The sequence below is a fragment of the Gorilla gorilla genome, chromosome 18 (genome assembly GCF_029281585.2).
Source record: "Gorilla gorilla gorilla isolate KB3781 chromosome 18, NHGRI_mGorGor1-v2.1_pri, whole genome shotgun sequence".
NCBI classification, from domain to species: Eukaryota; Metazoa; Chordata; class Mammalia; order Primates; family Hominidae; genus Gorilla; species Gorilla gorilla.
This window is the reverse complement of record NC_073242.2, coordinates 96,098,213-96,159,160: the sequence shown is the minus strand read 5'-3', so window position 1 is coordinate 96,159,160 and position 60,948 is coordinate 96,098,213. Positions and strand designations below refer to the sequence as shown.

The 60,948-nt window shown below is 52.2% G+C and overlaps 2 protein-coding genes and 1 pseudogene across 4 annotated transcripts; all 3 read right to left on the bottom strand.

Moving 5' to 3' along the window:
* Nucleotides 1–563: 563 nt before the first annotated feature.
* Nucleotides 564–12,358, bottom strand: LOC109023585 (cocaine esterase-like; annotated as a pseudogene).
* A 2,974-nt stretch (nucleotides 12,359–15,332) lies between these two features.
* On the bottom strand, nucleotides 15,333–27,391 carry LOC109023694 (cocaine esterase). The gene is made up of 12 exons (XM_019012324.4): nucleotides 27,049–27,391; nucleotides 21,935–22,139; nucleotides 20,827–20,968; nucleotides 19,827–19,960; nucleotides 19,487–19,745; nucleotides 18,960–19,058; nucleotides 18,537–18,677; nucleotides 18,335–18,415; nucleotides 17,934–18,078; nucleotides 17,399–17,536; nucleotides 17,058–17,130; nucleotides 15,333–16,598 (listed from the first exon to the last, which is right to left on the bottom strand). The coding sequence occupies exons 1-12, from the start codon at nucleotides 27,386–27,388 to the stop codon at nucleotides 16,412–16,414; spliced, it is 1,944 nt and encodes a 647-aa protein (XP_018867869.3). The 5' UTR covers nucleotides 27,389–27,391; the 3' UTR covers nucleotides 15,333–16,411.
* Nucleotides 27,392–44,672: 17,281 nt separating this feature from the next.
* LOC115931021 (carboxylesterase 3) lies at nucleotides 44,673–58,752 on the bottom strand. Of its 3 annotated transcripts, none has more exons than XM_031002593.3 (13): nucleotides 58,371–58,752; nucleotides 56,374–56,578; nucleotides 56,128–56,266; nucleotides 55,821–55,954; nucleotides 55,246–55,399; nucleotides 55,029–55,133; nucleotides 53,383–53,484; nucleotides 52,863–53,003; nucleotides 49,963–50,043; nucleotides 48,413–48,560; nucleotides 47,220–47,369; nucleotides 46,979–47,057; nucleotides 44,673–46,867 (listed from the first exon to the last, which is right to left on the bottom strand). In XM_031002593.3, exons 1-13 carry the CDS (start codon nucleotides 58,450–58,452, stop codon nucleotides 46,672–46,674), a joined length of 1,716 nt encoding a protein of 571 aa, XP_030858453.1. In that variant the 5' UTR covers nucleotides 58,453–58,752; the 3' UTR covers nucleotides 44,673–46,671. The 3 variants fall into 3 exon arrangements, with proteins under 3 accessions (XP_030858453.1, XP_030858452.1, XP_030858454.1); XM_031002592.3 differs by having other exon boundaries at nucleotides 44,673–46,821; XM_031002594.3 differs by lacking the exon at nucleotides 58,371–58,752 and adding an exon at nucleotides 56,673–57,508 and having other exon boundaries at nucleotides 44,673–46,821.
* Between the last annotated feature and the right edge of the window lie 2,196 nt (nucleotides 58,753–60,948).

Here is a 60,948-nt window from a genome sequence, read left to right as displayed (position 1 = left end):
GCTCAAGCTCAGGAGGCCCACCTCGGCCTCTGATAGTGCTGGGATTACAGCCATGAGCCACTGCACCCGGCCTAACTGGTAATATTTATTTATTTGTTATTCGTTTATTTATTTATTTACTTATTTTTGAGGCACGGTCTTTCTCTGTCTCCCAGACTGGAGTACAATGGCACAATCTCAGCTCACTGCAACCTCTGCCTCCCAGGTTCAAGTGATTCTCCTGCCTCAGCCTCCTGATTAGCTGGGATCACAGGTGGGCACCACCACTGTGCCCATCTGATTTTTGTATTTTTCATAGAGATGGGGTTTCACCATGTTCGGCAGACTGGTCTCAAACTCCTGTCCTCAGGTGTTCTGCTCACCTTGACCTCCCAAAAGTGCTAGGATTATGGGCATGAGCCACAGTGCCTCCACAGTGCCTGGCCTATTATTCTCTTTTTATTTTCATTTTTCTCGTTTTTTTTCCCCTTATATTTTGCTTTGTTTGCTTTTTAAAAATCTTTTTTACTCCTCACTGACTTGAAGCTCAAAACTTTCCTATGTAGCTTCTAATCACAATCACACACTCTCTTTCTCTCTCTCTCTTTTTTTTTTTTTTTTTGAGAAGGGGTCTCACTGTGTTGCCCTGGCTGGTCGGTCTCAAACCTCTGGCCTCAAGCCATCCTCCCATCTTGGCCTTCCCAATAGCTGGGATTACAGGTATGAGCCATCATGCCTGAGTAAGTTCTTAATAAATGCTTTCTGAATGGATGGACGGAAGTATGAATGAATGGCTAAGTGAATGAAGGACTCAACTTCTTTCTCCTCAGTGGGTGTGTGTGGGCACAGCAGGCTGACCCTCGCCTGTCAGCGAGCCCACCCCCTCCTCCCTGGCACAGGGAGCTACAGCTCTGTGTGTCTCTCTTCAGGCTCCTCGAGCTCCTGGATCTTCTAGGGCAGCGTCTTCTTCCAGAACTGGAGCCTGTGGGCCTTCAGAGCCCGGCCCACCGCAGGCTGTAGGTTCAGCTGCAGGTATTGCTCCTCCTGGTCGAACAGCGGCCAGTGTGGCAGACCCTCGCCATTGGGGTTCCTGTAGACATGCCGTCCCGCAGGGCGGTATGAGGGTCACTCTGAGCCCCCGAAGCCCAGACCTGAGCACCCTGAATCTGGTCAGGCAAGGCAGCCATGCAGGTCAGGTGGGCTTGGGGAATGAGTGGGGAGGCTTCCAAAAACAGGAAATAAGCTCCCTCTGGCTAGTGTCATCACCAGTGGGGTCCGGGCGGCCAGCTCTGATGTGTCCCTCTCTCTGAGAGGGAGGCCCTGACGGTGGCACAGCACTGGCGCCCACCCTCCAGATAGACTGGAGAGATGGAGCGTGTCCACTGCCCCACGCACCCCCACCCTGTCCAAGTGGGTCCCGGAGCTGGGGAAGGAGCTATATCATGTGATGAAGGATGCGGGTGTGCTCATGAGGTCACCCCAGACTAGGAGAGCACTGGATGGGCACAAGTCCCCCATTCGGGGAGGTTGAGGCAGGGGTGTGCTGTCTCACCCATTTCGCGAAAAGTTGGCCCAGTACTTCATCATCTTCCTGCTTAGCTGCTCCTCTTCCTCAGTGAATTTAACTGCCGAGAGGAAGAGGACATGTGTCTTCATCAGGATGTCCCACCTCAGCATCCCAGGTGGAGCTTGTCCTTGGCCCCCGAGACCTCGGTCCCCAGTCCTGCTTCTCTGCTTTTTCTTCCACTGCCCTCAGAAGCCAGCCCTCCCCTTTTCCAAACTTTCCCCTCAGCTCAGGATCTGGCTGACTCCATCCTGGGCTCCTTCATGGCCCCAAAGGCCCCTTCTTCTTTCTGTCTCTGGGAGTCATTGAAGAAATAAACATGTCCCTGAAACACCTGTTCTGCACCAGGCGAGACACCCATAGGTGGGGAGAGGCAGAGGGAGCACAGTTCACAGTCTTAAGAGTCGTGAATTCTAATCCTGGCACAGCTTTTGGAGCTATAAAACCTTCGACACCTGATCTCATCCTCTCGCTGAGCCTCAGTTTCCTTATCTGGGCAGTGAGGACAATCAATCATCCCTCAGAGACCCAGCCAGGATCCCAGCACACCTCCCGGGAAAGGAGGAAGACTCACCGTAGTTGCCCCCGAAGAAACTTGTGAAAACAAAGGGAATCTCATCACCATGGTCTGCCTTCACGTGCGACGGCCTGATGTTCTTGAGCCACCTGGGCTGATGCTGGAACTCGTAGAAGTACACAGGGGCCCGGGAACCTGTGGGGTGGACAGCCCATGACACGATGGCCCCTCCCCTGAAGACTTCTTGCCTCACCCATGGTGATAAGATACCTAGGTCCAAAGCTGGTTGGAATCTGGACAATGGGGTGTGGAGCCCCAGGCTGGGGCAGGAACAGAGGAAGGGACTTGCGATTCTTTGCTGTGTCATCGTGGGCAAGTGACTGAAGGTCCCTAACTTCAATTTGCTCGTCTGTGAGATGGGGGAAATGTCGGAATCTTGGGCTAGCCATGAGGATTTACTGCAATGATGGACGTCAAGTGTCCCTGGAGCCCAATAAACATGAGTGTGGACCCGGACAGCAGCAGGTCTCACCTGGGACCCATAGCCCTGAGCTGTACACTGCCAGCCAGGCTTTGGTCCAAATATACTCACGCTGAAAATGTGCTACTTGGAGGGCAGGGATCACGAACATGGAGTCCGCCATCATCTCCTGGAACTGGGCTTGGAGGGTCTGGGGATCCCCATTGTCCTCAATGTACTCCTCCATCAGCAGGTCACCAAATGTAGGAGGCAACATCTACCCCAGGTGGGTCAGGAAGAGGCAGGTTAGACTGGATGCCAGGGGCAGGGAGGAGGTGGTCTCGGGCTTGGGGATGGCACAGGAAGAGGGAGCAAAGGCGAGGCTCTGAGGTGACCCCACCCCTAAACACACACACACCCAGGCCTTTGCTCATGGGGGTCACTACATAGGAAGGGTATCTGGGGTTTGGATTTCCTCTGCCTCAGGACAGGAGAGGAGCCCTTCTCCATTGGCGAGGGACCCCAGGAGCCTTACCAGCAGCGTTAACATTTTCTGCAGAGCAGCCTGGGATGCCTCTCTGTCCATTTCCTTCTGGGTATCATAGATCCTCGTGACCTGGGTGGCCAGGAGAGAGTCTGTAGCTGGGGATGGGATGAGCCTGGAGCTATGAAGCCCTGAACACCCCCCACTACCAGATGGGCTCCCCAGGCACTTGTGGGATTAGGTTGGGCTTCACCTTGGGGATGACCCAGCCGAATTCATCGTTGTTGACACCAACGATGCTGGGGACAGGTTGAAAGTCGGCAGAGGCCAGCAGCTCCTGGGGGTGCCTGGGCAGGAAGACCCCATCCACCACTCCGGGGATCATCTTGAAAGGCTGAGGGGAAATGTAAGGTCAGGGAACAAGATCAGGTCCCAGACATCTTCTGATGCCCTCTGAGTACGTTCCACTCCTTCCCGGTTTATCCCCGGATGCTCATGCTCACCCCAGAAGATCAATGTTTGGCTCAGCATGCACCGACTTTCAGTCCCCACCCAGAGCTATGACACCCAGGCATGCAGATGAGGTAATGTGCCCAGGGAATATGACGGCCCTGCAGGCCTGCCAGCCCCATGCCTATTGCACCCCTTCCTCTACACCCACATCCGTTTAGACCGACCTTGTTTTGCAAGAATCTCCTCTTTACTCTTGCCCCGCAGGCAGCCCACCAGGGCCTCAGAGTCAACGTGGTCACAGGCAGACAGGTTGGCCACCACCTGTAAAGGGACCAGGCAGGGGCTGGCTCATCCTTCCAGGTAGAGGAGAGGAGTTTGCCCAAGGCCCTGGCCAAGAACAGGGGCACCCCAAATCTTAGAGGGTACTGCGTATGAGTTCCTGCAGTTCTGACACTATTACAACTCAGAAGTCCCAGACAGAGGGGCCATCCCATCCGCCTAGATTATTCTCCTCATGGCGGGAATCCCTAGGGTGACAACTTTGCACAGAGGCCACAGAACAAGCTTGGCCTCTGCAATGGCAGAAGGATGGGTATTCTGATCCTGGAGCAATTCCCAGGTATTCCTGGAGCAATTCCCAGCAATTCCACGGTAGGCAGCAGCTCCTGGAGCATGCTTCCGATGGCCCTTGTCATCCCCGTTTAACACACAGAGGCTCTGAGGGGTATGAGGGGAGGGAGCAGGCCTCGGCCTCTGCAGCTGAGGGCACTCACCGTGGAGATGACATCAGCTGAGCTGGCAATGAGGCCGGGCAGGAGGGCCACGCCACTCTCCATGATGGCTCCGTGGAAGAGTCCTTGGGATATGGGGGACACAACAAGTGAAGACACACTCGTGCCACCCGCAGACGCGCCAAAAATGGTGACACGGTCAGGGTTGCCTCCAAAGTGGGCGATATTCTGCTGGACCCAGCGTAGTGCGGCCACTTGGTCCAGGTAGCCCCAGTTGCCGGTTGCGTGCTTGTCTCCAGTGCTGAGAAATAGCAGGGACAGGGATCACATGGCTGTCCTGGCACCGCTTAGCCCCCATTGCCCAGCCCAGCCCTAGTCTCACCTGAAGAAGCCCAGGACACCCAGGCGGTACTGGATGATGACCACCACCATGTCCTCCAAGGCAGCCAGCATGAAACCATCATACATGGAAGCCATGCCAAAAACAAGCCCACCACCGTGGATCCACACCATCACCTGGGGAAACAAGGCAGCTACCACCATGCTCCCACCCAGCCCAAACCCCACCAGGGCCACTACCTAGACCAACCAGTGCTTTGCCTCTGTCTACCTCCCCATTAGATCTCGAGCACAAATTCATTACATGGGCCACAGACTAGGCACCCAAGATCTATCAGGAAGACCAGGCCTCCCGATCTTTGCAATCGAACCCCCCTGTATCAAAGCCTGGGTTCATTAACCCCAGAAAATTCACCAAAGTGGAAAGAAAAGGGGTGTCTCCCTGATGGCTCCACATGAACATTAACCAAAAATGTCCTTAGCCTGAACCACATAGTGAGACCCCGTTTCAACAGAAAATTTTTTAAAAATGAGCCAGGCATGGTGGAATAGGCCAGTAGTCCCAGCTACTCTGGAGGCTAACCTGGGAGGATCACCCTGGATTTCGAGGTTACAGAGAGGTATGTTCCTGCCACTGCATTCTAGCCTGGGCAACAGAGCATGATGCCATCTCTAACAAAAAAAGTTTGTGTGTGCCCATTCTCACAAGCCCAACAGATTATCCATGGCTGGGGTTCTTGGTCACCTCAAGGTGCAGCCCTTGGGCACTTGAGTGGATCTCCTGGGCATGAGTTGGCTGGGTGAGTCCTGGGTCCAGATCAGAGCCATAGCCTTTGACCTCTGGGAGCAGCCAGAACTCTGTGACCCCATGTCCAGGGGCCAGTTGCCCAGTCTGGGTAAGGAGCATTTCTTGGACCTGATAGTGAGAAGCTTCTCAGCATGGTCCACTCTGCAGCAGGGCCTGAGCTAATATTGTCCTTTTCAGCTTCTTGCAGAAGAACTGTCCTCCAACCCCCAGTGAACTGTGGCCTGACACCCACCGGCAGGTTAGAGCCTTCATGGCTATGGGCCGGCGTGTAGATGCTGAGGTACAGGCAGTCCTCGGACATGGAGACGGAAGGGAAGGTCATGTTGAACTGGCTAAGAAACCCTGACTCCACTGCGGTGAGGTCCTGTAGACACCTGGTAACCAGGGCAAATAATCAGTCCAGGGGCCGGGCTGTGGCCAAAAACATCTGACCCTGGGTTCAGATGTGCTCCCAGCCACCCTCAGCCCCTTCCCACAAGACCCTGCTCACATGTGATCCCTCTCAAAAATCCCTTCCCACCAAGTTACAGGCCACAGGCTCTGGGGAAGCTGGGATGGAGCATGGACTTCCAGGGAGGCCTCGAGGTTATTGAGGACCTTGGGTATCATTCCTCCCGACTCCAGAAACCTTGACTGTTAGGGGTTTCTATGAGAACCATTGGCTGCATGTGTTGACATTCACCACTATATGGTTGTATCCCCTCAGGCCTGGGACAGGGGAGTAGCCCACATATGTGTGCTACATGAGTGAATGGATGTTAATTTCTCATGAGAAGGGCAGTGGGATGTCTCTCATCCCAAGTCTAAACTCTCAAAAACTCATCATTCCCACATGGCCTCCAGTTGGAAACATATACATATGCATATACATGTCTCTAGGCCAATGACTCCTGGTCCTGTCTGTGGACACAGTGCCTGTGGAGAGTGCAGGTCCCCAGAAAGCTACCACTACTGTTCTCTTCAGCTATTTGCAACATCTGCCACTAGAGTTAGGGGCTCCTACAAGGTTCATAGAGCCAACCCAAACCTTTCCCAGAGACACCTGCCACTGGCGGCAGAGAAAGCTCGGCATAACCAGAATCTGGGGAGATATGTGTGTCTGCCCCTCCCTTCAGCACCTGGAGCCAATGTCTTCTGAATGCCAAGCCCTCAGCCAGGAGTCTCAGAAGTTATTCTGCCCTCCCGAGCCTCAGCATGCTCATTGGAAAAATGCACGTGGGAATCCACGAAACTCAGAAGGAATACTGGCTGTGTGGGGTTAGATGAAATGATAACTGCAGCCTAGCTGAACTCAGAGCACCCCCACCCCTGCCCCAGAGTCTGGAGTTCCCTGGACCCCTGGGAGAGCTTACATGGCCGGATGGGTGGTTCCATCCCTCACACCACTCCAAGATTCAGGGGGCTCAGGGGGTGCAAATCGCAGCGGACCTAGAGGTGGCTTGGCAAAGGGAATTCCCAGGAAGGTTTGGACCCCGGCATCGGTGCCCTTCACGTGGACAAGACTCCCCAGCACCTGCCCCGTGTGTGTGGTCCGGATGGGACTGGCAGAGTCTTGGCCTGTGGGCAGAGAGACAGACATGACAGTTGGGTTTGACCAATTGACTGCCCTCCCAGAATGTTGGTATTGCTGCTTCCTTGCCATCCTCATCTTAGTTCAAGGGACCCTGATCTATAAACATGGGCTTTACAAACTTCCTGCCTGTAACACTCCTTTCCCGCTCTGCCTTCATGGGCCTGTCTCCATCCCACCAGGCTGAGGCTCCTTGGGCCCGGCATCATCATTCAGCCCTAGGACCTTCAAACAAAGGGTCACATGCCCTTGATGGGACTAGAGTGTCCTTTCAACTGTGTGCCAGGTCATGTGACAGTAGGATGATGGTGGGAATTGGGCAGGCAAGTTTCCTGTCTTCAGGGATGTCATGCCCAAGGTGGCAAGAAATGACATAAAGAAAGCATCATCCAAACCATGAGTGATGTTGGTGAAAAGAGGTGCAAGAGAAAAGTATGGCTGTGGCTGGGATATAAAAAGCACAGTGGCTGGCCTGGGGACCATAGTGGGACTCTGTCTCTGCAAAAAAATCAGGAAATAAATTGGTGGGGTGTGGTGGTGCATGCCTGTAATCCCAGCTATTTGGCAAGCTGAGGTAGGATTGCTTGAGCCTGGGAGGTTGAGGCTACATTGATCCGTGATCGCGTCACTGCACTCCAGCATCAGTGACACACTGAGAACCGGTCTCAAAAAAAGAGGAAGAAGAAAAAAAGCACAGCCTATCTTCTGTGAGGATGAGGGAGGGAGGGAGAGATTGAAAATCACCTAACAGAGAAAGTCAGTCCTCTTAATAGATAAAGAATTTCTACAAAGAATATACCAGCGACACAAAAGGAAAAGCACCATAGGAATATGTTAAGAATAAGCAATACAAATTAGCGTCTTTCAAATAAACAAAGACATCTTTACCTCATTCATAGTAAAAGAAATGCACATAGAATTCTCACTGTGATGTCAACCACTCTTTTTGTGGTATCACAAAAAGCAGGACAATCAGACATTACATGTTTCCTATCAGAAGTACACAGCACCACAGGTGAAGTAGTCCTCCAAAAAACAAAACAAAGCAATACCATACCTAAAACCCAAATCTGATTATGCTTCTAGAATATAAATACAAGTTTACATGGTAGACAGAGGACAGAAGAACAGTTAAAAGACACCACTGGAATGCAATCAGCAAAACCTGAATGGTGGGATCCTCTCCAGAACAAATAAACTGATTTCTTCCACATGCAACAAAATTGAGAAAGAAAATAAAAGGGAAGCAGAGGGAATATCTGAAGATTGAAAGAGATTCAAGAAACACATAAAAATGACAGATAATAATAAATGTTGGTAAGGAAGTGGAAAACTTGCAACTTTCATACATTGCCAGTGGGAAGGTAAAATGGGGCAGCTGTTTGGAAAACAGACTGGCAGTTTTTCAGGGAATTAAACACAGAGCTGCCATATGACTCAGCAATTCCACTCCTAAGTATAAAGCCAAGAGAATTGGCAGGGCATGGAGGCTCATGCCTGTAATCCCAGCACTTTGGGAGGTCGAGGTGGGTGGATCACCTGAGGCCAGGAGTTTGAAACCAGCCTGGTCAACATGGAGAAACCCTGTCTCTACTAAAAATACAAAAATTAGCCATTCATGGTGGCATGTGCCTGTAATTCTAGCTACTTGGGAGGCTGAGGCATGAGGATCCCTTGAACCCAGGAGGTGGAGGTTGCAGAGAGCGTGGGCGACAGAGTGAGGCTCCGTCTCAAAAAAAAAAAAAAAAAATCTACCAATTTGCAAAGTGTGAATCTTATTTAAATCCCGATTTTTTTTTTTAAACACTTGGCAGGTGCGGTGGCTCATGCCTTTAACCCCAGCACTTTGAGAGGTCGAGGTGGGCAGATCACGAGGTCAGGAGATCAAGACCATCCTGGCTAACACAGTGAAACCCCGTCTCTACTAAAAATACAAAAAAAAAAAAAAAATAGCCAGGCATGGTGGCGGGCACCTGTAGTCCCAGCTACTTGAGAGGCTGAGGCAGGAGAATGGCATGAACCCAGGAGGCGGAGCTTGCAGTGAGCCGAGATCATGCCAGTGCACTCCAGCCTGGGTGACAGAGTGAGACTCTGTCTCAAAAAACAAAACAAAACAAAACAAACAAAACAAAAAAATACACTTGCATTAATACAAGTATCATTTATAAATATTAAAGAACATTTGACTATATATTTGATTAAATTGAGAACATATTATGTTGTGGAAATACACACATACATATATATGTTCCTTTTCTTTAGTAGGACATGATGAAAATTTACAGATGATATGATGTCTGGGATTTGTTTCAAATAATGGTGCAAGAGAGAGGTGGCCGCCCAGAAAGCACCAGGTTATATTCAACCTGAGAAAACTGATTTAAAACAGAAACAAAAACAAGATCTTCGTCATTGCTGAAGGTGGACAATGGGTAAATTGGATTTGTTACATTACTGTTTCTACCTCAGATTTGGCTCATCCCTTGGTGCTGTGCATCCCTCGAGCAGCCTTGACCCTCTCTGTGCCTCAGGGATTTTCACCTGCTATTGTTATTCCCATCAGCTCCCACCTGCCTGGCACCTTCCCTTTTGGAATCTCAGGTTCTGCTTCTGTAGAGTTTGGGAAATCTGAGCCCAGTTCCATAATAAAAAGTCAAAACACAGACCAGGTGCATTGACTGAGGTCTGTAATCCCAGCACTTTGGGAGGCTGAGGCGGGTGGATCACTTGAGGTTAGGAGTTCGAGACTAGCCTGGCCAACATGATGAAACCCCATCTCTACCAAAAGATACAACAATTAGCTGGGCGTGGTGGCACGTGCCTGTAGACCCAGCTATTTGGGAGGCTGAGGCATGAGAATCTCTTGAACCCGGGAAGCAGAGGTTGCAGTAATTCAATATGGCACCACTGCACTCTCGCCTGGGTGACAGAGTGAGATCCTGTCTCAAGAAAAAAAAAAAGTCAAAAAATGAAAGCAGCCTTAGGGAGCTAATGCCACCCTACACCTGTCAGTTCAACATGGATCAATATGTTTGATGCCACCTGGTGTGGGTGAGGCCAGGGTCAGTAGATGTTTACAGACACCAGAGAGGACATTTTAACAATGTCTCCAAGTCAAAAGGCCCATTCCTCTTCCCAGTAACACGCTCCTACACACGATTCCTTGCTGGAGGGGATGTCTATCCAGGTAAGTCTCTGTGGCCACTGGCCACTGATGCCTGATGTTTGTTACAGCAAAGGACATCACCTGCTGAAATGTCCCTGATTAGAGACCTGGTACATCAACTCATATAATAAAGAGATTCATTACTTGCTTCATCCTTGAGAGAAGCCCTTCCATTAATCAGTATGAAGAAGCCCTATGATGTAGGGGTGTGTGGAGGCCACCCCTCGTGTTAGAAAGTGGAAAAGCCTGGCCCCAGAAAGTGGGTGAGTTTATGACCGTTTCGATGAAAGTCAAGGACAAGTGCACACATCTATTCTTGTGTAAACTGCTGGGCACTGTGTGTACTGCGGTGTCAACAAGCAGTTTCCAGTGTTGGCCATGGGGACTTTGATGGCCCCTGAGGAGAAGCCAGGACTGGCTGGGTAAAAAGAGGATGGCACACATCACCTGTACCTTCCTATGGCTTGTCAATTATTTTTTCTGAATGTGGGTCCAACCCAAAATTTTGTATACGTATATATTTGTCAGACAAGGTCTCCATCTGTTGCCCAGGCTGGAATGCAGTGATGTGATAACAGCTCACTGCAGCCTCCACCTCCTGGGCTTGAGATCCTCCCGCCACAGCCTCCCGAGTAGCTGGGAGTACAGCTGTCTGCCACCATGCCTGACTTTTTTTTTTTTTTTTGGTAGAGACAAGTCTTGTTGCCCAAGCTGGTCTCTAACTCCTAGCCTCAAGTGAACCTCCCATCTCTGCCTCTCAAAGTGCTGGGATAACAGGTGTGAGCCACTGTGCCTGGCCCAAAATATTTTAAAAGGTAGCCATCTGTGAGGCCGGGCGAATCTTCCTGCTGGGCTCCTGGTGAACTCTAGAATGTGGTCAAGGGCAGGCACAGGAGGAGGCCCTGCAGGAGTGCACCATGGGGCGGGGGGAGTATGGACTCCACCTGCGCAGACTAAATTGGGGAAGGGTTGGAAGAGACAGTCAGATCATACACTTAGGAGAGTTTTGGGTGAGAGGACCAAAGGCCGAAACACTCCCCCAGCTTCTGACAAGGGCCTGGAGAAGCCTGGCAGGCACACAGAGCCTTCACCTTTGCCCTGGAAGCCAAGTTGTGCCCTTGCCCAGGATGAGGTAAATGGCATGAGGGACACCACGAGCTCTTTGGCTCTTGTTTCTGGAGACAGATTTTTGCTTTTTCACCCAGGCTGGAGTGCAGTAGTGCGATGAAGGCTCACTGCAGCCTCAACCTCCCCTGCTAAAGTGATCTCCCACCTCAGCCTCCCAAGTAGCTGGGACTATAGGTCACAGGCCACCACAGCCCACTAATTTCTTTTAATTTTTTGTACACTCCGAGTCTCACTATGTTGTCCAGGCTGGCCTCCAACTCCTGGGCACAAGCGATTCTCCCCCTTGGCCTTCTAAAGTGGTGGGATTAAAGGAGTGAGCCAACCGCACCCAGCCACTGCGGCCTTTTAGATCTGCTTTAGGATTTGGCGCCTGGGGGCTTCTGTTCCCCAAGGACCACTATCCTTGTCTGAGGCCCCTTTGGAGGGCTCAGGGCATCCCCCCTGGCCAAGGACGCCACACACTGAGAGCCAGATGCTGCCAGAAGCTATTACTGTTATTACCGGCTGGCAGCACCCGCTACAGCCACAATCATGAGGGAAATGGACTGAATCCCCGCACCCCAATCCCTCACCCACTCCGACCCGAGGCTGCCAAACTGGCCTGGCATGTCCCGGCGCTCCTGGGGCCCCTGTACTCCGCTGGCTCCTCGCCGTGGTGTCCCCCAGCCCGACCCTTTCTGTGCTTCTAGGAGCCCACCTTGGGCAGCGCGGAGGCGTCGCGTGGGGCTCACGAGTTCCACGCTGTCATCTCCACCAGTTCCTACCTCCCAGGCACCTTCCCTCCCGCACTGTCAGGTTCTGCCTCCGCAGCATTTGGCAGATCTGAGCCCGGTCTCTGTCGCCCCTCCGAGGGAGCCTCACCCTGGCCCCGGACAAGAAGCAGCAGAAGCCCACAGGCCACCGCGCTCAGCCGCACACGAAATCTGCGCAGCCGCATGGTCGGCTCGCTGGTCTCGGTTCGCTGCCAGTGGACACGCTGCTGTTCACCCAGAGGCTGCCCCGGGTTGGTCCAGCCGTGGATCAGTGCCTTGCCCAGCCTTGGAGTTTGGACTGGGCAGGGAGTGGGGGCGGGAGGTGCGCTGGCTTGGGCCGGGAAAGGTGGGTGTGGTAGGAGAGCGGGACTGAGCAGTCATAGGTGGGTGGGGATCTAGTGGCAGGCAGGCCCAGGCACGGCCACTTCCGTTTGCCTGGGCCCCTTTGGCATCCTCGGAAGGGGCTGTGCCACTCCTGCAGCCCTTCCGCGATCCAGGGAATCCTCTCCTCAAACCTGTGCTTGTCCACAGGCCCGATGAGCGTGCTGGGGATCGATAGGAGGGGGCAATAAACTAGATTTGGAGAACCCAGGAGGTGCACGTTCAGGGGCACCGGGAGATCCTGAGACACTTGCAGCCCTGCCAGGCCAGAGGCGACCAACCGGCCTGGGTACCGGAGTGTGCTATGGTCATGTAACTATGGGCCTTACAGTGTCTGAAACCCGGAGGTGGAGGTTGCAGTGATCTGTGATGACACCACTGCATTCTTGCCTGGGTGACAGAATGAGACCTTGTCTCAAAAAAAAAAAAAAAAAAAAAGCGGGGCAGGAGATAAATTTAAATGTAAGTTATTCCACCAGAAAGCCGTTAAAACTATAACTATTGAGTCTGAACAGTAATTCTGGAAGCCAACTTTGGAAAGTATATTGTACATCTGCAGAACTGAAAAACATACAGAGATGTGCATGCAGCTGGTGCTCAATAAACGCTTTCAGAACGTAGTCGGACATTATGCACCAATCAATGTTCGTTGAAAGGAAAGTCAGCCTCACTCAAGTTCAAGTCAGTCCAGGCTTAATATTATCCTTGTTTGCCACATGGTGGCCTATGTGGGCAATGTAGGTGTCCTGGTCGTCCCAACTTCATAGGGCTCTGTAGTTGGGCTTAAAGGATGTGGATGGAAAAAAGGGAGACCTTCCCCCTGGAAAACTGGTGCCCTGAGAGGCAAGTTGGTCAGAGGTAGGGGCGTAAGGGGATTATTAGGGTCTATGGGACAGGAATACAGCCTCTTAATGACAGAGAGAATATACTTGGGTGAAACCAGAGTCCGATTAAACGCAATTGGCCACTTTTGCACACTGAGATAAAATATGAGTTTTCTGCAGAGCGGGCAAGGAGAAAAGTTTAGGGACAACAATGCGGTAAGTAGGAAAAGTAATCATGTGGATACACATGGTGAGTTTGGGGATGCTCAGGGAGTTGAAAAGTTGGCAGGGGAATTGTGAAGTCGAGACGACATTTCCCTGGATGGAGAGGCCCCTGGGAGCCAGAGGACAGGAATCTCTTCGCAAGTGTGCTAATATCCTGTGAGTATGGGCCTTACAGTGTCTGCAAAACCACTGAGAAGAAGAGCAAACTTCAGGAGACGGGCCACTGAGGAAGCAGCTTGGCTTTCCTGGCCACTGTGCAGGCGGCCCAGGCTCAGGGGCCTAGGGACAAGCCCAGTCTTGTTGCTTACAAAAATGGGTGAGTCACCTCTGCAGGACATTGATACACTGATAGTTGGGTGGGTGGCTGCGTTGTTGTTGTTGTTGTTGTTTTTTTGAGATGATGACTCCCGCTGCCGCCCAGGCTGGAGTGTAGCGCTGTGATCTCAGCTCACTGCAACCTCCGCCTCCCGGGATCAAGCCATTCTCCTGCCTCAGCCTCCTGAGTAGCTGGGAGTACAGTCGCCTGCCACCACGCCTGGCTAATTTTTGTATTTTAGTAGAGATGGGGTTTCACCATGTTGGCCAGGCTGGTCTTGAACTCCTGACCTCAGGTCATCACCCGCCTTGGCCTCCCAAAAGTGCTGGGATTACAGGGGTGAGCCACCGCACCTGGCCTGAGGTTGCCATCTATTAACCAGAGAATAAGTCCTTGCCAGACACCACATCTGCTGGCACCTTGATCCTCCATGTCCAAGCCTCGAGAACTGTAAGCAATACATTTCTGTCATTATAAGGCACCCAGTTTATAATACTAACCTGTAGTATTTTGTTTAAGTTTTATATCAGTATTGGAAACACTATTTTTTTGAGGCAGGGTCTTGCTGTGTTGCCCAGGCTGGAGTGTAGTGGTGCAATCACGACTCACTGCAGCTCTGACCTCCCAGGCTCAGTGATTCACCTGCCTCAGCCTCCTGAGTAACTGAGACTATAGGTGTGTGCCACCACATCCAAATAATTTTTGTATTTTTTTGTAGAGATGACATTTCTCCATGCTGCCTAGGCTGGTCTGGAACTCCTGGGCTCAAGCTCAGGAGGCCCACCTCGGCCTCCAATAGTGCTGGGATTACAGGCATGAGCCACTGCACCCGGCCTAACCGGTAATATTTATTTATTTATTTATTTATTTATTTACTTATTTTTGAGGCAGGGTCTCTCTCTGTCGCCCAGACTGGAGTGCAGTGGTGCAATCTCGGCTCACTGCAACTTCTGCCTCCTGGGTTCATGTGATACTGGTGTCTCAGCCTCCCAAGTAGCTGATATTCTAGGTGTGCGCCACAGAGCCTGGCCAATTTTTGTATTTTTAGTAGAGACAGCGTTTCACCATGTTGGCCAGGCTGGTCTCAAACTCCTGGGGTCAAGTGATCCACCCACCTCAGCCTCCCAAAGTGTTGGGATGATGGGTGTGGGCCACTGCACCCGGTCTAATCGGTAGTATTTTTGCTATAGCAACTGAATGGACTAAGACACTAGGAATTCCGGTAACCAGGTTTCCTATTGGCCACTCACAGATTTTTGTTGTTGTTGCTGTTGTTTCTTTGTTTGTCTGTTTGTTTGTTTGAGACTGAGTCTCGTTCTGTGGCCCAGGCAGGAGTGCAGTGGCGCAATCTCATCTCACTGCAACCTCTGCCTCCCGGGTTCAAGGGATTCTACTGCCTCAGTCTCCCTAGTAGCTGGGACTACAGGCGCGTGCCACTGCGCCAGCTAATTTTCTGTGCTTTTAGTAGAGACGGGGTTTCACCATGTTAGCCAGGATGGTCTCGATCTCCTGACCTGGTGATCCCCCTACCTTGGCCTCCCAAAATGCTGGGATTACAGGTGTGAGCCACCACACCCGGCCTGGCCACTCACAGATGTAAGAGCACTTGGGGCTTGGGGAGAGGCAGACAGAGGCTTTTTTTAGAATTTATTTTTAGTTTTTCAGACCTCTCAGGGATGAACGGACATAGGCTTCTGACACTTAGGTGTGGGCAACATTCTTTGAAGCACCTCCTTCAAAGTGGAAAAGGCCTGGGGGCTCAGAGGAGAGAAGAGAGAAGGCAGGGAGAAGGTGGAGGTGAGGAAGGGAGGAGGGGGCCCAGGGCTCAGTGGGGTGTTGGGGAGGGTGGGATTCCACTGGGGTCTGCCCATCCACAGCTCAGTGGGGGATCTATGGAGTGTTCTAGCAAGAGAGGACCCGTGGCAGGCTTGGTAACTAACATCATGCAGTAGCTTCTCCTATTCTCTCTCTTATTTTTTTGGAAACGGAGTGCCGCTCTTGTTGCCCAGGCTGGAGTACAGTGGCACAATCTCAGCTCACTGCAACCTCTGCCTCCAGGTTCAAGTGAGTCTCCTGCCTCAGCCTCCTGAGAAGCTGGGATTACAGGTGTGTACCACCACTGTGTCTGTCTGATTTTTGTATTTTTCATAGAGATGGGGTTTCACCATGTTGGGCAGACTGGTCTCAAACTCCTGTCCTCAGGTGTTCTGCCCACCTTGACCTCCCAAAAGTGTTGGGATTACAGTCATGAGCCACAGTGCCTGACCTATTATTCTCTGTTGTTTTTATTTTTCTTGTTTTATTTCTCTTATATTTTGTTTTCTTTGCTTTTTAAACATCTTTTTTACTCCTCACTGACTTGAAGCTCAAAACTTTCCTATGTAGCTTCTAATCACAATCACACACACTCTCTCTCTCTCTCTCTCTTTTTTTTTTTGAGAAGGGGTCTCACTGTGTTGCCCTGGCTGGTCTCAAACCTCTGGCCTCAAGCCATCCTCCCATCTCATCCTTCCCAATAGCTGGGATTACAGGTATGAGCCATCATGCCTGAGTAAGTTCTTAATAAATGCTTTCTGAATGGATGGACAGAAGTATGAATGAATGGCTAAGTGAATGAAGGAATCAACTTGTTTCTCCTTAGTGCGTGTGTGTGGGCACAGCAGGCTGACCCTCGCCTGTCAGCGAGCCCACCCCCTCCTCCCTGGCACAGGGAGCTACAGCTCTGTGTGTCTCTCTTCAGGCTTCTCGAGCTCCTGGATCTTCTGGGGCAGCGCCTTCTTCCAGAACTGGAGCCTGTGGGCCTTCAGAGCCCAGCCCACCGCAGGCTGTAGGTTCAGCTGCAGGTATTGCTCCTCCTGGTCGAACAGCGGCCAGTGTGGCAGACCCTTGCCATTGGGGTTCCTGTAGACATGCCGTCCCGCAGGGCGGTATGAGGGTCACTCTGAGTCCCCGAAGCCCAGACCTGAGCACCCTGAGTCTGGTCAGACAAGGCAGCCAAGCACACCAGATGGGCTTGGGGAATGAGTGGGGAGGCTTCCAGAAACAGGAAATAAACTCTCTTCAGCTAGTGTCAGCACCAGTGGGGTCCGGGCGGCCGACTCTGATGTGTCCCTCTCTCTGAGAGGGAGGCCCTGACGGTGGCACAGCACTGGCGCCCACCCTCCAGATAGACCGGAGAGATGGAGCGTGTCCACTGCTCCACGCACCCCACCCTGTCCAAGTGGGTCCCGGAGCTGGGAAAGGGGCTATCATGTGACGAAGGATGCGGGTGTGCTCATGAGGTCACCCCGACTGGGAGAGCACTGGATGGGCACAAGTCCCCCAACCTGGGGAGGTTGAGGCAGGGATGTGCAGTCTCACCCGTTTCGAGCAAAGTTGGCCCAGTACTTCATCATCTTCCTGCTTAGCTGCTCATCCTCCTCAGTGAATTTAACTGCAGAGAGAAAGGGGACATGTGTCTTGGTCAAGATGTCCCACCTCAGCATCCTAGGTGGAGCTTGTCCTTGGACCCCCAGACCACAGTCTGAAGGGTCATGAATTCTAATCCTGGTGCAGGCTTTGGAGCTGTCAAACCTTGGACACCTGATCTCATCCTCTCGCTGAGCCTCAGTTTCCTTATCTGGGCAGTGAGGACAATCAATCATCCCTCAGAGACCCAGCCAGGATCCCAGCACACCTCCCGGGAAAGGAAGAAGACTCACCGTAGTTGCCCCCGAAGAAACTTCCGAAAACAAAAGGAACTTCATCACCATGGTCTGCCTTCACGTGCGACGGCCTGATGTTCTTGAGCCAGCTGGGCTGATGCTGGAACTCGTAGAAATACACAGGGGCCCGGGAACCTGTGGGGTGGACAGCCCATGACACGGTGTCCCCTCCCCTGAAGACTTCTTGCCTCACCCATGGTGATAAGATACCTAGGTCCAAAGCTGGTTGGAATCTGGACAATGGGGTGTGGAGCCCCAGGCTGGGGCAGGAACAGAGGAAGGGACTTGCGATTCTTTGCTGTGTCATCGTGGGCAAGTCACTGAAGGTCCCTAACTTCAATCTCCTCATCTGTGAAATGGGGGAAATGTCGGAATCTTGGGCTAGCCATGAGGATTTACTGCAATGAAGGATGTCAAGTGTCCCCGGAGCCCAATAAACATGAGTGTGGACCCGGACAGCAGCAGGTCTCACCTGGGACCCATAGCCCTGAGCTGTACACTGCCAGCCAGGCTTTGGTCCAAATATACTCACGCTGAAAATGTGCTACTTGGAGGGCAGGGATCACGAACATGGAGTCCGCCATCATCTCCTGGAACTGGGCTTGGAGGGTCTGGGGATCCCCTTTGTTCCCAATGTACTCCTCCCTCAGCAGGTCACCAAATGTAGGAGGCAACATCTACCCCAGGTGGATCGGGAAGAGGCAGGTTAGACTGGATGCCAGAGGCAGAGAGGAGGTGGCCTTGGGCTTGGGGATGGCACAGGAAGAGGGAGCAAAGGCGAGGCTCTGAGGTGACCCCACCCCTAAACACACACACCCAGGCCTTTGCTCATGGGGGTCACTACATAGGCAGGGTATCTGGGGGTTGGATTTCCTCTGCCTCAGGACAGGAAAGGAGCCCTTCTCCCTTGGCGAGGAACCCTAGGAGCCTTACCAGCAGCGTTAACATTTTCTGCAGAGCAGCCTGGGAGGCCTCTCTGTCCATTTCCTTCTGGGTATCATAGATCCTCATGACCTGGATGGCCAGGAGAGAGTCTGTAGCTGGGGATGGGATGAGCCTGGAGCTATGAAGCCCTGAACACCCCCCACTACCAGATTGGCTCCCCAGGCACTTGTGGGCTTGGGTTGGGCCTCACCTTGGGGATGACCCAGCCGTATTCATCGTTGTTGACACCAACGATGCTGGGGACAGGTTGAAAGTCGGCAGAGGCCAGCAGCTCCTGGGGGTGCCTGGGCAGGAAGACCCCATCCACCACTCCGGGGATTATCTTGAAAGGCTGAGGGGAAATGCAAGGTCAGGGAACAAGGTCAGGTCCCAGACATCTTCCAATGCCCTCTGAGTACCTTCCACTCCTTCCCGGTTTATCCCTGGATGCTCATATCCACCCCAGGTGATCAATGTTTGGCTGGGATGCACCGACCTTCAGTCCCCACCCAGGGCTATGACACCCAGGCATGCAGATGAGGTAATGTGCCCAGGGAATATGAGGGCCGTGCAGGCCTGCCAGCCCCATGCCTATTGCACCCCTTCCTCTACACCCACATCCATTTAGACCAACCTTGTTAATTGCAAGAATCTCCCCTTTACTCTTGCCCCGCAGGCAGCCCACCAGGGCCTCAGAGTTAACTTGGTCACAGGCAGACAGGTTGGCCACCACCTGCAAAGGGACCAGGCAGGGGCTGGCTCATCCTTCCAGGTAGAGGAGAGGAGTTTGCCCAAGGCCCTGGCCAGGGACAGGGGCACCCCAAACCTTAGAGGGTACTTCGTATGAGTTCCTGCAGTTCTGACACTGTTCCAACTCAGAAGTCCCAGACACAGGGGCCATCCCATCTGCCTAAATGGTTCTCCTCATGATGGGGATCGCTACGGTGACAACTTTGCACAGAGGTAACAGAACAAGCTCAGCCTCTGCAATGGCAGAAGCATGCGCATTCTGACCCTGGAGCCCCCCAGCAATTCCACGGTAGGCGGCAGCTCCTGGAGCATGCTCCCAATGGCCCTTGTCATCCCCGTTTAACAGACAGAGGCTCTGAGGGGTATGAGGGGAGGGAGCAGGCCTCGGCCTCTTCAGCTGAGGGCACTCACCGTGGAGATGACATCAGCTGAGCTGGCAATGAGGCCGGGCAGGAGGGCCACGCCACTCTCCATGATGGCTCCGTGGAAGAGTCCTTGGGATATGGGGGACACAACAAGCGAAGACACACTCGTGCCACCCGCAGACTCGCCAAAAATGGTGACACGGTCAGGGTTGCCTCCAAAGTGGGCGATATTCTGCCGGACCCAGCGTAGTGCAGCCACTTGGTCCAGGTAGCCCCAGTTGCCGGTTGCGTGCTTGTCTCCAGTGCTGAGAAGTAGCAGGGACAGGGATCACAGGGCTGTCCTGGCCCCGCTCAGCCCCCATTGCCCAGCCCAGCCCTAGTCTCACCTGAAGAAGCCCAGGACACCCAGGCGGTACTGGATGATGACCACCACCACGTCCTCCAAGGCGGCAAGCATGGAACCATCATACATGGAAGCCATGCCACAAACAAGCCCACCACCGTGGATCCACACCATCACCTGGGGAAATCAAGGCAGCTACCACGATGCTCCCACCCAGCCCAAACCCCACCACGGCCACTACCTAGACCAACCAGTGCTTTGCCTCTCTCTACCTCCCCATTAGATCTCCAGCACAAATTCATTACAAGGGCGAATGGTTAGGCACCCAACATCTGCGGGGAGACCAGACCTCCCAACTTTGCGACTGACCACCCCCCACCCCACTCCGTATCAAAGCCTGGGTTCATTAGCCCCAGAAAATTCACCAAAGTGGAAAGAAAAGGGGTGTCTCCCTGATGGCTCCACATGAACACTGACCAAAAATTTCATTAGTCTGAACCACTTAGTAAGACCCCGTTTCAACAGAAAATGTTTTAAAAATGAGCCAGCCATGGTGGAATAGGCCAGTAGTCCCAGCTACTCTGGAGGCAAACCTGGGAGGATCACCCCAGATTTCGAGGTTACAGAGAGGTATGTTCCTGCCACTGCATTCTAGCCTGGGCAACAGAGCATGATGCCATCTCTAACAAAAAAGTTTTTGTGTGTGCCCATTCTCATAGGCCCAACAGATTATCCATGGCTGGGGTTCTTGGTCACCTCAAGGTGCAGCCCTTGGGCACTTGAGTGGATCTCCTGGGCATGAGTTGGCTGGGTGAGTCCTGGGTCCAGATCAGAGCCACAGCCTTTGACCTCTGGGAGCAGCCAGAATGCTGTGACCCAGGGCCAGCTGCCCAGCCTGGGTAAGGAGCATTTCTTGGACCTGATAGTGAGAAGCTTCTCAGCATGGTCCACTCTGCAGCAGGGACTGAGCTAATATTGTCCTTTTCAGCTTCTTGCAGAAGAACTGTCCTCCAACCCCCAGTGAACTGTGGCCTGACACCCACCGGCAGGTTAGAGCCTTCATGGCTATGGGCCGGCGTGTAGATGCTGAGGTACAGGCAGTCCTCGGACATGGGAATGGAAGGGATGGTCACATTGAACTGGCTAAAAAACTCTGACTCCACTGCGGTGAGGTCCTGTAGACACCTGGTAACCAGGGCAAATAATCAGTCCAGGGGCCGGGCTGTGGCCAAAAACATCTGACCCTGGGTTCAGATGTGCTCCCAGCCACCCTCAGCCCCTTCCCACAAGACCCTGCTCACACATGATCCCTCTCAAAAATCCCTTCCCACCAAGTTACAGGCCACAGGCTCTGGGGAAGCTGGGATGGAGCTTGGACTTCCAGGGAGGCCTCGAGGTTATTGAGGACCTTGGGTATCATTCCTCCCGATGCCGGGAACCTTGACTCTTAGGGGTTTCTGTGAGAACCACTGGCTGCATGTGTTGACATTCACCACTATATCGCTGTACCCCCTCAGGCCTGGGACAGGGGAGTAGCCCACATATGTGTGCTACATGAGTGAATGGATGTTAATTTCTCATGAGAAGGGCAGTGGGATGTCCCTCATCCCAAGTCTAAACTCTCAAAAACTCATCATTCCCACATGGCCTCCAGTTGGAAAAATATACACGTCTGTTGGCCAACGGCTCCTGACCCTGTTGATGGACACAGTGACTGTGGAGACTGCGGGTCCCCATAAAGCTACCACTACTGTTCTCTTCAGCTATTTGCAACATCTGCCACTGTTGTTAGGGGCTCCTACAAGGTTCATAGAGCCAACCCAAACCTTTCCCAGAGACACCTGCCACTGATGGCAGGGAAAGCTCGGCATAACCAGAATCTGGGGACATATGTGTGTCTGCCCCTCCCTTCAGCACCTGGAGCCAATGTCTTCTGAATGCCAAGCCCTCAGCCAGGAGTCTGAGAAGTTATTCTGCCCTCTCGAGCCTCAGCATGCTCATTGGAAAAGTGCACACCGGAATCCATGAAACTCAGAAGGAATACTGGCAGTGAGGGGTTAGTTGAAATGACAACTGCAGCCTAGCTGAGCTCAGAGCACCCCCACCCCTGCCCCAGTGTCTGGAGTTCCCTGGACCCCTGGGAGAGCTTACATGGCCGGGTGGGTGGTTCCATCCCTCACACCACTCCAAGATTCAGGGGGCTCAGGGGGTGCAAATCGCAGCGGACCTAGAGGTGGCTTAGCAAAGGGAATTCCCAGGAAGGTATGGACCCCTGCATTGGCGCCCTTCACATGGACAAGACTCCCGAGCACCTGCCCCGTGTGTGTGGTCCGGATGGGACTGGCAGAGTCCTGGCCTGTGGGCAGAGAGACAGACATCATGATTGGTTTGACCAATCAGCTGCCCTCCCAGACTGTTGGTATTGTATTGCCACCTCCTTGCCATCCTCAGCTCAGCTCAAGGGATCCTGATCTATAAACATGGGCTTTACAAACTTCCTGCCTGTAACACTCCCTTCCTGCTCTGCCTTCCTGGGCCTGTCTCCATCCCACCAGGCTGAGGCTCCTTGGGGCCTGGCACCATCATTCAGCCCTAGGACCTTCAAACAAAGGGTCACATGCCCTTGATGGGACTAGAGTGTCCTTTCAACTGTGTGTCAGGTCATGTGACAGTAGGATGATGGTGGGAATTGGGCAGGCAAAGTTCCTGTCCTCAGGGATGTCATGCCCAAAGTGACAAGAAATGACATAGAGAAAGCATCCTCCAAACCATGAGTGATGTTGGTGAAAAGAGCTACAAGAGAGAAGTATGGCTGTGGCTGGGACATAAAAAGCACAGCAGCCGGCTCAGGGACCATAGTGGGACTCTGTCTCTGCAAAAAAAATGAAGAAAATAAATTAGCTAGGTGTGGTGGCACATGCCTGTAGTTCCAGCTGCTTGGCAGGCTGAGGTGGGAGGATTGCTTAAGCCTGGGAGGTTTAGGCTACGGTGAGCCATGATCACGTCAATGCACTCCAGCCTGGGTGACAGAGTGAGAACCTGTCTCAAAAAAAAATAAATAAATAAAAATTAAAAAATTAAAAAAAAGCACAGCCTATCTGCTGTGGTGATCAGGGAGGGAGGAAGGGATTGAAAATCACCTAACAGAGAAAGTCAGTCCTCTTAATAGATAAAGAATTTCTACAAAGAAAGAATATGCCAGCTACACATCAACAAAGGAGTTTAAGAATATGTTCAGAATAAGCAATACAAATCAGTGTCTCTCAAATAAAAACAGCTTTACCTCATTCATAGTAAGAGAAATGCACATTAAATTCTCACTGTGATGTCAACCACTCATTTTGTGGTATTACAAAAAGCAGGACAATCAGACATTACATATTTTCTATCAGAAGTACACAGCACCACATGTGAAGTAGTCATCCAAAAAACAAAACAAAATAAAACCTAAAACCCAAATCTGATTATGCCTCTAGAATATAAATACAAGTTTACACAGTAGACAGGGATAGAAGAACTGTTAAAAGACACCACCGGGATGCAATCAGCAAAACCTAAATGGTGGGATCCTCTCCAGAACAAATAAACTGGTTTCTTCAACATGCAACAAAATTTAGAAAGAAAATAAAAGACAGAGGGTAAATATGAAGACTGAAAGAGATTCAAGAAACACATAAAAATGACAGATAATAATAAATGTTGGTAAGGATATGGAAAACTTGGAACTTTCATACATTGCCAGTGGGAAGGTAAAATGGTGCAGCTGCTTTGGAAAACACTCTGGCAGTTTTTCAGGGGATTAAAAATGGAGTTGCCATATGACACAGAAATTCCACTCCTAAGTATAAAACCTGGGATTACACCTGTAATCCCAGCACTTTGGGAGGTCAAGGTGGGTAGATCACCTGAGGTCAGGAGTTCGAAACCAGCCTGGTCAACATGGTGAAACCCGCCTGGTCAACATGGTGAAACCCTGTCTCTATTAAAAATAAAAAAAATAGCCAGGTGTTGTGGCGTGTGCCTATAATTCCAGCTACTTTGGAGGGTGAGGCATGAGGATCCCTTGAACCTGGGAGGCGGAGTTTGCAGTAAGCCTGAGTGACAAAGTGAGACTCCATCTCAAAAAAAAAAAAAAAAGAAACCTCTACCAATCTGCAAAACATGTACCTTATTTGAATCCTGATTTTTAAAAAAACTTGTAATAATATGAATATCATTTATAAATATGAAAGAACATTTGACTATATATTTGATTAAATTGAGAACATATTATGTTGTAGAAGTACACACATACATACATATGTTTCTTTTCTTTTAATAGGACATGATGAAAAATTTACAGATGATATGATGTCTGGGATTTGCTTCAAATAATGGTTCAAGGGAGAGGTGGCCACCCAGAAAACACCAGGTTATATTCAACCTGAGAAAGCTGATTTAAAACAGAAACAAAAACAAGATCTTCATCATTGCTGAAGGTGGCAATGGGTATGTTGGATTTGTTACACTACTCTTTCTATCTCAGACTTGGCTCATCCCTTGGTGCTGTGCAGCCCTCGAGCAGCCTTGACCCTCTCTGTGCCTCAGGGAGGTTCACCTGCTGTTGTTATTCCCACCAGCTCCCACCTGCCTGGCACCTTCCCTTTTGGAATCTCAGGTTCTATTTCTGTAGGATTTGGGAAATCTGAGCCCAGTTCCACAATAAAAAGTCAAAAAACAGGCCAGGTACTGTGGCGGGCATCTGAAATCCCAGCACTTTGCAAGGCTGAGACAGGTGGATCACTTGAGGTTAGGAGTTCGAGACCAGCCTGGCCAACATGGTGAAACCCCACCTCTACCAAAAGATACAAAAATTAGCTGGGCTTGGTGGCGCGTGCCTGTAGACCCAGCTATTTGTGAGGCTGAAGCATGAGAATCGCTTGAACCCGGGAAGCTGAGGTTGCAGTAATTCGACATGGCACCACTGCACTCTAGCCTGGGTGACAGAGTGAGACCCTGTCCCAAGGAAAAAAAAAAAAGTCAAAAAATGAAAGCAGCCTTAGGGAACTAATGCCACCCTACACCTGTCAGTTCAACATGGATCAACATGTTTGATGCCACCTGGTGTGGGTGAGGCCAGGGTCAGTAGACATTTACAGACACCAGAGAGGACATTTTAACAATGTCTCCAAGTCAAAAGGCTCATTTCTCTCCCCAGTAACACGCTTCTACACACGATTCCTTGCTGGAGGGGATGTCTATCCAGGTAATTCCCTGTGGCCACTGGCCACTGATGCCTGATGTTTGTTACAGCAAAGGACATCACCTGCTGAAATGTCCCTGATTAGAGACCTGGTACATCAACTCATGTAATAAAGAGATTCATTACTTGCTTCATCCTTGAGAGAAGCTCTTCCATTAATCAGTATGAAGAAGCCCTATGATGTAGGGGTGTGTGGAGGCCACCGCTCGTGTTAGAAAGTGGAAAAGCCTGGCCCCAGAAAGTGGGTGAGTTTATGACCGTTTTGATGAAAGTCAAGGACAAGTGCACACATCTATTCTTGTGTAAACTGCTGGGCACTGTGTGTACTGTGGTGTCAACAAGCAGTTTCCAGTGTGGGCCATGGGGACTTTGATGGCCACTGAGGAGACGCCAAGACTTGTTGCGACAAAAGAGGATGGCACACATCACCTGTACCCTCCTATGGCTTGTCAATTATTTATTCTGAATGTGGGTCCAACCTAAAATTTTGTATATATATATATATTACATATATATAGAATATATATATAATATTTGTCAGACAAGGTCTCCATCTGTTACCCAGGCTGGAGTGTAGTGATGTGAAAATAGCACACTGCAGCCTCCACCTCCTGGGCTTGAGATCCTCCTGCCTCAGCCTCCGGAGTAGCTGGGAGTACAGGTGTGTGCCACCATGCCTGAGTCCTTTTTTTTTTTTTTTTGGTAGAGACAAGTCTTGTTGCCCAAGCTGGTCTCTAACTCCTAGCCTCAAGCCATCCTCCTATCTCTGCCTCTCACAGTGCTGGGATAACAGGTGTGAGCCACTGTGCCTGGCCCAAAATACTTTAAAAGGTAACCATCTGTGAGGTTGGGCAAATCTTCCTGCTGGGCTCCTGGTGAATTCTAGAATGTGGTCAAGGGCAGGCACAGGAGGAAGCCCTGCAGCAGTGCACCATGGGGCGGGGGGAGTATGGACTCCACCTGCGCAAATTAAATTGGGTAAGGGTCGGGAGAGACAGTCAGATCATACACTTAGGAGAGTTTCAGGTGAGAGGACCAAAGGCCGAAACACTCCCCCAGCTTCTGATAAGGGCCTGGAGAAGACTGGCAGGCACACAGAGCCTTCACCTTTGCCCTGGAAGCCAAGTTGTGCCCTTGCCCAGGATGAGGTAAATGGCATGAGGGACACCACGAGCTCTTTGGCTCTTGTTTCTGGAGACAGATTTTTGCTTTTTCACCCAGGCTGGAGTGCAGTAGTGCAATGAAGGCTCACTGCAGCCTCAACCTCCCCTGCTAAAGTGATCCTCCCACCTCAGCCTCCCAAGTAACTGGGACTACAGGCCACAGGCCACCACAGCCCACTAATTTCTTTAAATATTTTGTACACACCGAGTCTCATTATGTTGCCCAGGATGGCCTCCAACTCCTGGGCTCAAGGAATTCTCCCCCTCGGCCTTCCAAAGTGGCAGGTTTACAGGCATGAGTCCATCGCACCCAGCCACTGTGGCCTTATGGATCCGCTTCAAATTTGGCGCCTGAGGGCTTTGTTCCCCAAGGACCACTGTCCTTATCTGAGGTCCCTTTGGAGGGGTCAGGGCGCCCCCCTGGCCAAGGACGCCACACACTCAGAACCAGATGCTGCCAGAAGCTATTATTGTTATTACCGGCCGGCAGCACTGGCTACAGCCACAATCATTAAGAGGGGAAATGGACTGAATCCCCGCACTCCTAATCCCTCACCCACTCTGACCCGAGGCTGCCGACCCAGCCCGGCATGTCCCGGCGCTCCTGGGGCCCCTGTACTCCGCTGGCTCCTCGCCGTGGTGGCCCGCAGCCCGATCTTTTCTGCGCTTCTAGGAGCCCACCTTGGGCGGCAGGGAGGCGTCGCGTGGGGCTCACGAGTTCCACGCTGTCATCTCCACCAGCTCCTAACCCCCAGGCTCCTAACCCCCAGGTGCCTTCCCTCCCATACTATCAGGTCTTGCCTCCGCAGCATTCGGCAGATCTGAGCCCGGTCCCTGTCGCCCCTCCGCGGGAACCTCACCCTGGCCCCGGACAAGAAGCAGCAGGAGCCCACAGGCCACGGCGCTCAGCCGCGCGCGAAGTCGGTGCAGCCGCATGCTCGGCTCGCTGGTCTCGGTTCTCTGCCGGTGGACACGCTGCTGTTCACCCCGAAGCTGCCCCGGGTCGGTCCAGCCGTGGATCAGTGCCTTGCCCGGCCTCGGAGTTTGGACTGGGCAGGGAGTGGGCGGGGTGCGCTGGCTTGGGCAGGGAAAGGTGGGTCTGGCAGGAGAGCAGGACTGAGCAGTCATAGGTCGGTGGGGATCTAGTGGCAGGCAGGCCCGGGCACGGCCACTTCCCTTCTGCCCGGTCCCCTTTGGCATCCGCGGAAGGGCTGCGCTGCGCGGCTTCCGTAGCCCCTTAGCGATGCAGGGAATCCTCTCCTCAAACCTGTCCTTGTCCACAGGCCCGATGAGCGTGCTGGGGGATCGATAGGAGGGGGCAATAAACCAGAATTTGAGAACTCAGGAGGGCTTCTCTGAGGAGGTGCACGTTCAGGATTCCCATAGATGGAGAAATGGGAAGGAACTTGATCGGGGTGAAAGAACTTCTTGAGCAAAGGCAGGGAGACCTTATGGCGCCCTTCATTCTGGAAGTTCCTCCTTGCTTTCAGGACTCAGTTTCCTGGGCTCCCCTTTACAGCCCCTCATCCCCTTACAGTCCAGGGTCTGAGGGTCTCTGCGGTCCCCTCCCTACTCAGTCACGCCATTCTTTTGAAACGTACATGTGACCACTGCACTTCTTAAGGAGCGCCCCCCTTTGCCTCGGTGGCTTTCAGTTTCCTCACCTCCCGCGGAGACCACGGCCATGGTCATTTATCCACTTGACGAACATTTCACGAGCGCCTGCCGCTCCGAGCGATGGGGACCCGACACTCCCGGGCCTCTGTTGCCCCAGGGGAGGCAGGCGCGTCACCGGGAGGTCCCGAGACACTGGCAGCCCTGCCAGGCCAGAGGCGACCAACCGGCCTGGGTACTGGAGTGTGCTATGGTCCTGTAACTATGGGCTGTAGTGTCTGAAGCCCGGAGGTGGAGGGTGCAGTGATCTGTGATGGCACCACTGCATTCTAGCCTGGGTGACAGAACGAGACCTTGTCTCAAAAAAAAAAAAAAAAAAGTGGGGGCAGGGGATAAATTTAATTGTAAGTTATTCCACCAGAAAGCCGTTAAAACTATATCTATTGAGTCTGAACAGTAATTCTGGAAGCCGACTTTGGGAAAGTATATTGTACATCTGCAGAACTGAAAAACATACAGAGACATGCATGCAGCTGGTGCTCGATAAACGCTTTCTGAATGTAGTGGGAACATTATGCACCAATCAATGTTCATTGAAAGGAAAGTCGGCCTCTCTCAAGTTCGTCAGTCCCGGCTTAATATTATCCTTGACTGCCACCTGGTGGCCAATATGGGCAATGTAGATGTCCTGGTCTTCGTCCCAAACTTCATAGGGCTTCGTGGTTGGGCTTAAAGGATGTGGATGGAAAGAAGGGAGACTTCCCCCTGGAAAACTGGTGCCCTGAGAGGCAAGTTGGTCAGAGGTAGGGGCGTAAGGGGATTATTAGGGTCTATGGGACAGGAATACAGCCTCAATGACAGAGAGAATATACTTGGGTGAAACCAAGAGTCCGATTAAACGCAATTGGCCACTTTTGCACACTGAGATAAAATATGAGTTTTTCTGCAGAGCAGGGAAGGAGAAAAGTTTAGGGAGAACAATGAGGTAAGTAGGAAAAGTAATCATGTGGACACGCATGGTGAATTTGGGGATGCTCAGGGGGTTGAAAAATTGGCAGGGAAATTCTGAAACGTGAGAGGACATTTCCCTGGATGGAGAGGCTCCTGGCAGCCAGCGGACAGGAATCTCTTAGCAGGTGTGCTACGATCCTGTGAGTAGGGGCCTTACAGTGTCTGTAGAACCACTGAGAAGAAGAGCAACCTTCAGGAGACGGGCGACTGAGGAAGCAGCTTGGCTTTCCTGGCCACTGTGCAGGAGGCCCAGGCTCAGGGGCCTAGGGACAAGCCCAGTCTTGTTGCTTACAAAAATGGGTGAGTTATCTCTGCAGGACATTGATAGTTGGGTGGGTGGGTGGCTGCTTTTTTTTTTTTTTTTTGAGATGGTGACTCCCGCTGTCGCCCAGGCTGGAGTGTAGTGCTGTGATCTCAGCTCACTGCAACCTCCGCCTCCCGGGATCAAGCCATTCTCCTCCCTCAGCCTCCTGAGTAGCTGGGATTACAGGTGTGCACAATCGTGCACATCTAATTTTTGTATTTTTCGTAGAGATGTGGTTTTACCTTGTTGGCCAGGCTGGTCTCAAACTCCTGTCCTTAGGTGATCTGCTCACCTTGACCTCCGAAAAGTGCTGGGATTACGGGCATGAGCCACAGTGCCTGGCCTATTATTCTCTTTTTATTTTTATTTTTCTCATGGTTTTTTCCTTATATGTTGTTTTTTTTTTTTTTTGCGTTTTAAAAATCTTTTTTACTTATCACTGACTTGAAGCTCAAAACTTTCCTGCTTAGTTTCTAATCACACACATACTCTCTCTCTCTCTTTTTTTTTTTTTTTTTTTTGAGAATGGGTCTCACTGTATTGCCCTGGCTGGTCTCAAACCTCAGGCCTCAAGCCATCCTCCCATCTCAGCCTTCCCAATAGCTGGGATTACAGGTATGAGCCCTCATGCCTGAGTAAGTTCTTAATAAATGCTTTCTGAATGGGTGGATGGAAGTATGAATGAATGGCTAAGTGAATGAAGGAATCAACTTCTTTCTCCTCAGTGGGTGTGTGTGGGCACAGCAGGCTGACCCTCGCCTGTCAGCGAGCCCACCCCCTCCTCCCCAGCACAGGGTGCTACAGCTCTGTGTGTCTCTCTTCAGGCTCCTTGAGCTCCTGGGTCTTCTGGGACAGTGGCTTCTGGTTTGGGGCAGTGTCCAAAACAAGACCCTGGGTTCAGGTGTGCTCCCAGCCACCCTCAGCCCCTTCCCACAATATCCTGCTCACACATGATCCCTCTCAAAAATCCCTTCCCACCAAGTTACAGACCACAGGCTCTGGGGAAGCTGGGATGGAGCTTGGACTTCCAGGGAGGCCTCGAGGTTATTGAGGACCTTGGGTATCATTCCTCCCGACGCCGGGAACCTTGACTCTTAGGGGTTTCTGTGAGAACCATTGGCTGCATGTGTTGACATTCACCACTATATCGCTGTACCCCCTCAGGCCTGGGACAGGGGAGTAGCCCACATATGTGTGCTACATGAGTGAATGGATGTTAATTTCTCATGAGAAGGGCAGTGGGATGTCCCTCATCCCAAGTCTAAACTCCCAAAAACTCATCATTCCACATGGCCTCTGGAAATCATTCCACATGGCCATCATTCCACATGGCCATTCCACATGGCCAGCTGGAAAAATATACATGTCTCTTGGCAAATGGCTCCTGGCCCTGTCTGTGGACACAGTGACTGTGGAGACTGCGGGTCCCCAGAAAGCTACCACTACTGTTCTCTTCAGCTATTTGCAACATCTGCCACTAGAGTTAGGGGCTCCTAAAAGGTTCACAGAGCCAACCCGAACCTTTCCCAGAGACACCTGCCACTGGTGGCAGAGAAAGCTCGGCATAACCAGAATCTGGGGAGATATGTGTGTCTGTCCTTCCCTTCAGCACCTGGAGCCAATGTCTTCTGAATGCCAAGCTCCGATCCAGGAGGCTGAGAAGTTATTCTGCCCTCCCGAGCCTCAGCATGCTCATTGGAAAAATGCACGTGGGAATCCACGAAACTCAGAAGGAAAACTGGCTGTGGGGGTTTAGATGAAATGATAACTGCAGCCTGGCTGAGCTCAGAGCACCCCGACCCCTGCCCCAGTGTCTGGAGTTCCCTGGACCCCTGGGAGAGCTTACACGGCCGGATGGATGGTTCCATCCCTCACACCATTCCTAGATTCAGGGGGATCGGGGGTACAAATCATAGTGGACCTAGAGGTGGCTTGGCAAATGGAATTCCCAGGAAAGTTTGGACCCCGGCATTGGCGCCCTTCACATGGACAAGACTCCCCAGCACCTGCCCCGTGTGTGTGGTCCAGATGGGATTGGCAGAGTCCTGGCCTGTGGGTAGAGAGACAGACATCAAGTTGGGTTTGTCCAATCAGCTGCCCTCCCAGACTGTTGGTATTGCCGCCTCCTTACCATCCTCAGCTCAGCTCAAGGGACCCTGATCTATAAACACGGGCTTTACAAACTTCCTGCCTGTAACACTCCCTTCCTGCTCTGCCTTCCTGGGCCTGTCTCCATCCCACCAGGCTGAGGCTCCTTGGGCCCAGCATCATCATTCAGCCCTAGGACCTTCAAACAAAGGGTCACATGCCCTTGATGGGACTAGAGTGTCCTTTCAGCTGTGTGCCAGGTCATGTGACAGTAGGATGATGGTGGGAATTGGGCAGGCAAGTTTCCTGTCCTCAGGGATGTCATGCCCAAGGTGGCAAGAAATGACATAAAGAAAGCATCCTCGAAACTATGAGTGATGTTGGTGAAAAGAGGTACAAGAGAGAAGTATGGCTGTGGCTGGTACATAAAAAGCACAGTGGCTGGCCTGGGGACCATAGTGGGACTCTACCTCTGCAAAAAAATCAAGAAAATAAATTGGTGGGGTGTGGTGGCGCATGTCTGTATTCCCAGCATGATCTCGGCTCACTGCAACCTCTGCCTCCTGGGCTCAGGTGATTCTCCCACCGTAGCCTCCTGAGCAGCTGGGATTACAGGTGCATGCCACCATACCCAGCTAATTTTTGTATTTTTTGTAGAGACAGGGTTTCACCATGTTGGCCAGGCTGGTCTCAAACTTGTGAGCTCACGTGATCTGCCTGCCTTGGCCTGCCAAAGTGCTAGGAATACAGGCATCAGCCACCACTCCCGGCCACATATTTTCCATATTTACTTATGTATTTATTTTTTGAGACAGAGTTTCACTCATGTTGCCTAGGCCGGAGTGCAATAGTATGATCTTGGCTCACTGCAATCTCCACCTCTTGGGTTCAAGCAATTCTCCTGCCTCAGCCTCCTGAGTAGCTGGGAATTCGGGTGCTCACCACCACAGCCAGCTAATTTTTCTAATTTTCGTAGCATGTTTACTATGTTAGCCAGAATAATCTCAAACTCCTGACTTCAGGTCATCCACCTGCCTCAGCCTCCCAAAGTGGTATTTTCCATATTTAAAAAAAAAACATTAGTTGAGGGTTCAGTCAGTGTGAGGTTTAAAGGGGCAGGGATGGAAGGACAGGGCGGGCAGGACCAGGAAAGCAGGGACTACCAGTAGCTCCACCTGGCCTGGACCACATCTCTCTCTGTTGACTGCCTGCCTATCCTCACAGCCTCATTCTGCCAGGTTCTCTTATAGGCTGTGGCCACATCAATAGGAGTATGGATATTAGGCTTTGGGAGGTGAGGAAGCTGCTTGTTTTGCTGCCCAGCATCTGACAAAGTTCAGAAGGCACAGGACAAAGTTCAGAATGCACAGGACAAGCTGTCGGGCAGAGGACAGGGTAAGGGGGCAGTGGGGAAGACAGACAAGATTGTGAATCCACCTGCTAGGCCTAGGGGCCAGCCACACATAGATTCCCCCACTCGGCTATGCAGCTCCCTGGCCACATCTGTGTGGGCCTCAAGGACGAGTTCTGCCAACCGCTGGCTCTACTCCTGCCACCTGTCCCTGGGGAAGCAACAACCTTTCACTCAGCCCATATGGGAAGCAGTCGTGCCAGGCCAGGTACCGTGATGAGGTACCCGGGACACATGCGTGCCCCATCTGATGCTCACATGGGGCACAGGGGATGTTGAGTGGGCAGCCACGCCAGCCAGGTAGTCCTGGTATAGTATCATCTTTTCCGAGAATCAGCCTTTTCTCAGAAAGCCTGGCTGTTATTTGCCTGAGTCTCTTACCAGAGTTTTCATTCAGGTAGTCCTGGTACAGCATCATCTTTTCTGAGAATCAGTCTTTTCTCAGAAAGCCTGGGTGTTATTTGCCTGAGTCTCTTAGTAGAATTTTCTTGAGAACATGCCTGTGTATCTTGGTTGAGCAAAGGGAAGGAAGTCGTGCTGGGGAATGAGCATTGATCTGAGTCTGACTGATGTAGGCCCCAGTAGGCTGGGCTTGGTGGCTCACGCCTGTAATCCCAGCACTTTGGGAGGCCAAGGTGGTGGATCACCTGAGGTCAGGAGTTCAAGATCAGCCTGCCTAACATGGTGAAACCTCATCTCTACTAAAAATACAAAAATTAACTCGGTGTGGTAGCACATGCCTGTAATCCCAGCAACTTGGGAGGCTGAGGCAGGAGAATCATTTGAACTGGGGGGATGGAGGATGCAGGTTGAGATCGCACCACTGCACTCCAGCCTAGATGAGAGAACCAGACTCCATCTCAAAAAACAAAAAACAAAAAAACAAGATGTAGTTTCCAAGCTCACTTAGTCTCTTACCATCCATCTGTCCCGGAGGAACTTTCTGAGCTTCAATTGTCCCATATGTAAAATAGAGCTAATAATGACTAATTGTGAGGGTTGTTGTGAGGATTAAACAAATTGCTGTTAAGTAAAGTGGGCGGGACTGCATGGGGCACACCACAGCGTGGTGGAGATTGTGAAGTCTGTGTAATTCCCCGTATCTGTTGCTCTTTTATTGCTTAAACAGGAAAGTTGTAATTATAAAACACAGAATAAATGTTTTTTTCCTTTTTTTTAAAACCTTAACTTAAAACAGCAATTTATAAAAGATTTAAAGCAAAAATTGACCAAGGCAATTTATAAAAGAATGTGCATAAAGTGTATTATTGGGCCTGTAACCTGTAGAAATTTAATATATTTGCCAATGACAACACAAAGTAGGTGGGTGGAAGTAAGCTGCATTGGGCTAACAAAATGAAAACAGTAAAATAACAATCATACAATATATTTTTGGGTTTGTAACATTAATAGATGTAATACATGTAACAGTAATACCACAAAAGGGTGAAAAGTGAATAGGGATATATAGGAATAATGTTTCTATATCTCACTGGAATGAAGCTAGTAGAGATAAGGCCAGGCACTGTGGCTCACACCTATAACCCCAACACTTTGGGAGGCCAAGGTGGGTGGATTGCTTGAGCCCAGGAGTTCAAGACCAGCCTTGGCAGCATGGTGAAACCTTGTCTGTACTAAAAATAGAAAAAACAATTAGCTGGGGGTGGTGGTGCACACCTGTAGTCCCAGCTACTTTGGAGACTGAGATGGGAGGATCACCTGAGCCCAAGAGATGGAGGTGGCAGTGAGCCGAGATCATGCCACTGCACTCCAGCCTGGGCAACAGAGTGAGACCCTGTCTCAAAACAAACCAAACCAAACCAAAACAAAACAAAAAAACTCTGAAGCTGATTCTCTTTAGGTAAAATGTATATGGTAAGCCCTAAAACAACCACTAAAAACAATGACAACAACAAAACTAAAAATATACAGTGATATTAATTATTAAAGAAATTTAAATACTTCACTAGAAAATATTTACTTAAAACAAAGAAAGCAGTAAAGGATAAATAGAAGACAAAAAAGACACAAGACACACGGAAAACAAGAAGTAAAATGCCAGCAGTAAATCCAACTATGTCAGGAATAACATTAAATGTGAGTGGATTAAACAATCCAGTCAAAAGGCAGAGACTGTTGGATTCGATTTTTAAAAAAATTTTAGTTATTCATTTTTTGGAGACAAAGTCTTGGTCTGTCATGCAGGCTGGAAGTGCAGTGGCATGAGCTTGGTTCACTGCAACCTTCGCATCCTGGGTTCAAGTGATTCTCCTGCCTCAGCCTCCTGAGTAGCTGGGATTACAGGCATGTACTACCACGCCCAGCTAATTTTTTTTTTTTTTGTATTTTTAGTAGGGATGGGGTTTCACCATATTGGCTAGGCTGGTCTTGAACTCCTGACCTTAAGTGATCCACCAGCCTTGGCCTCCCAAAGTGCTGGGATTACAGGTGTGAGCCACCACACTCAGCCCAGATTGGATTTTTTAAAAAGTCCCCTATATGCTGTCTATAGGAGACAGACTTTAGAGTCAAAGATACAAATAAATGGAAAAGAAGAGACTGGGAAAAAGTATATCACGGAAACAGTAACCACAAGAAAGTTGGAGTGGCTACGCTAGTATCAGGCAATGTAGACTTTTAAAATATTACTAGAGATAAAGAAGGGTATTTTATAATGATAAACATGTCAATCTATCAGGAAGACATGCAATTATAAACATATATGTACCAGATAACAGAGCACTAAAATATATGAAGCAAAAAGTGACAGAAGTGGCCAGGCATGGTGGCTCATGTCTATAATCCCAGCACTTTGAGACACCAAAGCAGGAGGATCACTTGAGCCCAGGAGTCTGAGACCAGCCTGGGCCACATAGTGAGATCCTTTCTCTACAAAAAATAAAGGGAAATTAGCCAGGTGTGGTGGCATATATCTGTGGTCCCACTTCAAGCAAAACAATCTTGAAAAGGAACAAAGCAGAAGAGCTCACACGTCCCTACTTCAAAACTTATGAGGAAGAAATGCTATGAAGAGAGTGTGGTACTGGGCCGGGCATGGTGTCTCATGCCTGTAATCCCAGCACTTTGGGAGGCTGAGGCAGGCGGATCACGAGGTCAGGAGATCGAGACCATCCTGGCTAACATGGTGAAACCCCATCTCTACTAAAAATACAAAAAAAAAAAAAAAAAAAAAGAAAAAGAAAAAAGAAAGAAAAAAAGTAGCTGGGTGTGGTGGTGGGTGCCTGTAGTCCCAGCTACTCTGGAGACTGAGGTAGGAGAATGGCGTGAACCTGGGAGGCGGAGCTTGCAGTGAGCTGAGATGGTGCCACTGCACTCCAGCCTGGGCAACAGAGTGAGACTCTGTCAAAAAAAAAAAAAGAGAGAGTATGGTACTGGCATAAGACAGATATACAGAATTGAGAGTCCATAAATAAACCCATGTCTCCATGGTTAACTGATTTAATTAGTTTATTTATTTTCGGAGATGGCGTCTCACTATGTTGCCCAGGCTGGTCTTGAACTCCTGGGCTCAAATGACCCTCTTGCCTCGGCCTCCCGAAGTGCTAGGATTACAGGTGTGAGCCACCATTCCTGGCCAAGGTGAACTGATTTTCAACAAGGGTGCCAAGACCATTCAATAAGGGAAAGAACAGTCTTTCCAACAAATGATGCTGGGAAAACTGGATCATGCCACATGCAAAAGAATAAAGTTGGCTCAGGTGCAGTGGCTCACACCTGTAATCCCAGCACATTGGGAGGATCGCTTGAGCCCAGAAGTTTAAGACCAGCCTGGGCAACAAAAAGTAAAAAAGATGAGCCAGGCATGGCGGCATGTGCATGTAGTCCCAGCTACTGGGGAGGCTGAGGTGGGAGGATTGCTCAAGCCCAGGAGGTTGAGGCTGCAGTGAGCTATGATTGTGCCACTGCACTCTAGCCTGAGCAACAGAGCAAGATCTTGTCTCAAAAAAAAAAAAAAAAAAAAAGAGAGACCCTTATATCACACCATGTACAAAAATTAACTCAATATGAATCAAAGTCCTAAATGTAAGAACTAAAACTATAAAACTCTTAGAGGATATAGAGGTAAATCTTCATGGTTTAGTGACGTATTCCTAGATATGATACCAAAAGCATGAGTAACAACAACAAAAACAGGTAATTCGGACTTCATCAAAATGAAAAACTTTTGTGTTGCAAAGGCCACTATGGAAAAATGGAAAAGACAACCCACAGAATGGGAGAAAAGATTTGCAAATTATGTGTCTGATAAGGGACTTATATCTGGAATATATAAAGGTCTCTTACAATTCAACAACAAAAAGACAACTTAATTTTTTTAAATGGGCAGAGGATTTGAGTAAATCTTTCTCCCAGGAATATAAAAAGAGCCAAAAAGAACATGAAAAGATGCTCGACATCATTAGCCATCAGGGAAATGCAAATCAAACCAATATTAGACACTACTACTTCACACCTACTACGATGGCTAGAATTAAAGAGTCAGATAATAAGGCCAGGCATGGTGGCTCACGCCAGTAATCACAGCACTTTGGGAGGCCAAGGCAGGTGGATCACTTGAGGTAAGGAGTTCGAGACCAGCCTGGCCAACATGGTGAAACCCCGTCTCTTCTAAAATTATAAAAATTAGCTGCGTGTGGTGGTGGGCGCCTGTAATCCCAGATACTTGGGAGGCTGATGTAGAAGAATGGCTTGAGCCTCGGAGGCGGAGGTTGCAGTGAGCCAAGACCGTGCCATTGCACTCCAGCCTGGGTGATAGAGCAAGACTCTATCTTAAAAAAAAAAAAAAGTCAGACAATAAATTTTGACAAAAAAGTGAAGAAATCAAAACCCTTACAGATTGCTGGTGGGAATATAAACTGGTGTAGAAAACAGTGGTTTTAGAAAACAGTTTGGCAGCTCCCTCTCCCTCTCCCTCTCCGTCTCCCCACGGTCTCCCTCTGATGCCGAGCCGAAGCTGGACGGTACTGCTGCCATCTCGGCTCACTGCAACCTCCCTGCTTGATTCTCCTGCCTCAGCCTGCCGAGTGTCTGCGATTGCGGGCGCGCGCCGCCGCGCCTGACTGGTTTTCGTATTTTTTTGGTGGAGACGGGGTTTCGCTGTGTCGGCGGGGCTGGTCTCCAGCTCCTAACCGCGAGCGATCTGCCAGCCTCGGCCTCCTGAGGTGCTGGGATTGCAGACAGAGTCTCGTTAACTCAGTGCTCAATGGCGCCCAGGCTGGAGTGCAGTGGCGTGATCTCGGCTCGCTACAACCACCTCCCAGCCGCCTGCCTTGGCCTCCCAAAGTGCCGAGATTGCAGCCTCTGCCCAGCCGCCACCCTGTCTGGGAAGTGAGGAGCATCTCTGCCTGGCCGCCCATCGTCTGGGATGTGAGGAGCCCCTCTGCCTGGCTGCCCAGTCTGGAAAGTGAGGAGCGTCTCTGCCCGGCCGCCATCCCATCTAGGAAGTGAGGAGCGCCTCTTCCTGGCCGCCATCACATCCTGGAAGTGAGGAGCGTCTCTGCCCGGCCGCCCATCGTCTGAGATGTGGGGAGCACCTCTGCCCTGCCGCCCGTCCGGGATGTGAGGAGCGTCTCTGCCCGGCCGCCCCGTCTGAGAAGTGAGGAGACCCTCTGCCTGGCAACCGCCCCGTCTGAGAAGTGAGGAGCCCCTCCGCCCAGCAGCCGCCCCGTCTGGGAAGTGAGGAGCGTCTCCGCCCGGCAGCCACCTCGTCCGGGAGGGAGGTGGGGGGGTCAGCCCCCCGCCCGGCCAGCCGCCCTGTCCGGGAGGGAGGTGGGGGGGGTCAGCCCCCCGCCCGGCCAGCCGCCCCGTCCGGGAGGGAGGTGGGGGGATCAGCCCCCCGCCCGGCCAGCCACCCTGTCCGGGAGGTGAGGGGCGCCTCTGCCCGGACGCCCCTACAGGGAAGTGAGGAGCCCCTCTGCCCGGCCAGCCGCTCCGTCCGGGAGGGAGGTGGGGGGTCAGCCCCCCGCCTGGCAGCTGCCCCGTCCGGGAGGGAGGTGGGGGGTCAGCCCCCCGCCCGGCCAGCCGCCCCGTCCGGGAGGGAGGTGGGGGGGTCAGCCCCCTGCCCGGCCAGCCGCCCCGTCCGGGAGGTGAGGGGCACCTCTGCCCGGCCGCCCCTACTGGGAAGTGAGGAGACCCTCTGCCCGGCCACCACCCCGTCCGGGAGGTGTACCCAACAGCTCGTTGAGAACGGGCCATGATGACAATGGCAGTTTTGTGGAATAGAAAGGGGGGAAAGGTGGGGAAAAGATTGAGAAATCGGATGGTTGCCGTGTCTGTGTAGAAAGAGGTAGACATGGGAGACTTTTCATTTCGTTCTGTACTAAGAAAAATTCTTCTGCCTTGGGATCCTGTTGATCTGTGACCTTACCCCCAACCCTGTGCTCTCTGAAACATGTGCTGTATCCACTCAGGGTTGAATGGATTAAGGGCGGTGCAAGATGTGCTTTGTTAAACAGATGCTTGAAGGCAGCATGCTCGTTAAGAGTCATCACCACTCCCTAATCTTAAGTACCCAGGGACACAAACACTGTGGAAGGCCGCAGGGCCCTCTGCCTAGGAAAACCAGAGACCTTTGTTCACTTGTTTATCTGCTGACCTTCCCTCCACTATTGTCCTATGACCCTGCCAAATCCCCCTCTGTGAGAAACACCCAAGAATGATCAATAAAAAAATTAATTAATTAATTAATTAAAAAAAAAAGAAAACAGTTTGGCAGTTCCTCAAATGATGAAACATAGAGTTACCATATAACCCAGCAATTCCACTCATAAGTGTACAGTTGACCCTTGAACAATGTGGGTGTTAGGGGCGTTGACCGCCATGCAGTTGAAAATCTGCATGTAACTTTTGACACCCAATAAACTTTACTAATAGCATACTGTTGGCTGGAAGCCTTACTGATAACGTAGTCATCGATTAACACTTTTTTTGTCTGTTTTTTATTTTTGACACCCAGGCTAGAATGCAGTGGCACGATCTCGGCTTCACTGCAACCTCCACCTCCCAGGTTCAAGCAATTCTTCTGCCTCAGCCTCCCAAGTAGCTGGGATTGCAGATGCCCGCCACCATGCCAGGCTAATTTTTGTATTTTTGTTTCCCAGCTTTATTTCGCCATGTTGCCCAGGCTGGTCTTGAACTCCTGGCCTCAGCTGACCTGCCCACCTTGGCCTCTGACGAACTCCAGGAGCCACAGTCCAGGCCCAAAAGACAGAGGGGACTCATGAAGGCATCTGAGGGAGAGCAGGGCTGGCCCCTGTCATCTCCCTGCAGGCTGTCCAGCCCCAGTCTGAAGCCACTGCCTTGCAAAACCCCTCCTCTGGGCCTCCCTTGCTGGTCTAACTAGAATCCCAGTCCCCCCACCTAAGTCAGCCCACTAGACCCCAACTCCAGCACCTGGAAAGCCCACCCTAGACACAAGGGCACATTCTGGAGGGGAAGGACTTGCAGTTTGAAGGCCAGTAAACTTGGGTGTGAGTCCTGGCTTTGTTCTCACTCTGTGTGGCCTCAGGCACGGTACTGCCCCTCTCTGATTCTAATTTCCTCATCTGTAAGGTGGGGTCCTCTCGGAACCCCAGAGGACCGCCCAGAGGCCTGCGGGAGAGGCCGGGTGTGAGTAAGCTTGGGCTCAGAGGAGAGCTCAGTGGGTGGCTGGGAGAAGCCTGGACCTCACCCTTACCCGCACCGCCAGCGATTGCCTTATTTCCTGGGGTCCTGGTCAAGGTCCGAAGAGTGGGAAGGGGCCAGCTTGGGGGCAGCAGGGAGGGGCAACCTCACCTGAAGAGAGGCTCTAGTGGCAACAATGCCCCAAAGTGTGGGAGGTCTGGGGGTGATGGGAAGGAAGGCAGGCAGGCTAGGGCAGGGAAAGAAGGCCATGTGGGTGCCACTGCAAGAACCAGAGCTGGCGTTCCCCTGCCAAGTTCCTTCCTGTTCTTGCAATAGCCTTCCCAGAGCCTGGGCAGGCTGGACTGGGAACTGGGGTGAAGGTGGTGGGGGTGCAGAAGTGGAGATGGGGGGTGGCTAAAACCCAGGAGGTGGGGCTACAGACAGACTGGGGAGGAGCTTGAATATGGCTTCCCTGAAGTCCCCATGGAGGGAGACAGACTATATGACACTCAACCTGCCATTCAGAGCCTCCTGGGGTTCCACCCACTAATTCTTTTGGGCAGCTACAGGCCCAGAAGTTATTTATTTACCTAGAGACAGAGTCTCACTCTGTTGCCCAGCCTGGAGTGTTGTGGCTCAATCAGCTCACTGTAACCTCGAACTCCTGGGCTCAAGCCATCCTCCTGCCTCACACTACTATAGGTGTGAGACACAACATCTGGCTAATTTTTAAAACTTTTTGTACAGATGGGGCCTTGCTATGTTGCCCAGGCTGGTCTTAAATTCCTGGCCTCAAGCGATCCTCCCACCTCGGCTTCCCAAAGTGCTGGGGTTACAGGCGTGAGCAACTGCCCCTAGTCCCAGAAATTATTTTAAGGTGGAAGAGACTCATGCCAATATTATGACGCCCCCTGACATACCCCAATTCTTCCATGTTTGAGTTGTAGTCGAGAAGCCATATGATTTTTTTGGACATTGTGAGCGGAGTGTTTATACCTGTGCCAGGGAGCACTTATTTAGCACTGGCTGTGTGTTAAGCACGACTCTAGTTGCTTCATGGCTAATGATGTTTCAGTACTCACAGCCAGACCTGGGAAGGGAGTCACTAACCTTACTCTTATTTTACAGATGAGAAAACTGAGGAACAAAGAGGATACACAGCTTACTCAAAGATACACATCTGTGGTTGAGTGCAGTGGCTCATGCCTGTAATCCCAGCACTTTGGGAGGCCGAGGTGGGTGGATCACTTGGGGCCAAGAGTTAGAGACCAGCCTGGCCAACATGGTGAAACCCCGTCTCTACTAAAAACAAAAATTAGCCAGGTGTGGTGGTGGGTGCTTGTAATCCCAGCTACTTGGGAGGCTGAGGCACAAGAATCATTTGAAGCCTGGAGACAGAGGTTGCAGTGAACCAAGATCACACCAATGCACTCCGGCCTTGGCGACAGAGTGAGACTCTATCTCAACAAAAATAAAAAATAGAAATAAAATAAAGATACATACCCAGTAAATTGTGGAACTCGCAGGAACCCTATCCGTGAGCGTGTGTGTGTGAGACTGTCGGGTTGTGTATGTAACTAAGGTTGGCCTTGGGTAGATACTGGAAGCATCTGCTAGGACCTCATCCTGTGGCGGGGTCCAGGTGTGCACGTCTGATCCTGCAGCGCCCCCTGGTGCTCACACTCCTGCACTGTTCACTTGGCCCTTCCTGTGGCCCTTCCACTGGGAGGCTCCCGGGTCCACCAGTCCCTGTCCTGCAGGGCCATGCCTATCTGAGTCTTTGGCTTGCTCCCTTCAGCTCTGCATGGCTGCTGGGTCCTAGGGCATGGAGGGGCCTTCAGGGAGCCTCAGGGAAGAGAGAATAGAGAGGCATCAGGCCTGCAATCCCCTCAGCCTGGCAGGTCATATCCCCTGGCCCCTGGGGTGGTACCAGACATTCTCCTCCCTCCCTGGGTGAAGGATGCCCTTGGCGGAGAGGGCTGGAGCTAGGACAGGGTCTGAGGCCTCAGCAGCCGGCTTGCCCACCCTCTCCAGGGCCTGCTGGTGTTGGCGATACCCAACCTGGTAACACTCCCCCGCTACACTCCCATAGCTGCCCTGTGGGGGCCACCGTCAGGCCCAGAGGAAGAGGCCTCTTTGTACATCCAGGGTGGCCCACACTAGACCCCTGATTTCCGGGTCCGCTCCTGCTTGCCTTAAGGCTGCCCTATCGGGGCTTCTTTTCCCTGACCTCTGTGTCTGGTCAGTCGCCCGGTCTTGTCTGCGGACTGTAAACCTAGAGCCCACCAGTGCCTCTCCATCCACCTGGCAGCCCACCCTGGTCCCCTCCCTGTTCTCCCTGCTCTCCCCCTCCTCTCCCCTCTCCCTGCCACCCTCCTCCATACAACAGGGCTTCCATGAGCATCAAGTCCATGCCGACCCCCATCGCAGCCCACAAGTCCTCTGACGTCTGCTCTTTGCTGACCTCTCCAGCCCTGCAGAGCCACGATTCCTCAGCACATTGCATCCTTCAGGCCTTTGCCCCTGTTGTTCCCTCTGCCAGGCACGCCCTTCCCTCGCTCCCCACCCTTCCAGTCTTCTACGCTGGTCTGCACGGTTGAGGAACCTCTTGTTTATTCCTCGGGTCTCAGCTGAGATGTCCCTCCTTCCCTGTCTCCCAAGTCTGGGTTGGTCTACGTCTCTGTGTCCTCACAGCCCTTCGTGTCCCAGTTACACACTGTATTATTGGGGCCTGTTTTGTTTTGTTTTTGAGACAAGGTCTCACTCTGTCACCCAGGCTGGAGTGCAGTGGCGTGATCTCGGCTCACTGCAACCTCTGCCTCCCGGGTTCATGTGATTCTCCTGGCTCAGCCTCTCTAGTAACTGGGACTACAGGTGCACACTAGCACGCCTGGCTAATTTCTGTATTTTTTAATACAGAGAAGGTTTCGCCATGTTGGCCAGGCTGGACTCGAACTCCTGACCTCAGGTGATCCACCCGCCTCGGCTTCCCAAAGTGCTGGGATTACAGGCGTGAGCCACCGTGCCCGGCCAGGGCCTGTCTACTTGTCAAGCTCTACCAGCTTGTGGGGATGAACTTCCCTGGTGGAAGAAAGTGGATGAGAATAGCAGGACTTCAGTGGCACGTGGAGAACTTGGACTTGTCTTCAGGGAGACAGGGAGTCACCAGGAGCTTTCGAGCAGGAGAATGATATGACTCAGAGCCCTTCTGGCTTTCTGTCTCTCCTTCCTCCCCAAAATGGACTTCCCAGAACAGAGCTGGTTCCAGTTGGAAATGAAAATGCTGGCCAGGCACGGTGGCTCACGCCTGTAATCCCAGCACTTTGGGAGGCCGAGGTGGGTGGATCATCTGAAGTCAGGAGTTCAAGACCAGTCTGGCCAACATGGTGAAACCCTGTCTCTACTAAAAATACAAAAAAATTAGCTGGGCATGATGGTGGGGGCCTGTAATCCCAGCTACTCGGGAGGCTGATGCAGGAGAATTGCCTGGACCTGGGAGGTAGAGGTTTCAGTGGGCTGAGATGGTGTCATTGCACTCCAGCCTGGGCAACAAGAGTGAAACTCCATCTCAAAAAAACAAGACAGAAAGAAAGGAAGAAAGAAAAAAGAAAATAAAAATGCTTTTCACCCACCCATCAGCAGCCAGCAGCTCAGTCTGACTGAGGAAGGGCATTTGTGCGACTGGAGCTGGTAGGATGGCATAACGGGGGCAGGGAAGACTCTGGGATATGTATTGAAATCCAGGTGTTGGCTGGGCACAGTGGGTCACACCTGCAATCCCAGCGTTTTGGAAGGCCGAGCCGGGAAGATCATTTGAGGCCAGGAGTTTGAGGCCAGTCTCGGCAACATGGTGATACCCTGTCCCTACAAAAACTAAAAAAATTATCCAGGCATGGCGACACTCACTTGCAGTCCCCGCTACTTGGGAGGCTGAGGTGGGAGAATCGCTTGATTGAGTTCGAGGCTGCAGTGAGTTCGAGGAGTTCAAGGCTGCAGAGAGCTACAATGGTGCCACTTCAGTCCAGCATGCACAGCAGAGTGCACCCTGTCTCTAAAACAAAAACAAAAATAAACCCAGGTGCTTTAAGGTAGTGGCACATTGATCCTCAAAGCAAGAAATGTTTACTTCTGTGTCCGGAATTGGTGGGTTCTTTGTCTCACTGAGAATGAAGCCACGGACCCTCCCGGTGAGTGTTACAGTTCTTAAAGGTGGCGTGTCGGGAGTTGGTTCCTTCTGACGTTCAGATGCATTCGGAGTTTCTTCCTTCTGGTGGGTTTGTGGTCTTGCTGGCTCAGGAGTGAAGCTGCAGACCTTCGCGGTGAGTATTACAGCTCATAAAGGCAGTGTGGACCCAAAGAGTGGGCAGTAGCAAGATTTATTGCAAAGAGCGAAAGAACAAAGCTTCCACAGCGTGGGAGGGGACCCGAGGGGGTTGCCACTGCTGGCTCAGGCAGCCTGCTTTTATTCTCTTATCTCGCCCCACCCACATCCTGCTGATTGGTCCATTTTACAGAGAGTCAAGTGGTCTGTTTTGACAGGGTGCTGATTGGTGCATTTACAATCCCTGAGCTAGAGACAAAGGTTCTCCACATCCCCACTAGATTAGCTAGATACACAGTGTGGATTGGTGCATTCACAAACCCTGAGCTAGACACAGGGTGCTGATTGGTGAGTTTACAAACCTTGAGCTAGATACAGAGTGCCCATTGGTGTATTTACAATCCCTTAGCTAGACATAAAGTTTCTCCAAGTCCCCACCAGACTCAGGAGCCCAGCTGGCTTCACCCAGTGGATCCAGCACTGGGGCAGCAGGTGGAGCTGCCTGCCAGTCCCGCGCTGTGCACCCGCACTCCTCAGCCCTTGGGTGGTCGATGGGACTGGGCGCTGTGGAGCAGGGGGCGGCGCTCCTTGGGGAGGCTCCGGCCGCACAGGAGCCCACGGGGGGTGGGGGGAGGGTCAGGCATGGAGGGCTGCAGGTCCCGAGCCCTGCCCCGCGGGGAGGCAGCTAAGGCCCGGCGAGAAATCGAGCACAGCAGCTGCTGGCCCAGGTGCTAAGGCCCTCACTGCCTGGGGCCGGTGGGGCCGGCCAGCTGCTCTGAGTGGGGGGCCCGCCGAGTCCACGCCCACCCGGAACTCACTCTGGCCCGCAAGGGCTGCGCGCAGCCCCGGTTCCTGCCCGCGCCTCTCCCTCCGCACCTCCCTGCAAGCTGAGGGAGCTGGCTCCGGCCTTGGCCGGCCCAGAAAGGGGCTCCCACAGTGCAGCGGCGGGTTGAAGGGCTCCTCAAGTGCTGCCAAAGTGGGAGCCCAGGCAGAGGCGGCACGGAGAGCGAGCGAGGGCTGTGAGGGCTGCCAAAACACTGTCACCTCTCACTTCGATCTGAAAACCTCTGAGTGCTTTTCACCTTTTGCAGCCCTAGTGGGTGGGTCTCTTCTCTGTGACAATAGCCCGACTGATGCCCTGGTCCAGATGCCCTCCCCTGGCCTGTCCTGCTGTGTCTTGGTGGGTGCTCTTGGAAGCTCCCCAGAAACTGGTCTCCCCAAGCCAGGAAGGGAGGGAGGACCCGGCACTGGGGCTGGGAGCTGGCATCCAGCGTCCTGAGGGTCAGGGCTGGAATTGGTGAGGGTCAGGTCTGGGTGACACTCATGGCCCTGATGGATTCTGTTGTCTTGTGCAGGGGCCAGGACTGGGCAGCAGAGAGGAGGAGACCCCTCCCGCCCTAGTCCGAGGCCTTAGTCAGGGGCTAAGGTCTGGTCTAGGCTGGATCCCCTGGCGCCCCAGGACTTCTCCCATCCCAGGTCTCTGCCATTGGGATGCACCCTTCTGGCCAGGGTGGACAATGTCGGTGGGGGCCTCAGTATGGCTTTGGCACCTGAAGGCTCTGGGTTCAAGTTCAGCAGCTGCCATTCCCATATTCTGTGTTTCACTCACTCACTCAGCAAACACCCCCTAGCTCCAGGTCCCACCCGATCCTGGTGTGGGTGACAGAGTGGGGGTATGCTAATCCCCATTTTGAGAGAGCTCCTCTGAGGGGGAGACAGACACAGACACGGTGCTAGCCTCGGGTGGACTGTGCTCTAATGGACGCAGACTCGGGGCCGCACAGCCCAGAGAAGGCAGGGAAGTCTTCCTGGGGGAGTGAGTCCTCCAGGAAGCTAGAGGAATGTGCTAGAACCTACCACGAAGAAAGCAGGAAAGGCACTTCAGGGAGAGGGAAGAACTTGTACAATGGCCCAGAGGTGGGAGGCGGCCTTCTGACATTTCAAAAGTGCATAAGTCCAGTCACAGAGTGGCCGACGCTTTAAGGAACACGACTCCGTGCAGGGCTGGTTGAGATTAAAGTCTCAGCAGGGGGAGAGGCGGGCTGCCCTGCTGGGACTCTGCCACCACTTGAAGAGCGGTTTGCCCCAGCCAAGAAGGTTCAGGCCCGGCCTCAGAGGTCCTCCTGGGCCTTCCTGTTCTTCTGCTTCTGGTACCACTGTTGTATCTTGCTGGGGAGCGTCTCTGACCAGAACTGCATCTGGGCCTCCCTGAACTTCTGTCTGGCCCGTGGCACTGGGTTGATCTCCAGATATTGTTCCGCCTGGTTGAATCGGGGCCAAGGAGGCAAAGCCTTGCTATTGGGGTCCCTGGGTGGGAGGAATGAATGAGGACCAAGGCTTCCCATGCTGTCCCCCAGAGGGGCTGACCTGAGCATCCCAGGCCTAAAGCCAGCTATGCCCTGTCACTCACTCACTCACCCTGTCCGGGCAAAGTGGGTCCACTGGGCCATCATGGTGAGGCTTAGCTGCTTCTCCTCCTCTGTGGCCTCTGGAAAGGCTGGAAAGGTGAGAGGGACAGAACTGAATGAGAGTCAGGTGGGACCTGGAAGGGACCCAAGGATCCTCAGTGCTGACTGGAGACCCGTGTTCCCGCAAGCCCTGCCCAGGCCCCTTGGAGTCTGGCAGCCTAGGGATCACATGTCTGTCTGTCTGTCCTCACCCAGGCGGGAGCTCTCGTCCATGAGGAAGGGACCTCCGAACACAAAAGCACCCTCGGCCCCATGATCAGCCTTCACCCAGGCGGGTTTGATCTTCGCAAAAGAACTGGGTCGATGCTGGAACTCATAGAAAAAGACAGGGCTTCCAGAATCTACAGAGAAAGGATGGGATGGGAGTTAGGCACTCATGGCCTGATTCGATGCTGCCTTTGGCAGCACATGCTCATAATAACACCAATTTCCATGATGATGATGATGATGATGATGATAAAATGACTAGCTGCAAACATTTACTGAGTGCTTGTTAGGTGACAGGCACCATTCTGTGTGCTTTGTGTCATCATTTTAATTTAATTTAATATTTTTATTTTAATCTCTGAAATGGTCTGGCTGTCGACCGTGCTGGAGTGCAGTGGCATGATCACAGCTCACTGCAGCCTGAGACTCCCGCGCTCAAGTGATCTTCCCACTTCAGCTTCCCAAGTATCTGGGACTACAGGTGTGTACCACCATGCCCGGCTAATTTTCAAAAAATTTGTGTAGAGATTGGGGTCAATAAGTTGCCCAGGCTGGTCTTGAACTCCTGGGCTCAAGTGATCCTCCCGCTTCTCCCAAAGTACTGGGATCACAAGCTTGAGCCACCCACCGCGCCTGGCCAGTGTCATCATTTATTGAATCCCCATCACAATAGATTAGATTCTGTATTAATAGAATTAATAGATTAGATTCTATTATTATTTCCATTTTACAAAGGAGGAAACTGAGGCTCAGAGGGGGTAGGTATCTTGCCCAAGGTCACAAAGTTTAAAACTTGGAACTGTTCGGGGTCTGCATCAGGGATTAGCTATAGGCTTGAAGGAAGCAAGACCTTCCCCCCAGAAGTGCTGAAAGAGGATGAAATCACCCATTTGAGTGAATCCCTGAGAATTAGTGATAGGCCCTGCTGGACGACCTTTGGTGAGTCATTGTACCTCTCTGAGTCTGGGGTTTTCTCCTCTGCATAGTTTCCTGCTGGAGATACCTCTCATTACTATGACACTGCATCCCAGAGAAAGATAGGTTTGGTGGGGGACAGTGGGGTGTGGGGTGCAAGGCATTGAGGGAACCAGCACCCTATCATGCCATGTCACCTGTGATGACCCAGCTCCTGGGCCCAAGTGGGAGGGGTTGGGCAGGTGGCCAGGGACAGGCTTACCTCGAAGGTATCTTGAAAAACTGACGGTGGGAACATTGATGAATACGTCACCCATGAATTCCTGGAACGCCTGGCATTTGGCTTGTGCGTCCGAGTTGCTTCCTATGTATTCATCTATGACGGTGGGCATCATCTCAGGGGGCACATCCTGGTGCAAGAGGCCAGGCTCAGCCCTGCTCAGGGTGCACAGCTGTGGCAGACCATCCCAGGAAGCCCCAAACTCTCCAGCATAGCTTCCCTCATGTCCCAGGGCTCATGGTCCAGGGGACAGCCAGCTGCCTCTCTGCCTCCCTGGGAGTTTGGCATAAGCTCAAGTTTGGAGTCAAATCTTAGCTCTGCAACCACTGCTTGGCTGTGTGATCTCAGACAGGTGGCTAAACCTCTCTGAAAGTCAGTCTCTGCCTGGCAGCCTATGTGAAGTCCCCAGCAAAGGGTCTGGCCTGGAAGCAGGTGCTCGGTTGAAGTTAACTGGGAAGTAAGTGAGAGCAGAAATGATAGGGGCTCCCCTCAGCTCCAGAGGGCAGTGATGAGATTGCGTGAATGGGAAGGGTTCTGGGGCTTCCAAAGAAGGGAAATGGACAAAGATTGAACAGCCCCTGGTATTGAGATCCCAGGTACACTCTTCAAATGCAACATCTAGTCTCCTTACAACAGCCCAGGCGAGTGGGCAATGTCATCCCCATGTGTAGATGAAGAGATGGGCTTAGAGGGGATAGGATAACTGGGCAAGTGCCCAGCGCTGGGATTTGGCCCCAGGTCTATCTAGCTCCACGTCTGACAGCTGAGGCTCTGGGGTCAGACAGAACTGGCTTAAACTCTGCCTCTGCCCCTTCCCTACCATGACACCTCAAGCCTCAGTTTCCTCATGTGTAAAATGGGGCTAGTGAGAATTCCTCTGTAAAGAGTTGCAGCGCCGGGCGCGGTGGCTCCACGCTTGCAGTCCCGGCACTTTGGGAGGCCGAGGCGGGTGAATCACCTGAGGTCAGGAGTTTGAGACCAGCCTGGCCAGCATGGTGAAACCCTGTCTCTACTAAAACACAAAAATTAGCCGGGCATGGTGGCAGGCACCTGTAATCCCAGCTACTCGGGAGGCTGAGGCAGGAGAATCGCTTGAATGAGGGAGGTGGATGTTGCGGTGAGCCGAGATCGGGCCACCGCACTCCAGCCTCGGCGACAGAGCAAGACTCTGTCTCAAAAAAAAAACAAAAACAAAAACAAAAAAAAGAAAAGAAAAGAAAAGAAAAAAGAGTTGCAGTGAGGATTGAAGGAGATGAATCCCTCTCCTGGTGCTCAGTGCACCATAGTCCCTGGCACGTAATATGTGCTCATTAACGGGCAGTTTCACGTTGACGATGATGGTGATGATGGTTTTCCTTTGAGAACCACACTGGCTCATATCTAAGGAGATTCTGGAGTGGAAGTAAAATTGGTCAGTTAGACAAAGGGGCTTGGTGGTAGGTGGGCAGCCGTGGGTGTCGGAAGGTAGGGGCAGAGACTGTGCTGTTGGATGGGATACCCACTAGCTTCCTCCCTCCTGCCTCTTGTCTCACCAGACTGTTCAAGACGGGTGTTGAGATGGCCAGCATGTCCTCCCGGCTCATCTGCTCCATTGTATGCAGGAGACCCCAGCCCTGTGTGGACACCAAGGCCCTCTCAGTGGAGCCTGACCATTGGCTTACCCCGACTCCCAGCCCTGGGCAAGACAGTGTTCACAGTCCTGAGGCCAGAAACTCATTATGGAGCACTTGGCCAAAATGGGGCCGAAAAGTCCACAGATCCAAAAAGATAAACCGCAAATTGGTGGGAGGTGGTTGGTGTGAATGGGGAGAGCAGCCCCAAATACAACAGGCAAGTGGTTAAAGGCAACTGTAGAGAATGAAAAATTTCTTCAACATTTTTTTTTTGAGACAGACACTCACTCCGTTGCCCAGGCTGGAGTGCAGTGGTGCAATCTCGGCACACCGCAACCTCTGCCTCCCGGGTTCAAGCTATTCTCCTGCCTCAGCCTCCCGAGTAGCTGGGACCGCAGACATGCACCACCGTGCCTGGCTAATTTTTGTATTTTTAGTAGAGGTGGGGTTATGCCATGTTGGCCAGGCTGGTCTCACACTCCTGGCCTTGAGTGATCCGCCTGCCTTGGCCTCCCAAAGTGCTGGGATTAAAGGCATGAGCCACCGGGCCCAGCCTGAGTCACCCAACTTCTAAGAAACATTCTCAGCAACAAGTCCTGGGCACAGCCTTCCACGCCAGGCAGATCTCCCCAGGTCCTGGGGCACAGCCAGGTTGGGGTTCCCTTGGTTTCACTCATACAACTGTAAGTTGATGGTGTGGGGTAAAGGCTGCCTGCCAGAGTTGAGGGCATTGACCCGAAAACTTTTACAAGCTTTGTCTTTTGTGAGACAGTGTCTCACTCTGTCACCCAGGCTGGAGTATAGTGGCACAGTCTTGGCTCACTGCAGCCTCTGCCTCCTGGGTTCAAGTGATTCTCGTGCCTCAGCCTCCTGAGTAGCTGGGATTACAGGCATGCACCACCACGCCCAGCTAATTTTTGTATTTTTAGTACAGATGGGGTTTCACCATGTTGGCTAGGCTGGTCTCGAACTCCTGACTTCAAGTGACCCACTCACCTCAGCCTCCCAAAGTGCTGGGATTATAGGCATGAGCCACCGCACCCGGCTTAAGCTTTGTCTTTGAATGTCAACATTGCATGAGCCTCTCTCTCACATACCAAGGGACCAATATGAGGGGATTGATTCCAAAGGGCTAAGTCAGAGGACAAAAGCCATGGACATGAAGACATTCACTGCGCTATTAGCCTCAGTGGTAAAAACTAGAAGTTGCCAGGGCCGGGTGCAGCCTCATGCCTGTAATCCCAGCATTTTGGGAGGCCAAGGCTGGTGGATCACCTGAGTTCAGGAGTTCCAGATCAGCCTGTCCAACATGGAGAAACCACATCTCTACTAAAAAAAATACAAAAATTAGCCAGGCATGGTGGCAGATGCCTGTAATCCCAGCTACTCAGGAGGCTGAGGCAGGAGAATCGCTTGAACCTGGGAGGCAGAGGTTGCAGTGCGGTGAGCTAAGATCGCGCCATTGCACTCCAGCCTGGGCAACAAGAGCAAAACTCCGTCTCAAAAACAAAACAAACAAACAAACAAACTAAAAAACTAGAAGTTGCCCAAATGCCAAGATGAAAGAACAATGTAATGAGACCCTCCATTTGTGGAAGATTTGCAGCCATTAAAAGTGGTTGCTGGCTGGGTGCTGTGGCTCATGCCTGTAATCCCAGCACTGTGGGAGGTCGAGGCAAGAGGATTGCTTGAGGCCAGGTGCTCTGGACCAGCTTGGGCAGCAGAGGGAGACCTGACTATACATGGAAAAAAAAAAAAAAAGTTAGCAGAGTGTGGTGGCACAGACCTGAGGCCCCAGCTACTCAGGAAGCTGGGAGGATTGCTCGGGCCTGAGAGGCTGAGGCAGTAGTGAGTCATGATGGCGCTGCTGCACTGCAGCCTGGATGATGGATCGAGACTCTGTCTCAAAAAACAAACAAACACACAAACAACAACAACAACAAAAATGGATTGCTTTGTCTTAGGGTGTGCAATGGGCCAAGACGAAAAAAAAAAAAAAAGAAAAGTGAAGAAAATGATTGCTGTGAAGATGGGTAGAAGAATAAGAATGACAGAAACAAGATGCTTGGGATGAAAGCACAGTGCTGACACTCTTATGGGAAGTTCTATGCACCTGGAAAGGACTGGAAGGCACTTGGCTCATGAGGTCCCCGGTGGCTTGATATCTAAAACCTGAGAGTCTTAGTCAATTGCTCTGGCACAGAGTCACACTAACCAGTCTCATAGAGCCTGATGTATAAACCAGACTCCAAGGCAGGAATATGCTGCCCAGATCAGCACTGCCCAGAAGGCCAGTTTGTGCAAAAGCCTGGTTCCCCAAAAGAAAACATTTGCTTTATTGAAGTGGCCCACGCCTGTAATCCCAACACTTCAGAAGGCCAAAGCAGATGGATTACTTGAGGTCAGGAGTTCGAGACCAGCCTGGCCAACGTGGTGAAAGCTGGGTGTGGTGGCATGTGCCTGTAATCCCAGCTGCTTGGGAGGCTGAGGCAGAAGAAACTCTTGAACCCAGGAGGTGGAGGTTGAAGTGAGCTGAGATCGCACCACTACACTCCAGCCTGGGTGACACAGCGAGACTCTGTCTCAAAAACAAACAAACAAACAAACAAAAACAGAAAAAAAAAAGCAAAACAACAACACAACAAAACAAAGCTGGGTGACCTTGGGCAAGTCCCTCAAACCTTTCTGGGCCTCTGCTTTCTCACTTATCAAATGGGAGTAACGGGAGTGCTCCGTTCACAAGGCTGTAGTGTTGATGCTGGGGTGGGAGGTACTGGTGGGGCAGGGCCTTGAAGGGCACAGGGGCGGGAGCAACTCACCCTGGGGATGAGCCAGCTGAACTCATGGTTGTTGACACCCATGAGGAAGGGCACAGAGTGGAAGGGCTTCTCCTTCAGGAGTTCCTTGGGGCTTTTGGGGAAGACAGTGCCATCAACGGTGAGAGGATAGACAGTAGTTTTCTGCAGGAGAAAGCAATGCAGGAGGCTCCCAAGTTAGGGCCAAGCCTCAAAGGCTAGGACCCCAGGAGCCACTGAGCTGCAGGCCTGAGTGTCTGAGCCTGGAGGGAAAGTGAAGGGATGAAGATCACCAGGGTTAAGGGGGTCAGGGGAACCAGGAGATCAGGGCAACAGATGCTTCCAGTTTCTTTCCTAGAAGACAAGCCTGCTGTGGGGATGGAGATGGCCCTCCATTTCTGTCTCCAAGCCCTCAGCCCCTTCCCCTCATGAGCTGCTGTCCCCAGCCCCACCTGGGGGTAGACTGCCCCTCTGCTCCTGCAGGGGATGGATAAAACCCCCTCTGTGCCATTGCCCGGCACCATCCCCAAAAGGGTGGCCATACCAGCTTCTTGCTAAGGACCAGCTCTTCTCCTTCCTTCTGCCGAAGGCACTGCACCATCTCAGCTGGGGAGCTGGAGCTGCAGGCCAAGGTGTTTGCGATTTTCTGGGGACAAATGAAAGAGTCATGCCTCCCTCTCAGCCACTCAGCCCCACCTTGCAGCCTTCTGCCTCCCACAGAGAGGGCGCATCTGTAGGACAGCTGGACGTGATGTCACAGATTGGCCCCGAGACTGGTCACAGACTTGCCACCACTCCTGAGAAGCCTGCCCTGCCCGTCAGCTTGGGTGGTCCCAAGGGCCCCCTTGCATCCCCTATTATACCATAATTTTATTATCTGGGGGAATGGGGGCACTGAGTCCTCATTGCCCTCTAGGAATAGTGTCATTATCTTTTATTATTATTTTTTTGAGACGGACTCTCGCTCTGTCGCCCAGGCTGGAGTGCAGTGGCATGATCTTGGCTCACCGCAAGCTCTGCGTCCCAGGTTCACGCCATTCTCCTGCCTCAGCCTCCTGAGTAGCTGGGACTACAGGCACCTGCCACCACGCCCGGCTAATTTTTTGTATTTTTACAAAAATACAAAAGATGATTGTTTCTCAAAAGAGATGGGGTTTCACCATGTTAGCCAGGATCACCTCGATCTCCTGACTTTGTGATCCGCCAACCTCAGCCTTGAGCTGTGTTTTTCTTTGGACACAGGAGAGACAGGGAATGACCTCAAGTCTGTGGTCGAGAAAATCTCTCCTGGCCATGGGGAGAGGATGGGATGGGGAGGTTGAGAGGTGGATGCTGTTGTCCATACAAGAGTCAACATGCCCACGCAGAGGTTCCAGAATCATCTTGTACCCAGTGGTTACAATGCCCAGCCCCCACTGCCTTGGCTGCCAACTGGGGCCAGGTGAGGGAACTGACCCAGCCTTCCAAATCCTGCTCACATTTGCCCCCTCTCCCCCTGATGGCTCTATCCCTATTCCATCCTGTCTCTTTCTCCTGGACTCTGCCCTGGTCATTTCACTGGTGTCTTGATCTTCAGGACGGCTCCCTCCAACCCACCTTCTACTCCAAGTAGCTCAACCTTGTCATTGCCCAACTTCTTCCTGCCCTCTGGATAAAGTCCAGATTCCCAGGCATGGCCCCCACTTCTCCAGCACCTTCACTTCCTGCCCTGTTCCCTAACCTGCGAGCTTGCTGCTGCAGGACCTGTCACTCTCTCCCACACCTACAGCCTTTGCAGATGCAGTTCCCACTGTGGCTTCCCCTGGATTTTCTTCACAAGGCCTTACAATGAGGATGTAGGGTGGGGATCTGGAGCCTGAATGGAGAGCTCTCAGGCAGCAGGTGGCTGGCAATGGAGACCCCCTCCACCATGCTGCCTGGGGCAGAGAGGGGTGCTCCTGAAGACCCCACCCTGGAGAAAGGGCCAATGATGATATGCTTCAGGGTGGCTTCCTTCAGGAAGCCCTCCCTGACTGCCAACATGCTGGAATGCAGCAGTTGTTTCCTCTGATGCTCCTTCGTCTTATTGGGCTCCTCTTTGCTAACAGGGAGCTCCCTGCCAGCAACCCCCGCTACTCTGAGACCCCAGGGCCAGCACAGAGTGGGGTATGGGAGGCACACATAGAGTAAGACAGGGAAGGAAATACAGACCTGAGCTAGGGGCCAAGGGTGAGAGTCGATGATCCCTGGGGTGGTGATGACCCCACTCTGTGTGATGGCTCTGTGGAACAGCCCTGCAGCCACTGGGGACAGGATCTGGGTGCATTGGAGAGAGTAGGTGGCTGTCAGAGGAGGGCAGAGGAGCTGGGAGTTCTGAGACCACTGGAGCCCTCCTGGCCACCATCACTAGCCCCCTATAGTGACTTACCAGGCCAGAGATGATGCTCCCACCGGCAGATCCACCAAAGACAGTGACACAGTTGAGGTCACCCCCGAAGGGGGTGATGTTTCCTTGCACCCAGTGCAAAGCAGCTACCACATCTAGGAAGCCCTGGTTGCCAGGTGCATGCTCATCTCCAGTGCTGGGGGCAGTGTTGGGGCAACGGTTAGTTCAGCCTGGCTCCTCGCCAGCCTCTGCAGGTTTGCTTTGAATTAGCCACCAGGATGCCAGACCCTTCTCTGCTCCCCAGGTCTGGCCTGTCTGGGAGCCGTGGTTGGCATCTCCAGAGCCTGTTGCTCTTTGTCCCATATCCTGCTGGAACCTGGGCTTCAGCCCAGGAATCAATGCCCTCTGCCCAAGGGACCAAGTTCACTGTATAATTCTGGCTTTGGCTGGACCCCTCTCCCAGGGTGGAGGCTTGGGGGGTGCCCTTCTCTGCCTCAGACATCATGGGTAAGGGGCCCTCCCTTCAGGTTCCGGACCCCAGCCTAGATCCCCAGTTGCTCTGGTGAGCTGGCCTCTCCCCAGTGCAGGCAGTGCTCTGGCCATGCCTGTCGTCTCACCTGAAGAAGCCAAGGACCCCAAGGCGGTACTGGACTGTAACCACGACCACATCCCCATAGGCAGCCAGGGCTGATCCATCGTAGGAGGTGGCAGCGCCAGTTATCAGAGCGCCTCCATGGACCCATACCATGACCTGCAGAGGTAGCCATGGGGCACTGACCCCCAAGCTCCTGCAACTTTAGCTGCCCACCTGCCAGCCCAGGGCAGTCTCAGGACCTCTAGTGTGCTTTGGAAACAGGGATGGGGAGGGGACAGGTGGGCATAGTGGAGCTGGATCAGGTGGACAGGGCCCTCTGGGGTGCCTACCGGCCTACCGGACCCTGCGGGGGCCTCAGCTGGGCTATAGATGTTGAGGACCAGGCAGTCCTCTGAAACGGAGAAGATCTGCTGTTTTCCATTGAGGACAAATCTGCTGTTGTTCATGCTCTCCACGTCTTGTAGGCACCTGTGGCCAAGGGTGGGCCTGAGGTCCAGCTGTTCAGCCCCACAAGCCCCAGCAGCAGGATTCTCCTGCAACCTGCCTGTTTGCCCGCCTCCACCAGCACTACTCACATTGGGGGCGCAGTGCTGGCATCCCGCACACCCTCCCAGGGCTGTGCTGGGCGTGGGCCTGAGAACCGGTTAGGCCCCAGTGGCGGCTGCGCAAATGGAATGCCCAGAAAGACATTCACAAGGCGGTCTGTGCCCTTCACGCCCACCTGCCGGCCTCGCACACGACCCAGGGTGGTGTCTACTTCAGGCTGAGCAACTTCGGGCCCTGAGGGAAGGACAGAAAGGCCACGGGGTGAGTTTGCAGCCCCCATGAGGGGAAGGAGTGAAAGACAAACCCTCAGGCTGTTCTCAGTACTTACCACACAGCATCTTGGTAACCTTCCCAGCAAGCCGGTGAGCCTGGTCTTAGGTTGACGCCCAACTTTCTCCTCCCTGCCTGCCTGAGAGTCACTACCACTCCACTCCAGGCCAGACCGGGCCTGCCACTAGGGCCTTGTGCCTTGGGGCCAGCCACTTGCCCATTTCTTTGTTTTTATTTTTTGTGTTTGAGACAGGGTCTAGCTCTGTTGACCAAGCTGGAGTGCAGTGGCACGATCTTGGCTCACTGCAACCTCTGACTCCCCGGTTCAAGCGACTCCAGGGCCTCAGCCTCCCAAGTAGCTGGGATTACAGGTGTGCACCACAACGCCTGGCTAATTTTTGTATTTTTAGTAGACACGGGGTTTCATCATGTTGGCCAGGCTGGTCTCGAACTCCTGACCTCAAGTAATCCATCCACCTGGGGCTCCCAAAGTGCTGGGATTACAGGCATGAGCCATCATGCCCAGCCCTGAATTATTTTTTAAAAAGTAGAGATGGGGTCTCATTATGTTGCCCAGGCTGGTCTCAAACTCCTGGGCTCAAGCAATCCTTTCACCTTAGCCTCCCCAAGTGCTGGGATGACAGGTGTGAGCCATCATGCCCAGCTGGCACCATGTTTCTTGTATGGCCTGCAGAACTGTGGGCTAATTAAACTTCTTTTCTTTGTGAATTACCCAGCTTCCTGTATTCTTTTACAACAACACAAACAGACTAAGACTGGAGGACTGCCTCTCCCAGGCTAGACAATTCCTAGAGATAGGAGGCAGCTCTCTGGGGAGTTGGAATTGGCAGGCAACTCTCTAGGGAGCAAAGGCAAACCAGTCCAGAGCCATACCCAACCACCTCCTTTATACAGCTCTCAGCTCCTGGCTGCCATCCACCAGCCATAATCACCGCAGAGCCAGGTACCAGGAAGCTGGCTGGGGACAGCCCCTTTCCCCAGAGCCTGCTGCCAATCGTAAACCTCTTTAGCCTGCCTTGCCTATTCCTTCCCGTGGCAACCGTGTCAAAGGGGCTTGCCCACATTTTCCCCCTGCTCCCTCTGCCTCCTGGCTGATGCCACCTGGTGCTTCCCTCTGTGGCCCTATGTGGCATGGCCTGCTTCCTGTTCACAGGGAACTACGAGCAAACTCCTTCCCTCATGATAGTCATTTGCATATCTGCTTGTCTTACTATACTTCATTAAAACAAATCTCAGGTCCCCTTAAGACATAAAGACAGGCCAGGTGCGGTGGCTCACGCCTGTAATCCCAGCACTTTGGGAGGCCGAGGCAGGTGGGTCACCTGAGGTCAGGAGTTTGAGACCAGCCTGGCCCACATGGTGAAACCCCATCTCTGCTAAAAATACAAAAATTAGCCGGCCATGGTGGCAGGTGCCTGTAATCCCAGCTACTCAGGAGGCTGAGGCAGGAGAATCACTTGAATCCAGGAGGCAGAGGTTGCAGTGAGCCGAGATGGCGCCATTGCACTCCAGCCTGGGTAACAAGAGCAAAACTCTGTCTCAAACAACAACAACAACAAAAACAACGAAACAAATATAGCAAGAGCAGAGCGCCTGCCCAGAGAGAATGCACAACCCCTGGTCTGCCTCCAAACAGGACTGTTTCCTGAGCGGTCTGCCCACTGCTCCCTGTCCCTGTCTCACTCTTGACTCCTCCACACCAAGTCCCTCTGCAGGCCCAGCAGGTGTGTCTTACCAGTGGCTGTGGGAGGGCATGCCAGGAGCAGACAGACCACCCCGACCAGGACCCCGGACTCCACTCTCACTGCTCTCTCCATTCTCCTTACAACTGTTTCGACAGAAGCTTCAGAAGGTGGAATAAGATCCCTGCCCTTCAGCACCACCGATCTCTAAAGGGCTGTGATATAGAACCTCCAAGGACAGCGCCACCTAGCTGGTGGCCAGCCCCATGCTCAGGCTGAGCCAGAGGCAGGGCTAGATGAGTGCCCTGCAGAGGCCTGGTTGATATGACAGCCCTCCCCGACCCACTGTTTTCAAATTCCAGCTCTCCTGACTTGGTGATCTCCATGAAATCCTGTGCGTTCATCCCAAGATGACCACATCACTGACCCTAGGATGTGGTGGCCAGTGACCCTGGGGTGCCACTCCGAGTGGGCAACCCGGCCTAAGGTGAGGGCTTGATATGGTTTGGATGTTTTGTCCCCTCCAAATCTCATGTTAAAATGTGAAAGAAAATAAAACAGTGATGATAATAGGACCCACCTCATAGCATTGAAGTGAGGGTACATGTTTGCATGTGTGTGTGAGTGTGTGTGTGAAAACATGAGGCTTGGGACTGGGTGTGGTGGCTCATACCTGTAATCCCAGTGCTTTAGTAGGATGGGGCAGGAGGAGCGCTTGAGCCCAGGCGTTTGAGACCAGCCTGGGCAACACAGGGAGACACGTCTCTAGAAAAAATAAAAAAATTAGCCAGGTGTGATGGTGCATGCCTGTGGTCCCAGCTACTTGGGAGGCTGAGGTGAGAGGATCACTTGAGCCCAGGTTGTCGAGACTGCAGTGAGCTGTGATAATGCCACTGCACTCTAGGCTAGGCTATAGAGCAAGACAAAGAAAGAGAGAAAGAGAGAGAGAGAAGAAAGAAAGGAGAGAGAGAAAGAAGGAGAGAAAGGAGAGAGAGACAGAAAAAGAGACAGAAAGAAAAAGAGAAAGAAACAAAAAGAGAGAAAAAAGAAAAATAGAGAGAGAAAGAAAGAAAGAAAGAGAGGGAGGGAGGGAGGGAGGGGAGGAGAGGGGAGGGGAGGGGCTTGGAACCAGAACTCATGGAAGCCTGAGGAGAGGAGAGGCTGGGAACCAGAACTGATGGAAGCCTGCTCTTGACCGGGGTGGGGATCTGCAGGGCATCTGTCTCTCTGCTGGCTTAGGAGGCTCCCACCCCAAGGGAGGGCAGGACTCACTTCTGGGCCTCAGTGTCAGGAACATGGCTGGCTGGGAGTAGGCGGTGGGGGGATGGATAGATATTTCCTGGCCCAGTGAAAGACAGAGTGAGGGTTGTGCCTAAACACGATGCCAGATCCTCTTCCGGGGCTCCAGCTGGCACCCAGAGCTGAAGAGACAGGCTTTAGGATGAAACTTCCCTTCTGCCAAAAATAACTAGTGCCAGCTGGGCATTGTGGCACAAGTCTGTAGTCCCAGCTACTCAGGAGGCTGAGGCAGGAGGATTGCTTCAGCCCAGGAGCTTGAGGCCAGCTTGGGCAACATAGCAAGACTCTGTCTCTAAAAAAAATTCATAAAAAACCATTGCAGCTTCCTGAATCTTCCCCGGCAGCCTGGGGTGGGGTCTCCTTTTCAGAGCTGCCTCCAGACTTTGTCCTTCCCTATTCCACCTTCCTCTTCTTGTTGCCATCACAGCCCTGCCACCCCCCAGCCACACCCCCTTGATCATTTGCTGAAGATTTTAGCACCTGGCTCTGGCATGCTTTCCACCTTCAACACTCACATCAATGCACCTGGATCTCTTCTCCGCCCGCAGTCTTACCTTCCATTTTCAGGTATAGATGCTGCCAGGAGAGCTCTCCATCTGCTCCCAAGGCCACGTTTCCCAACTCCCTGCAGCTAGGTCTGCCCTCCCTCCTAGCATTGTGGATGGGCCAACCAGGGCCAGGACTAGGGTGAGACAGGCCAGCAAGGCGCCCAGGGCATAAAAGTTAAAGAGTCACTCACCCCCGGGGTCATACCAGTAGAGGGTCGGCACCTGAGAATGAATGCCTTCTAAATTTTACACTTGCTTGTCTTGCTCTAGTCCCAGCTCTGGGACCTACCCATGGACACTAGACCCTGGTTCCCTCCCACATCCTCAGGGCTGTCTCTTCGGTAGCAGCATCCCTCCCATCAGCTGCAAACACAGCTTCTGTGTAAATACCACCATCAAAGCCTGCCTTGACCCACTTTGCCCTCTAGCTATTGCTCCATTCTTCTGTTTTTTCCCCTTCCTTCCTTCATCTTTCTTTCTCTCTTTCTTTCTCTCTTTTTCTTTCTTTTCTTTATTTCTCTCTTTTTATTTCCTCTCTTTTCTTTATCTCTCTTTCTTTTCTTTCTCTCTTTCTTCTTTCTTTCTTTCTTTCTTGCTTTCTTTCCCTCCCCCCCACTTCCTTCCTTCCTTCCTCTCTTTCTTTCTTCCTCTTCTTTTTTGTTTTTTTGGAGACAGGGTCTCACTCTGTCACCCAGGGTAGAGTATAGTGGCATGATCTTGGCTCACTGCAGCCTCGATCTCCTGGGTTTAAGTGATCCTCCCACCTTGGCCTCCCAAGTAGCTG

Coding starts and splice junctions, on each gene's coding strand:
- LOC109023694 (XM_019012324.4), bottom strand. CDS start 27,388: ATGCCAAAGGGGACCGGGCAGAAGGGAAGTGGCCGTGCCCGGGCCTGC. Junction 17,537..17,933: donor CCAAGTAGCACATTTTCAGC/GTGAGTATATTT, acceptor TCCACCCCACAG/GTTCCCGGGCCCCTGTGTAT. Junction 17,131..17,398: donor TTTCTTCGGGGGCAACTACG/GTGAGTCTTCTT, acceptor TTCTCTCTGCAG/TTAAATTCACTGAGGAGGAT.
- LOC115931021 (XM_031002592.3), bottom strand. CDS start 58,452: ATGGAGAGAGCAGTGAGAGTGGAGTCCGGGGTCCTGGTCGGGGTGGTC. Junction 53,485..55,028: donor ACCCTTGGCCCCTAGCTCAG/GTCTGTATTTCC, acceptor ATTTGTCCCCAG/AAAATCGCAAACACCTTGGC. Junction 50,044..52,862: donor TCAGCTGGCTCATCCCCAGG/GTGAGTTGCTCC, acceptor GTGTCCACACAG/GGCTGGGGTCTCCTGCATAC.